General features: G+C 38.6%; 3 protein-coding genes across 3 annotated transcripts; 1 reads left to right on the top strand and 2 right to left on the bottom strand.

Moving 5' to 3' along the window:
* Nucleotides 1–37,588: 37,588 nt before the first annotated feature.
* LOC128379245 (uncharacterized) lies at nucleotides 37,589–61,984 on the bottom strand. The gene is made up of 41 exons (XM_053338869.1): nucleotides 61,976–61,984; nucleotides 60,056–60,100; nucleotides 59,398–59,436; nucleotides 58,897–59,292; nucleotides 58,615–58,746; nucleotides 58,295–58,441; nucleotides 58,024–58,149; nucleotides 57,422–57,565; nucleotides 56,928–57,074; nucleotides 56,698–56,844; nucleotides 56,581–56,618; nucleotides 56,344–56,424; nucleotides 56,144–56,173; nucleotides 55,890–56,052; nucleotides 55,699–55,812; nucleotides 55,443–55,618; nucleotides 55,112–55,306; nucleotides 53,770–53,973; nucleotides 53,349–53,590; nucleotides 51,716–51,875; nucleotides 51,419–51,475; nucleotides 43,843–43,930; nucleotides 43,523–43,669; nucleotides 43,260–43,385; nucleotides 42,666–42,809; nucleotides 42,172–42,318; nucleotides 41,942–42,088; nucleotides 41,825–41,862; nucleotides 41,588–41,668; nucleotides 41,445–41,474; nucleotides 41,191–41,353; nucleotides 40,987–41,100; nucleotides 40,731–40,906; nucleotides 40,432–40,626; nucleotides 39,929–40,132; nucleotides 39,597–39,838; nucleotides 39,432–39,498; nucleotides 38,929–39,020; nucleotides 38,327–38,486; nucleotides 37,985–38,041; nucleotides 37,589–37,669 (listed from the first exon to the last, which is right to left on the bottom strand). Exons 2-41 carry the CDS (start codon nucleotides 60,087–60,089, stop codon nucleotides 37,589–37,591), a joined length of 5,271 nt encoding a protein of 1,756 aa, XP_053194844.1. The 5' UTR covers nucleotides 60,090–60,100; nucleotides 61,976–61,984.
* gtf2f1 (general transcription factor IIF, polypeptide 1) lies at nucleotides 61,043–66,644 on the top strand. The gene is made up of 14 exons (XM_053338669.1): nucleotides 61,043–61,062; nucleotides 61,750–61,819; nucleotides 62,100–62,146; nucleotides 62,729–62,801; nucleotides 63,039–63,232; nucleotides 63,602–63,772; nucleotides 64,093–64,298; nucleotides 64,483–64,630; nucleotides 64,741–64,796; nucleotides 64,916–65,047; nucleotides 65,175–65,245; nucleotides 65,503–65,644; nucleotides 65,763–65,901; nucleotides 66,108–66,644. The coding sequence occupies exons 2-14, from the start codon at nucleotides 61,808–61,810 to the stop codon at nucleotides 66,310–66,312; spliced, it is 1,596 nt and encodes a 531-aa protein (XP_053194644.1). The 5' UTR covers nucleotides 61,043–61,062; nucleotides 61,750–61,807; the 3' UTR covers nucleotides 66,313–66,644.
* Nucleotides 66,645–69,463: 2,819 nt separating this feature from the next.
* alkbh7 (alkB homolog 7) lies at nucleotides 69,464–71,522 on the bottom strand. Its single transcript, XM_053338428.1, has 4 exons — nucleotides 71,162–71,522; nucleotides 70,471–70,644; nucleotides 70,228–70,352; nucleotides 69,464–70,115 (listed from the first exon to the last, which is right to left on the bottom strand). Exons 1-4 carry the CDS (start codon nucleotides 71,441–71,443, stop codon nucleotides 69,995–69,997), a joined length of 702 nt encoding a protein of 233 aa, XP_053194403.1. The 5' UTR covers nucleotides 71,444–71,522; the 3' UTR covers nucleotides 69,464–69,994.
* Nucleotides 71,523–72,089: the final 567 nt, after the last annotated feature.

Here is a 72,089-nt window from a genome sequence, read left to right as displayed (position 1 = left end):
AATTATTAACATTTTCCACAAATAGCCTGATATGGTGTTTTGTTTATGCAGCACTAGTCTGTAAAGCATTGAATTTCCAAACCAGCAACTTCCACTCAGTTTCAGATCAACTCTAAATGTGTTATGGAAAGCACAATTGGTCATTACAGAAGGTCCCCTAAAACACATGGGACAATAAAATGTCACACTTTTGGCAGTTCATTCCCAGACCTTAAAAAAGTAGTAAATTGTCAGATCATAAAACAGTGTCCACCAGTGATTTGTTTTGGGAGGCATAAGCACATAGGGTTGTCAGATCATAAAACTTTTACAGATTTGTTCCCTTCTGCATCAGGCATCTGAAAAGTATTTCTAAGGAAGGTTATAAAATAATGCAATAACCACTTAGATGCTCTAAAATCAACCAACCGGCCATCTTTTGGTTTCATCATGGAACTATGTTGAGCCACAAGAAACTGGAGTTATATCCCTTGCATGTGTAAACAAACAGTAATTGGACAAAAAAAAAGCTGATTCTGAAATGATTTCTTTTTCTCTCCCTTTTTCTCAGTCGTCTTGGAATGTTCTGTTTTCATCTAGTGGAGTGCAGGGCCTTAATGTAAATGTCAGTGTAGATTAGCATGGATCAAATGAGGCTGATGCAACCCCCATACTCTTCTCTTAGACAAACATATTGTCTTGATCTTTCTTTTTCTAGCTTAAAATGTTCTCCATTTGTACGTCATGAATGAGAACCATACGATCAGAGCAATGATGTCCCTTCATGTCTTGTCTACTGCTCTCTTCTCCTCTCTCAGAACATTCCCATCTTTCCTTCTCACTACCCCCATTATGTCATCTCTTCTTCTTTTCTGTTCTCTTCTCTAATTGAGGGTATGCTACAGGCAATATGTATGTGTGTATTTGTGTGTATTTGTGTGTATGTGTGTGTGCATTTTCATATTGGTGTCCACTACAGCAACCAATATTGTATCAAAGACACTGATCTTAGTACATTATGTATTTGTCACTTTACTTACTATATAACTATCACTCACACACACACACACACACATACACTAATTCTGGAATATAATAGCAATCATAGTTATAATTACACTTTCTCTTTAGATCTTTTTCAGACACTGGCACTGATAATTACTTACAAGTTTGCGGCTTCATTAGCCAACAGACCTGGCAAATGGATTAAAACTTCAAAGGGTGCAAGGAAGAATGAGGGAGGTTGTTGGAAGCCAGAAAAAGGTTGTTGAAAGCCATAAAAATGTGAGGTAATATTTAAAAGTTCAGGAAAGAGAGAAAGAGAGATTGAGGCAGGGACAAAGCTTAACATAAAATATATGATAAGACACAGCATATGACATATACGTGTACGTAATTTTTCTTTCATTTGAAACATCACAGAATTCACGGTTCGTGCATGCATACATTCGGATTCACTGAATTTATGCATGCACCTGTGTGTACCGTCTGTTCTGTTGGAGCTGTAATAATACAGAAACATTTCTAAATGCAGAGACAGAGCAACATATAGACTATGCAGAACTGAGACAGAGAGAAGAGACAAACAACTTTCTAACAGATTATATCATTTTACTTTCTCTCTGCATGAGACCCACAGCATACGCTCAGTAATCGTGCAAACACTGTATCAAAGGAGCAAAAGGGCCAGTGATGTAACCTAATGTGAGCAGGATTAGCAAATGCATTCTGCATACTGGCACACTGACTGCCACAGTAACACCAAAAGAAGGAGGGGGAGGGAACACAACAAGAGATAGAGACAACAGGAATAGAAAGAAACCTGAGAAGCACTTATTAGTTTCATTTTTGTGTAAAATAAAAGACTAGACATAGTGTATATGTAAACACATAATAAATACAGCCTAAAATCAAGTAAGCAGGTGAAGATGTAATGGAAAGTTCAACTGTGATACAGGCAATAGACATATAGATGACAGAGGTGGTAACAGCAACTTCCCCCTCCTGCTCTTTATCTTGTTCTCTTGCCTTACTGTTCAATTTCAGTCAAAGTGTGTGTGTATGTGTGCGCCTGTGTGTGTGTGTGTGTGTGTGTGTGTGTGTGTGTGTGTGTGTGTGTGTAGTGTGTGAAGTCCATAGTAAATGGAAGAGAGACACAGACAGGAGAAAGAGGACATAAGAGAACAATTTATATGGCTGCCAGTGTCGAATCATATCCGATTGCTCTTATGTTTTCTTTTTCTTAGTACTAACTGTATAACCTGTAGATTTGGTAAAAAATAGAAACTGTCTTACCCGTTGGAGTTGAATCCAATATTTGCAAATTATTTATATATAAATAAGTGGTTTTATTGTTATTGTTGAATGTTTATGATATAATTGTTATGCACTTGTGGCTCTCACACACACTTAATCAATTTTCTGTCAGTCCAGGTGCCACTGAGCAGAGCGATAGACAAGCTGTAAACACTACACTAAGTTGACTAATGTAAAGTTAGACAAGTAGAAGGCTTATCTCCCAGCATGCATATGTTTGAGAAATGCATGGGTGACAATTTCAGTAACTTTCTAGAGAACGAGGTACTCAACAGAAGTCAACACTAAGGTGAAAATGTGATAGCTGCTGCCATCTTGGTTCCCAGCTCACTGAAATGTGATAACAAATTTACTGATGGCAATCAAATATAAACCAAGCCTCAGTAACCTTTAACCATCTACTCTTCCAAGTCAACAAATACAGACAAAGAAAATTTACAAGCACACTGATGTCTGAGATAATGGGAAAAGCAAAGTAATGAGCGTCTTGGTGGATATCAGTCAGAACTCATCAGTAAAACATGTCACACTGTTGATGAGACTCAAACTGTGAGGCAATTTAATGCTTCATTCCTACAGCCCTTAACTTGCAGCACCCACACAGACAGGACTCCAGACGATAATGACACACACACGTGCACATACACACTCACACACACAAACACAAACATACACAAAGTCTCAGTTCTAGGCTGCCACCCAATCGATAATCCCATTATAGCTGAAAAGGCTTTTTTATTTGTTCTGATTGAGTTTGGGGGGACACATGGCTCATAATTAAAGCAGGATTTGCTAGATTGATGGTTAAATGGGGTGGATCAGAATGTAAGCAGACACTTACACGTATATCACAAAAACACACAAGCTTAAAATTTGCCTCTCTCTCTCTCTCTCTCTCTCTCTCTCTCTCTCTCTCTCTCTCTCTCTCTCTGTGTCTGTGTCTGTGTCTGTGTCTGTGTCTGTCTGTCTCCTCATCTCTTGCTTGTGCTAACTCTGTCATTATGAGTGTGGACCAGTAAGAGTGACTACAGGATCAGTCTGAGTGAAACTGAGTTCTTGAACAAGAGTCACAACCTTGGCCTCAACTGAAATGTACATACAGTATCCCCAAGCTTACAGAAGCAGTCAGATTTGATCACTTTCAATCTGTGAGGAAGCACTTTCACCTTTTGGAGATTGGCTTCAAAGGCAGTAAATCTAAACTGCAACTTCTCATGTTGACCAGATGATCATACTGGAAAGCTCTAACAGCATGATGTGTATAGTGGGAGAACTGAATAACATTATGTGTCCCAGTGCTGCAGTTCCCTACGACTGTTGCTGTAACAACCGTGCCTTCATTGGCATTCACACTGCAGGCAGTCACAATGCTGTGTAACTGCATCACTGCCAGTTTCATGTACATGCTTGCTAAGCAGAAACTGTAAGTTCAGCACTTAAAGCAAGCAGCTCCTTAGCAAAACATTTATTAAGTTCAACCAGTTCAGTCACTCTTTAGTGCACACTAATTAAGAAATGTTGTCACACATATAGACTTTTCCTGAAATTACTTATAGCATCAGTGCAAGTGGTTACAATGGAAAATGACAAGAGTATCACACCTAAATAAGCCAAAGATGTATCTGAAAACATAGATTGGCCACTTTTTGCTCAAATTGCTCAAGTGATTCCTCCAATGAATAAAGGGGTTTGGGATCAGTATGTGTTATGTGCTGGTTCCTTGGATTGATTTTAGATCTGACTTTTTAATCATGACTGAAGCTGGCTTTCCTGATGATGCGGGATCATTTACTTTGCATGTCATTATATCCCTGAACATCTGTACAGACCCTGGTGTCTCTGAAGCCATCAGTCACACCTACAACAGTTGGAGAGCCAGGCAAATTCAAAATGCCTTCTGTGTCTCTACAATTTCCTACCTTGTTTGTTGGAAACTTAGACGTTGATGAAAAGCTATAGTATTCCAATAGCACAGCTAACATGTCACTGTAAGGAGCCCTATGCAAACATGAGAAGCGTGAACAGAATTTTAACCATGCTGCTAACGACTTAGATCTTTGAGTGGCAAGCTTAATATCCTCCTCACTCTCATCAAGTCATCCAATAATTGCCTCCCCTAACAGCCTCTAACAGTTAATGGTTTCTCTGTTGGTTAACTGAAACAATATTAATGTCTAAATATCATCTCTTTTGCATGCCTGGAATGATCTCTGTGCCTCTGGCTCACTGCAATCATCATGACAGTATTAGTTTTACACTTTAAACATAATGTCTTTACTAATACACTCTGCACCTAGAAGGCCAGATTTTTTGGTGTAATTGCACTGAGAATTCAGGCTTGATTTTGTTATTGCTCACCTTCTAAATAGGTTGCTTGCATTCAAAAGGGGTCAATTCTAATTATATAATCAAACTAATTAACTCATTAAATAAAACAATAATGCACTCTTACTGTTACGGTTTGAATTTCAAACCCACTGGTGTTGGTTTTTGAATCTGAAGCTATTTTATATTTTATTATACAGTTACAGTATGTCCACAAAAGCATCATAACATATTAGCTCTCCTGACAGACTCAAAAATTCCCTATAAGAGGCCCCGAGAGGCTGTTCTTCTAATCACAAGACTGACAGTGCCATATTCACAGCGCATAAAAAGCTTTCAAGAGAACATTCATTTACACATATAGTCCATTATATCACTGTTGAATGTTAATAGACCATACTGTATATATTTTCATAGGGTTGCTGTGACTGATTAAGAAGGTCACAGCTGATTATATAGAAACATGTATTATTTACATAGCTTTGAAGTATCAAATGTACTCAACATCTGATGTCTTCATAAAGGTTGTGTGTACACATGCAGCCATAAGCACACACTCTAGAGGCACTGCAAGACATTTGTAGTATCAGTGCTTCCAATCCAAATGCAATCCAAGTGTCTTGTTTATTTCTGTATTTCCAGGTCTGGGTCTTATGTAGATTAATTAAAATTTTAGGGGTTAGTTTTTTGTTTGTTTGTTTTTTTCTCCTCCCTCTCAATGATTGAATTGTTTTGTGGAGGCTAGCAAATGAGCCCTTTAGCTGGTAAAGTAACTGTGACTGCAGAGAGGAATGTCGGTAGCATACATGCAATGAGAAACATTTTCAAGCTTATGTGATTTGCTGTCCACATTTGAGCCATTCATCTACTCACTGCTGAGGATTTTGTAAAGGAAGATGCTTCATTCACAGCTGGTGCTTCTTTTCCAACACAGAGGCTGAAACTCACGGCAACTGCTGGTGCATGTGAGAACTCTGTAGTTATGCCCATAGAGACTGAATGCTGCAGTGAATGTGCACCACACACTTTTTTTTTTTGCTTGAAACCATGTCTGACATTGAGGAGCATGGATCACTGTGTGCAGACAAAATTTCATCGCACAACAAAACAGAATGAACAGAATGAAGTGAAAGAGACACCAGAATGATTGCCTAACATGCCAATTCATGGTATTTGACAAAATCTGATACATCACAAATAATATTTTTTCCTGCCATGTTCCACCAGTGGTTTGAGAAAAGGTATAATTTGTTTATCTTTTCAAGGAATAGAAAATCAAAACCAATTCCTGTATTTATAATTGCTCCTTACAATCCAGACTATCAAACTCATTTTCATACAGTTACAGGATTTATTGTACATTTTAATTTACAGAAGAGGCTCAATTAACACAACATGAAATTGCAATAATAATAATAATAATTATACACTTTATTTGTATAGCACTTTCCATACAAGAAATGCAGCTCAAAGTCCTTTACAACAAAATAAATTACATACACCGAGTGCTTCACGTCAAATACTGTATATAGTGTGACAATTTTAGCCTTAAGTTTCTTTCTTTCTTTTTTTTGGTTTGTACTTTAAAATCAATGTGCCCACTTAAACCACTGATGGTAAGGCTCATACTCTCTGCATGGTGTATATTTTTTGAGTGACAAAATCAACTCCTTCATACAATGATTACATGTGTGACTTCCCTTTTTTGTAACGCTACTGTCACAAGTCTGTTCCTGACAAATGCAATAATGACATGATCAGCATGAATGGTTGTGAAACCTTGTTTCATAAATACGCAGGTGGATAATCTGAGGCAAGGTGAAATTATTCTGCATTCTGCATATTCTTCTAAGAGTAGCATGGTTTTTCTCAACACTTGCACAGTGGGTGGGAAGAGAACGAAGAAGAAATAATTACAACAATTACTTCTTTTGCTTTATCTCTGTCTGACACACACAGCATGCTTGCATAGCAGACACATACAGAACAGAATATAATAGCTATGGTAAGTGAAATACTGTCAACATTAATGACAGTGTTGCCAGTAAAATAAGTCCATTGAAAGCAGGGAAGATGGCATAATATATGCCTGTGGAGACACTAACTAATGCTTTTGCCCCAGAGCTCAAGTCTACTCACTACACATACACTGTCGGAGAGTATGCCACTATCCTCCCAAGCAAGTGCTCCCAAAACAAGATATGTTTACATTCACATGACAGTGCCCTCTAGCAGCCATAGTAATTATAATGGGAGAAAAGAAGGAAATCAGGTGTCATAAGAGTGCCAAAATCTATGTAGGGATGAGATTGGGGAGGATACATACACACAAAAACATAGACAATGGCAAAAAGATTAAGGCTACCGAAAAGCAGAGCACATGTGTCTAACTGAGAGGTTGTGTTTGTGCTGTTGCATAAGATTATGTCATGTGTTTTGTGTATGTGTTCGCTTCATAACAGGTAGATAAAGGTCAGACATGCTGGTATATCGCTGGGAACAAACACACAGTCACACACGGTGTGTGTCTACTGTGAATGACTCACAGTGGTACAGACAGTGGCGTACCCAGGACATTTTGACTGAGGTGGCCAAGATGGAACACAGAGAAAGTGGGTCATGCTGACCACCCACAACATCTAAATGTAATATTACAACATAGAACAGCACTAGCATGCAGCTACCATTTATACAGTTTTCTATCTCATATACATTACATTTTCTATTTCCACCTATAGGCTACACATTTTCTAAGAGCTGTTTTCCTGTACTGCAGTAAATACGTTGTATGCTACAGTTTCAGAAAAGCTCTGGGTTCAAAATGGTGCAACACATTTATTCACGTGAGTTACTGATGTAAAACAAATTTAAGAGAGTATTCATACCGTTGTGGCATTAATTCAGCTTGCATCAGCTCTTATAAATAATATAATACATAAAAGAGCTGCTCTTTTCTCTCTGAACAGTGAACTTAACTGTTATAACTTCAGCTAACAGCCCTGCTTTAAAGTTCTCAATGGACTTCACTGACTTTAAACATCTTGTACACAGTACTTAAGCTGCACCTGAACATTTTCTGAACAATAAAAAAAATAGATCACACACAATCATTACTCAGTTTACCTAATTGGAAACATCACATTACACCTTTAACTGTGTTTATGGAAATACCGCAACAGCAATGGCTGGGTAATACAATAAAGGCTTTCCAGCCTACATCTCTACAGGTTCACAGACTTCACTTTCCACAATCTTATGTGTGACACCTGATCACTGGAGATCAGCTCTCACAGCCTTAGCATGACTATTGCTATAGTAGAAAGAAACGTCAAACTGGCCATATGTCAGCTAATCAGCTGTCATCATTGACTGACCATAGGGGTGGTCAATGAGATTTCGGAGGGACTGTGGCCGACGCTAAAATCATGATTGAACATAGATTCTAAGCTGTGTTTAATGGATTCTGTCACTCATACAAAGAAAAACTGTGAAACTCTTTCTTAAATGAAAGCAGAACCTCAGTTTAATACACAACAGAGAAAATATATGTATATTTGTAGAATTATTCTCCTACCTGCAGTGCCTCTATTTGCTCCTCAGATGTCTTTATCGAGATTCAAAAGTGCTCCTTTGTCTTGTCTAGCCAGTCTGCTGTGTATCCTTCATGAAGACTTTGCATTGAGACACTGTTGTTCCAAAGTTTGGCGGGTGTTGGGATAATACACCAAGTTGGTTCATTTGCTCTCTTTGCACTCCGAGTCCTTATTGGCCCTGCCAGGGTTACAGGAGACGAAACTGGATCTGTAGCCAAAATAAAGAAAAATGAAAACAAAATAAGGAGATAAGTGGAAATTTATACACCTATATATGTTTGTGCAATTCATTTTAACAGCGTTTTGACAGCATTTTAGCGCAGGTTCTGTTTGACCCTTGTCCCGGATTGTAGTTTGGGAAATAAGGAAGTAATGCAGCAGTAATGTTTTGGATAACAAGCAGAAATGGATGAAGAAAATAGTCTTATGAACGGCTCCAAAGCCCTGCCAGATGTTCTATCCACAAGACCAAAGTAATTTGCATTACGGTGTACGTCGAATCTCAAATACCACTCGCTGGCCGAACAGCTGATACAGACAGACCTCCTCCTGCTCGTCAAAGGCAGACCCCACTAGGTGTGTGTGTGTGTGTGTGCGTGAGCGTGAGTGAGGAAGAGAGAGAGACAGACTGGGTGTGTGAGTGAGAGAGAGAGATACTGTGTGTGTAAAGGGGTGAGTGAACGTAACTAGATTCTAACTGATATCATAACTGACAGCAGATTTTTGGAGCATGCAGTATTTCATTGCTCTGGATTGTTTCAATAATAATAAACATACATTTGCATAAAGCAAGCATATGTAACCACTCCCATGTTAATAAGAGTAATAAAAACTTGAAAAATATCCCTTTTAACGTACATTTAAAAAAAAAAAAAAAAAGTGTGATTAATCGCGAGTTAACTCATCTCTGTACAGTAAAAACCTCATTTAAACCATTGTACACAGTCACACAAGCAATCTGTTCATTATGTCCATTTATGACACAAACCTTTACATATGAGTGTTAGTGACTCAACTTTGGATATAAATGGTAGAGAAGAATGACAGTAAATAATGCATCACTCAGCACTAGAGGATTTGAGAAGAAAATGGAAAGGCAGGGGAGTGGCAACTCGGTTGAATAGACTTGAGTTGATACTACAGTCAGAGGGAAAAAAGGTGAGAAAGGAAGAGAGGAGAGAGGAGAGAGGATTTCCAGAAGCATACTGATTTTTCACTGCATCAGGAACCATGAAGAAATGCACATATTGAACCCATGAAAAGCATGACAAATCTATCTATCCATATATCTATCTATCTATCTATCTATCTATATATCTATCCATCTATCTAGATCTAATGCCTGCCAAAAGTCTAGTTATTCTTCCTCAGTCTGTCCTTTGTTTTTCTTTTTCTCTTTTTCTCTTTCTGTCATTCATTTCAGTTGCTGTGCTTCACGTAAATTAACATCACCCGGGCAGACAAGCAGGATAACAATAATGATGACAATAATGGCCAATGATGCATCAGAAGGGTACAAGGTGACAGATGGCTCGATCCGTAAATGATACTATATATATAATAAGATGCCATCTTTCCATTGAGCCACAGAGCAGGACACCTGACACAACACACCTCAAGCCATCAGTACACAACAACACTGCCTATCTATGAATAATTTGTGCAAATAACTGTCAGAGAAACTGACATACACATGCCCCCCTCTCCCTCTATTGGCCTCTTCCTATCCTCTCTGCCTCTCTTTATCTGTCCGTTTCCTTCTTTCTCTCTCTCCCTCCGGCATTTTCGCCCTCTCCCTGACACACACACACACCAACACACACACACACAAGCAGAGGCTTACACACACAGACAGTCTAAATCAGTTAGAGAGCCCGGCTGGCTGCCCCAAAGTGAGCTGAGCGTGACATCTCATTTTCAGCAGTAATACTGGGCTGATCCTGCTCCTCCCTTATAAGTTAAAATGGAGGAGAGCTGCATTACACATGATCATGACTTGGCACGGCTACCATAGCTAACATGAGAAAAGCACACAAACTGTAACCCTTAAAAAGTGAAAGTAAATATACTTGCAAGCAACATGAGTTCACACCCAAAGAATGTTTTGAATGAATCCTCAAGACAGACTCAACCACTAAAACAAACACATACGCTTACACACAAACACAGACTTGAACTATTAAAGCAGATTAGAAGTATCTCCCCAGTGTGCTTTCTCCATCTGAAAAGAAGGAAATTCAGGACTACTCAAGGGTGTTTATAATATGTATTATTTATTACATAATAACTATCTAAACTGTTTAAAATTGTATTTTTAAGGATATGTTATGTACCCTGTGTTCCATAACAAGGGTCAAAACAAATTTCCGAGAGGATCATTGTCTTAAAGGGTCCTACTAAGGCTGTCAGTTGAGCTGAGAAGTAACCCAAATGTGTTTCATATTCATGCAAGAACCATTTTCATTTTGGAAATTCATGTGGGGAGAACCTCAGGTCAAAGGGTCAACTTTCTACACTAGATATCAGTGGTCAGACTTCCCTGCAATTTGCTCAGGATATTTACAGTCCCTCAATTCTAATATTTTGGGAGAAGCCTTTGACCTTTCCTGTCAGGGTAGCAATTTCCAGCTGTTCACTTGAAATATTTTCTGGAGAAAAAAGAAAAAAATCTTTGAGCAAAGAAAACTTTTCACTTTGGACACTCCATGTGCTTTCATCTTACACAACTCTCATGCACACAAAGAGTTGAAACCTTTTGAGTCTAACACCAAAGAGCCTTTGCTGAAGAGAAGCTGTCAGGACAAACTTGAATTTTTAACTCAACTGAAACAACTCAAAGAATAGCAAACTTATTTTTATATTGTACCTTCTTTCAGATAGTAAATGATAACACTAGGGACTAAAGTGTAAGTGCTTTACATTACAATACTAATGATGTACTCATCTGTATTTAATCATCCACAAAACATAGAGGAAGGATATCATGCAGAACAATGTAGTAGTGTGTTTGTGTCTGGTCTCCATGGCATTCTCAATAATGGATGGACACCTGGTCCAATTGTTCTCTCAGCTTTAAGTGTGTATTTTGTAATAGCCAAATGCTGTAGACACAAGACACATCAATATTGAAACTCACTTAAATACATCACTTGTACATCTTAAGTTGAACACCAACATGAGCAACATGGTCTCCAGGGGACGAGAGGCTAGTTTGTTATTACTGCCTAAATTTTAAAAGGTGACACCTGTGCAGCAATTCCAATGGAATGCTTATATTCTGTATGTCTTTCTCTCTTACAGATGTCTACTGTCTCTTGCCCTCCCAGCCCTTTTCTTCTTCTCCCACTCATAATCACATCAAAGAGAAGCAGCTGCTGACACAATGAGAGGGTTGGAAGCGAATCAGTCACACTATATTCTTCTTTTTTATCACTGTTCAGCACACACACACAAACAAGTCTTACTCATAGCAAAGTGAAGTCAGCATTTTTGGAGCCTCCACACCCTCTCCTGGGTCCACGGGTGGGTTACACAAATGAGTTACAGAATCCCGTGTGTGTGGGTTTGTATGGTAGCACATGTGTATTTCATATTCTGTATTTACACCATTTCATCAAGGTGAGCAGAGAAAAATAACCTAAAAGTGGATGAAAGAGGAGAAGTGGGCAGATGAGATTTGAGGGAAGAAGAAGAAAAACAGCAGTAGAGAGGCCAGTGCCAGGAGATGAGTCAGTGGATGTGAGGAGAACAAGAAAGCAATTGAAGCAATCAAACAGAAATGGAAAGGAGAGGAGGAGTCATGACATAGAAAAGTGGTGATTGGAAATTATTGGAAAGAGGGAAGGTTAGGTTGCAGATAAGGATTTTGGGCCCTTGGGCATTAACAGTACATTTACAAATCATTAGTCTGACACACACAGTGTGTGTGTGTGTCAAAAAAAGGATGGACTTGCATAGCCTAGCAATAACATGACTTCAGAGTGACAGAGAACCAAACTTCAACTCCTTAAATACAACCCAGAGCAGCAATTAGAGAGACAATTAATGTCAGTGCCCACAATCAAAGCACTATTTAAACTGATCATTTAAATATTCAGTCATTTACTTTGCACGACTGTCATATTCACTGTACCAGTGATTGGTTGAATATTCAGCTGGTTAAAGCCAAAAAGACATCCAACTGTGATTTGGTTTTCTTTTAATTTTGCAGTCTCTATCCAATGTTATGATGGATCATTGATGTCAACAGTTTTAGTTAGAGTAATAGTATTTTCCTGCGCTAAAACAGCGAGCAAATGGGGGAAAAAATGCGTCAGTGTGCTATAAATGAGACGATTATTTTATAAGCCAGTTCATGTGTGTCAGTGATTAACTAGAGTACTGTGTAATTTCAGGCTGTCTGAGATGAAGGTTGACAATCATGAAAGAAACATGGTAAAAAAAACGTTGACCATCAATCTAAAACAGTGGTCCTATATGGTACTGTAAGACACATCCACTGACACCTGATTTGGAGCTTTGGTGACCAAACACAACCAAAGGCAAAATTCTGAAGCATCAGAAATTTAAGACTAAATTCTTGCAATTCCACTACAGCACATGTCTACAAACAAACCAATCAGAATACGGCATGAAAAGACACAGAATACACTGGAGAGTGTGACATTGCATCAGTGCAACTTTAGAAAAAAGGTTTGTACTCATTCCCATCATACAAAAACTAGGTGAAACAAAAAATAAGTTTGTGTGACTTTGTATGACTTTTTTCTATTTAAGTGAGTTTAAACTGTCCTGCTACTTATCCACCTCACAGTATTACAGCCAATGTTCAGAGCTTTGACCCAGTTCATCTCAATATTTGGCATCCCCAAAATAGTACAGTCTGACCAAGGTTCCAACTTCAGATCCCATCTGCTCAGGTACTTAAATAGGTGCACATAAAACCTATAACCATAAAACAAATCAATGTATTTTCACCATCAATCACTCCACCAAACACTGAAATCATTGTTGCATGCTTATTATACAGAGCTTTCAGGTCTGGTAATAAATACTGGATCCAGCCCAAATTATCTAGCATTTGGACATAAATGCTTACCAGCTTCAGACTAAAACTGTACAGGTACAGGGCAGATGAATTGGCAAAGCAAACACTTTATTCATACACAATAATGCCATTTGGTTAACTGAATGCCTCTGCAAAATTTCAACAGTTAATGAATCGTGTTGTTTCAGGACTTGGGAGTTGTGCTGTGTATCTGGATGATGTAGCGGTGTAGTGCATAGGTGCTCTTTTTGACAGATTGGTCGATGCAATTATTCAAGAATCGAAAAGGAGGCATTATCGTTTGTTTGTTGGCGCAGCATTTTAATGTTTATGTTGGCTCTGGGATAACTCAATTGACAGTTTACACTGACCACAGTCCTCTTATCTTTTTGAAGTCCCTGCAAAATCTTAACCAGAGACTGATGAGGTGGCTGTTGTTCCTGCAGCCATACAACTTCATTTGGCATATTAAGAAGTCTGAAAAAAGTAATTGCAGATGTGCTGTCTTGCCAATTGGTTATTGTTTCTCTATTCCACACTTTCCTCTGCTCATCTCTCAATTCTGCATCCCCTTAATTTGCTCCTGTGGTACCATGGTTGCTTGATTGGTGGGAATGGATGAGTGTACTGGAGGATGCAGCCTGGAACGAGTGGATTATGGGTAATGTACTAACTATGTGACATATTGAGACAAATTGTTCATCTTAAATGATAGTGTCAGTGTTATTTTTCATGTGAAATGTAAAATGAATTCTTATTGAGGGGGGTTTCTGCTCACAGTGGCTCAACTGTCCTCTTCCTGCAGGAGCTGGCAGTCAGGAAGGGTCCTTAAGGTAATGTGGTGACACCTGGCTAGGCCTCTACCAAGGCTATGAATATCAGTCTGGTCTCATTGACTGTCTCTCTCTTCTGGATTCTACATCTCTTCAGGTTTAAGGTTTGTTTTTGTTTTTTTGGGGGGGGGGGGGTTCTGCATTCAACAGTAGAATACATATTTCTCATTCATCTATACACTCCACTCAAAAGCTTACGCTGCTGCATATAAAAGAAACGCTGCAAATAAAAAGACACACCGCAGCAAACAAAAACACCGCAGCATATAATAAAAAAGACGATGCAAATAAAAAAAGACACAACGGAAGTGGATTACCGGGGACTGTTTTTGCCGAAACACCGGAAGAAGTTGTTGCTTGTACGTGTAGGTCAGGGAAAGACGTAAAAGCAGGACCGTATATGGTTTGTTATTTGTGTTATTACGTTACGTGTTGGACTAAATACATGGACATATTGAGGAAAGTATTTCGATGTTATGGAAACGGATTTCATATTTCACAAGAATGGATACTTGGCGAGCTGTACAGAAAGTCCTGAGTCATAAGATGATCGTTGTGGATAAAGGGAAGACTTTGAAGGTATGTAGAGATTATAGCTGTTTTTACTTTAGCTGAGTGGCTGAATACTATTACGGCTGTGAGCAACCAATATAATTCGTGAGTGGTCTTGAATGAATCAGGGCAACCTATGCTTTCTAACAATGTACGGCATGAATAAATATGTTTAAGGGTTGGTGTTTAAAACATTCAGAAGGACTTGTGGCTACCTCCCAACCTACGACCCGTCCCGTAGGCGGAACAGCGTGTTTTAAGTGTCTGTAGTTCCGATCCTAATCCCCATGTTGGCTGAAACAGACAAGTCACCCTCAAACGCTACCATTTTTCACTTACTTTCTAGTTCGTTTTCCAATTCGTAGTCCTGTTGTTGTTGTTTCTTCTTCCGGTGTTTCGGCAAAAACAGTCCCCGGTAATCCACTTCCGTTATGTCTTTTTTTATTTGCATCGTTTTTTTTATTATATGCTGCGGTGTTTTTTTTTGTTTGCTGCGGTGTTTCTTTTATTTGCAGCGGCGTTTGTTTTTATTTGCAGCGTTTTTTTTTGTTTGCTGCGGTGTGTCTTTTTATTTGCAGCGTTTCTTTTATATGCAGCAGCGTTTCTTTTTATTTGCAGCAGCGTTTGTTTTTGTTTGCAGCGTTACTTTTATTTGCAGCTATGGCGGGTCTCGGCCACCGTAAAAATACTGACACAGTTACTCTCCACACCTCGTGCCTTTTGTAAATAGTTATGTTGTTTGGTTTTCAAAGACATTTAATCGTCATTTTAACCTGGCTTGTTTCCCCTCTCTGTCACATACAGTAACAGACAATTGCAGCACTACAATTATCCATGCATTCAGTGCACAGTCTGACATGCCTCAAATTGATAATATACATTCTGACACAGACTGTGACCAAGATTTATTTAAATGGTCTCGCACAATGTGACATGCAACCAACTTACACTGTTGCTGCTCTTGTACAGTCTGAAAGCTACTTAACACAAAGTTCACTTATGTAACTCACTTTTCCTTACACCACTTATGAAAGACCAACTTTCATGACACAACCCTGTCGTCTAGACTACTACAACTAAACTGTTTTACCAATTATGCTGGGTCGACAAACATAATTGCTGCCAGGATTATGTTCTCACACTCGTTACCTTTACATATCACTCTGAAGTCCCAAGGTTAAGGTTAAGGTTTGTGAAAGATTGTTGTGTGGCTTAAATGTTATTCTCTATTAAACAAAGACTAAGATCTAACCGTAAAGGGCTGGCAGTGCCTAAACATAACCATACAATGTTTTAATATTGTTTCCTCCGGTGGATATTGTACTGCAAGATTGGATATTTTCATAGTAAAAAGAAGAACAAGGGTTAGGGTTAGGGTTGTCTTTGAAAGTTTCACCCCATAACTTCAAAATTAACATTTCTGCAACTTGCCAAATATGTTAATTAACATAATTGTCTCATTACGTTGAAAGAAAATGTAATTCAGCCAGCATTACATTTGTATTGCTGTTGTAATATTATTGATAACTTCTAGGAAATAGGATGACCTTGTGTCACAGTTACTTAATAAAAGTGACTGTTTTGTTGGTTTTGTCACTGTATATTATTGGCTGAATTTATTCTTTCACAAGGCAGGCAGGCATACATCAATACATAGTGGCTCTATCCTCTCTGATGATGTCTCCTCATACTGCTCACTTCTGAATGCATAAACTTCCTCCTTGCTGCATGGAGTAGAATGAAGGTATGAGGGGAAAAAGGCATTGCAAGAGAGGAAATGGCACCATGAATAATCAATTCAAAAGTTAAAATATAAAATGCACACTAATGTACTTCTCCTAGAATTACCTCTATTGTGTAACTGGAAGGCCTGCTGCTAAATAGCTAACAATTCTAGCACTATTGGTGCACAGAGGTCATCAGGCATATTCTTATAAGCATTATTGTGCCAAGTATGCCTCAATATTACATAAATATGAAGAAATGTTAAGCTGTAACAGACCTCTGCTTCGTCAAATTCACATGAATTTAAAGCTTCTCCCATGTAATGTATGCATTTTTTTTCCTTTCACCGCTGTCTTCACAGTCTAGTGAGTAAGCTTATGAGTCAGCATAATCAGTCGTATGTTTTGAGCCTCTTATGTCTTTGCTACACTTGAGTTTCTAATTTCAAACAAAAAATAACAAAAATGTCTTGACCTCTCCATCTGTATCTTACCATGCAAACATCTCTTAATCAGCTTATTGTAATAATGCTTGAAAGGCTTCTCAGTGCTTTATAATATCATATGGGGTGACAGGTGACATGTAATGCAGGGAGAAATCTCCTTTACAAACAAATAAAGAGAAAATCAGTCAGTTGAGTCGTGTTCATCTGGACAATTCCCATTGGTAATTTGATTATGTACACATCCAATTATCATGCATCGTGTCACGTGACCTCTGTGAGATCATCAGGCCAAGAAACCAATTCAGAATGAATCATATTTTTCAAACAGTCAGCCTTGTTCTAAAACAGTCCTATGTAAAGATGCGTTGAATTTGTAGTATGAAATGAATTAGGAATGTGTAATGTAGATTTTAGTTACTTTTATTTACACTACTTCTTGAAAATAAAGAGTAATCGGATGTCATAGATAACCTTTGGCTTCACATCCCAGGAGTGCACTCTACTAGCTCAACAAGCCTTATAAAACGTTAGTCCGTAATGCGAGTGCATCCATATGAAGTGAAAATTCTCCATAAATGTTTTAATAAACACCCTATAAAGGCAAGAAATGAAAGCTGCCAACAAAGACAATAATTTAACAGTCTGAGGAGAGCAGGTGTGTGAGTAAACAAGGTCGGGGGAGGCAGGTGGGCCAACTGAGCTAACGGTTGAGAAACAGCCTGCATCTGGTAAATGTGTCACTGTTGGTTAGATAACAGTGCCAGAGGATGAATCAAGCCTGAATTAGACACTGACTTGTTCCTGCACTCACTATATGAGACTTTTTAATGGCAATTAGAACTAGATATTACCAGATCCATCACAGAAAGCATGGCTGGTATAGGGGGCTGATAAATTGATAGTATGCCCACTACTTCCTACTTGACTACACTGACAATCCTTCTACTGAGTGGAAGAATTGGAGACGAGGGAGGACTGACATTGAGCTTCTTAAAAAATGCTGTCTATCTTCATTGCCCACCCATCTGTCTTTCTGTCTCTGTCTTTCCTTCAAGGCACATGTGTCCTTAGTACTGCCAGGCAAAATCTGCCACCAAAGCTCCTAACTGCAGAGTGTCAGGCGGGTGAGGCGGAGAGAGTGAGACAGGGAGAGGATAAGAAGGCAAGGACAGCATTAGCAAAATAAAGCGACAAAAACAAATAAAGCAACAAAAGATGAAACTGCTGTAGGGATATGAGTCTGATTCATGAGGAAACCTTTTTAACGTGCGTGTCATATATGTACACAATGAATGTGTCTATGTGGATGTGCATGTATGCATTCCCATATGTGCTGAATGTGGGTAGGCTTGGCCTGCAGGAGTGTAGAGCATTACCAAATATGCCTGGCATACATCAAAGGAACAGCTTCCAACGGTGGCCAGGAGTACATCAACAAACCCACACAGACACATGCATGCATACACACATACCTCACATGCAGAGAGTAAGAGTAATCCCTCTTACCTCAACCCAGTCTCATATTGAAATGTGTAATTGCTACATTGGTCCACAACGAAAAATGTATTAGTTTAACGATAATGGCTCTAAAATTGTGGGATGCTTACTTTTTTTGGCCTGCATCCACATTATGTGACATCAAGTTTCTGTCTGCACAAACAAAAACATAGGGCTGCCAATCCTTTTATCCTCAGTCAAAATACAATATTTTTTAAATAGTTTCCCCATCAAGTTAAAATATCAACATCTTTACAACAGTCAGAATATTCTCTCCACTCTACCTATTGGATGATTGATGCAGTTCCTGTGTGTATATGGAATTGCTGTGATGCTTTACAATCATATGTCTGATGAAGGTTGGATAGAGCAAAACACCAAACAGTTACATACATGAACCAACTAACATAATAGCTCAGGTAGCTACACAACATGCAACTACATGGTTTCACCAATAGTAGCATCCACAGCAACCACCGTAGCAACAATACAAAGCTCACAGGAATCTTCATAATAGCTGACAAACTACACATCAGATACATTCACTATATGCTCAAACATTTGTGGGTGTGTCTTATAGACCAGTAAAATGCAGAGGGGGTTGGATCTGGATATGGTCTGTAAAGGGCCGTCTACACTAAGAGCGATAACTATACAAATAACTATAACGATAATGTTGTGAGCATCCACACTTATGAACTATAATGTCCTGTAAACAGTGGTGTCAAGCACAGGCTGCATACTCCAGCTGTGTCAGCAGCTACTGAAAACTGATATTGATATATTGTTACTGCTGCTGTATGTTGTACAAAGATTTAAAACAACAAACAGAAGGGTTCACAGGCTAGTGGTGATTCAGTGTGTTACTCTGAAGTATTTTGGGTCACTTCATGCTGTGATGTTTCAGTATTTACAGACCAAACTGACCCGACCAACAGCAGCAGATGTTGAAGCGCAATGAGTTAAGGCGCACTGATGACCAGCTTTTATTGAGCTGTGGCAGCAACACACAGTCTGAGAACAGATCTGAGGCCTAAAAGATTCACCAACTTTGGTGTTTTTCCACTAGATGGAACAGAGGATGATGATGCTTTGTTTGATTCTGGGACTGACACAGAGTTCAAGGACAATTTGCTTGGTGTGCCTTACAGTGACTTATGTGCAATCTTTGTGCACTGCAACAGCTCTGACGAAGAGTTTAGACTGTGTCATATACACTGTTATGACTTATTTACCGTTTGTTACAGTAAATTACATATTTTAAGCTCTTTGGCTTTGTCTTACTTAATGCATCTTTTAGTGTTTTGATGGCAGTATGTCTGCATGTATGCATCAAATTGGTCCTCTCAGCACTCCAAACCATTTTACAATACAAACCAAGCTCAATCATCCACTTTAACCACAAGCTCTCCTCGGTGTAGAAACCATTCATGCTGTCAGTTATGCCTATTAACATATACCAAAGGGTTTTTTTAGCTTGCCAACAGTCCCAATGCAAGCCCATGCTTTGACCAAACCTTTAGCATAATGGTTTAGGTTTTGGACTGAGTGCTAGTGTTGCCACATGCACTGGTTAGAACATTGTGGATTAGAGAGAGAATGGGGACTTTGATAATCCTGCACCCATCTCTCTCTCTCTCTCTCTCTCTCTCTCTCTCTCTCTCTCTCTCTCTCTCTCTCTCTCTCTCTCTCTCTCTCTCTCTCTCTCTCTCTCTCTCTCTCTCTCTCTCTCTCTCTCTCTCTCTCTCCCTGCCTCTACCTCTCTTAGGTTGTAAATGACTAATCTCTATGGGGTAATGTTGAGATTGATGTCGTGATAGTGTTATAGCTCTGTCAGGAGGAAGTTTCATTGTTTTTTTCTGGGATTGTTTTTTCCACTTGGAAAACAGAATGAACAAAAGGGATCATCGGGGTATTGTGTATTATTTAATCTTTGCATCCCTTTATGTTACTTTATCACTTCATCTTTTATGATTGAGTTTTATAGTACTTAATGACATTACCAATGCTAGTACACATATGAGAAACAAAAATTGCTCTAATTCCAACCTCGAAGCCGACTAGTGAGATTATATTCATTGCTTTTCAGCCATGTTTAGGCAAGGAAAATATGCTTTGCGTTATGAAGTCAAAGTATCACCTTCGGTTTCTGTGTTGGCTCTGCTGTCTGTGTAGTTCCATGCATTCACATCTGCTACTGTGTCATACTTTAGGAGAATGTTCTATGCAAAATGTACATACAAAGCAAATACTATTATGTACATTATGTAATATGTGTATATCATGAAATGTCTTTGACTCACAAAATTGGTCTCTTTGTACAAGCCATTTTAGCAGAACATTGAGAAAGAAAAGTCTTCCAGCTAGGGCTTATTGAAACAAATTAAGAAAAAAAAACAATTAAAATCTATAAAACTTGAGTGTTTCACCTGCAGGGACAACATAATTACATTTGCTACTTAGATCATCCCCTTCAACTGATAAAGTGGAACCAGTGTACACAGTTTTTTCTGGTACAGCAGTGGTTGGGTCATTAACTGAATAAAGGTTGTGAAAACATTTTCACTTCTTTGGCAGCACATATATGTATGCCAGTCCTCCTCAGGTCATGCACACAGTGGACTGATTATGAGAGGAAAGATAAGAATACATCGGATTCATAAAATTCACTGTAGAAGAAGTCAGTGAAATTTTAAAAATCAAAAACTTTGCCTACTTTAACTATCTTTTAATGACAGTACTTTCATGTTTCAGTTATTTATTTTATGTGGGCTGTGTACAAAAATGTACACTAAGTCCTTGTACTGAAAATTTAAAAGAAGTGCGTTCATTTTATGACCGTATAAACCACAGCACACTACATTGCTCACATTCTCACGCACACTTCTAAGCTTTTGTCGCCTGGCTGGTGGATTAAGTGTGAGCATTTGTGAAATCATTTAAACCCCTACGGGTGCAAAGAGGAGTGTAGACTGTGTGGGTGTGTGTCTGTGAGTGTGCTGGTCTGTCATAGTCTACTTTCAGACTAAAGACCAGTTGATTGGGGGCAGCTTGTCCAATTGGGAACAAAAGCTATGTCCCCAATTCCTAAAAGGCTCAGTTTTAGGTCAGTGGTTGAAGCTAGGGTTAGGGTAAGTCTCCAGGAAATGAATGTAAGTCTATCAAATGTCCCCAAAAGTGACCTAGGACAACTAGGTTTATCCACATTTTATAGCGTATGTCTGCTTGTGGCTGGAGCCTACGGTGTGTCTGTATGATTCAGTTCAGCTCTGACTACATACCAGCAAAACTAAAGGAAAAGAAATAAAAAGGTACCTGAAAAAGGAAAACAAACTTCCCTTGTTTTAACAGAGGATGTAGAGAAATCAATATTATTATTGACTGAGGGGAGAGGTAGCATTTGTTTGACTATCGATTACTTTAAACTAACAGTTTATTTGTACATTATAGCCTAAACGACTCCAGACTCTCAGTCTAAGAAGTTGACTCAGCATCACTGAGTCTGAACATAAAACTTCTTGGATATGAATGAAGGGACAAACATAAACAAAGTCAAAGTGTAATAAGAAGTCCAATGGAATACTAAAAGCTGCCTCTCCACACTGCAGGTTAGTGTGCAAGACATGTCTCTAATCTGTAATCCCCCTGGAAGAAATTCATTTTGCCCTCCAAACACCCTCCTGTCGGCCCCACCACCCCAGCAGTGCTACCAGAATACAATTTCAGTCAGCCTTTAAAAGTGTGTGTGTTTTCTCCTGTGACATATATGACCTGCAACCAGAGCAAAACTAATATGGAATCGAGAGGATTGACAGACTGAAAGACTGATGGATGAGAAAAAGAAACAGAAAAAGACACTCTACTTCAAGAGACTATGGCTCAGGAGGCAAGTTCTTAGAACTCAGGAGGGCTTCCAGGACTTTTTATTCAGCTTGTTGTTGTCATCTCTCATCAAAACACAAGTCATTTTGCACTGCAACCAGGCAAGCTGTGTCAGTCATAGTCAATCTAAAATCTTCCAAGAGGTCTGTGCTTCACATATCTATAACCAGAACTCAATAAACAGAAGCAAACATTTTGGTAAAAACATGTTCTTAAAAAGATAGAACGCCACAGCAGCTGACAACATTAATGGTTTTATTCTATTAAAATGACCAACAATGATGCTGGCCTTTCAGACTTTTAAGCTGACATAACATTGCATGTTTAGCGAGTAGGAAGGTTTATGAATATGCAAACATGAATTCTAATAAAAACACTGAGCATGTCTGTGGGTGTCTGTTTGCATTGTAGGTGTATACAACAATACACTAAGTGGGATGATAGTCTGTCATGGAGTAATTGATTTATTATCCTGTTTCTCTCTTTTCTCTTTTTCACATTTCTCTATCACAGCGTCTAAATTGTAATTGTCATGCTCTTAAAAAGTAGATTGCTCTTAAAAAATACTGAGTCCTCTAAGCAGATGGGTTCTAACTGAGCCTCTGCTGAAGTTCAGGTTCAATGTTCAATGTGACAAAACAGCAATGACTTTGCTGCTTTATCACAAATTTGTGGGCATTGTAATTAAATCAAATTATAATGAAATGGTCTCACAATGCGCTGAACTTTTTTCACTTTTAGTTCAACTTTTTTCGGTTAAATTAAGGTTTTTTTGGTTCAGGTTAGGGTAAATTGTCTTGATTAGGCTAAGGGCTCAGATGAGGTTGCTCCCTTTTGTACATTTCAGACAAAAAAAAAAACAATCAATTTAAGATCAGGCCAAATATGGATGCATTTTGTGGACCCAAACATTGAAACATTGAACTTGTTTAAGCTGTGGCAAACATTAAACGTCAAACAGATGCTTATATCGTAACATACACACCAAACTAAACTGTACCTAGACAAACAAACACACACTGTCTCTCTGTGAAACTGCAGATGCAGAGCGGGTGACAGAGCTAAAATATTTATACCCAGATCTTAGCTGTCTGCACTAAGAGGGAGAGAGAGAGCAGAGGGAAAGATGGATAAAGAGAGGGAAAGAGAGTAAGATTCAACAAGAGAGGCAGGCTACAAGAAGGAGGGCAATGGTAAGTGTGTGTGTGTGTGTGTGCATGTGTGTGCGTGTGCATACATTTGTGAGTATGAGGAAAAGCACAGTGATAACAACAGAGAGAGAGAGAGTGAGAGACAGAGAAATGAGTGTGCAGCACAGATGCCAAATGAATCTAGGGCAGTTGAGAATAAAAACAAGGCATTATTCCAAAATCCACTTTATATGTGTGTGCAAGTATGTGTGTGTAATTGTATTTCTATATTTGTGTGTGTGTGTGTGTGTGTGTGTGTGTGTGTGTGTGTGTGTGTGTGTGTGTGCATGTGCGCTTCTGTATGTGTGCCGGAAAATATGTAAGCATCCGTCATGTGAATGTAACATGCCAGAGGCAGAAATTCAAGTACACCACAACTTTTTTTTTTCTCAATCTGTGTGCTTTTTATTCATCAGCCTTTAACAATTACAGTACTCTCTGCATCACACCCACTCTCCTTCCAGCATGTTCTGCCGCTCTCTCACATATCCACAGTGAGATTTTTTTTTTTTCTTCATCAAACTTGCACGCTGAAGGATTTTTGTGCATGTGAGCATGGGTGTGGGTTAATAGGGGTGGGGGGTTGGCACAAAGTAAAGATGATGGCAGATGGTGTTCTTACTTAACACACAACACACATACAATACACACACACACACAGACAGACAGACACACACACACACACACACACACTAAACACTACCTAAACAGATAAACCCTCATACAGAAAAATTGGCACATACTAAGCATAACTGTCAACCCCACTGAGCCACCAGAGGGACAAAATGTATGTTATGTGAATATTTTCCAAGGATGGTGGATCATGTCAGGAGGGTTGATTTTCCAATTTTGATCCTTGGTTCCTTCCACAATTCAATCAGAAATTTTATGCTTATAATTCATCTTTAATTTTTGTATGCTGACATGTTACCATTTAGGATTTGTTCACAATATTGCATAAAACAGTCGACTATGTGTTTCATTCTGCAGCAGTTACGTTAACGTCATATAAAAACAAGAAATTCCTACTCAAGCACATTTATCTTTTTTTCCAGGCAGGCTTTCTGGTTAAGTTAAACAATTTCCTATTGCAATGTGCTGAAAGCATGAGTAAATCCTTCTGTATTAATGCACAGTGCATTGCATTCAGATGCTGAAAATAGGACCCATAACAGTAGCAGCTGCATATTGTAGGAGTCATGTCAAGCTCCTTCATCCTCAGGAGATTATTGCATCTAAATACTTGCCTTCATCGAAGATCAGACTAGTGGAATGAATGTTTCCTCCTACATAGCATCTGCAGCACATGATTGCAGTATGTATGTTGATTGTGGCATGTGTAATGTCTTTTTTATACTGCTTATTTAGCATTATCTTATTTAGAGGGAAAACTGTAACACTATTAACAAATTTTGTGAATTGATAAAATGATATTATAATTATATTGTTACAGGAAACTTAAATATTTCTATTTTAAGTAATGCTGATGTCATAAGAAAACTTGGCTTCATGGGTTTGAATAATTTACCCAGTATAAATATCATATATCTTTAATGACATGCTCAAGCAAACAAATATAGAATGTATCCAGCATGTGATTCTATTTTAGACTGTTACTGCCTTTTCTACATTTAAAGATAATACCACTATTGCATGCTAGTAGTTTGTGCATGTGTGTGTATGTAGGCCAGTGTGAACAAAGACTAGTTTGTCTGCGGGTTTGTTTTTGTTTTTTTTTGCAGCTGATACATTTGCATACTTCAGATTTACTTAACAATACAACATGCACATCTTTTTGTACTGTAAGGAGATGTGGGTGTCCATGCACAGCTTACTTTAGCGTGTCACACCTTCCCTCAAACACACATGCATCATTACACCCCCCCTCTTTCTGCTCAAACAGATTTTCCCTGTCAAAAGCATCCTGTCAATGTCAGGTCACATTGCACCACTTTGTCACTCCAATTACAGTCATAAAGCTCTGAGTTGTGAATGTATTAATGCAAAGGAGTACAAAACATTGGCATAACAACTGTTGCAGGTCCATTGAGCATTTTTCTTTGGATTCCAATCATTTCCTAAAGGTGGTTATCGACCTCACAATCTTCACTGCCTACTCTCTGGATCCACAGTGAAACATGCTGGGTCAGAGCACATAGAGCTAAAAACACTGGGTTACTCTGGTTTCTACACATTTTCTATCATCCTTTTCTCTATACTTATATTACAGTTACAGGCAGGTATTGGCAACTGCCAACTGTACCTGTCACTCAAGGAGTCGTGGTGGTGTTAAAGATTTTTGGTGCACCAACTTCTCATTAGTCACCTTTTATTGCTTTCCTTTCTTCTGTCCGATAAATTGTAACATTCTTGTTTCCCTTCTTTGCCATTTTTATATTCCCTCCTCTTTATTCCTTTCCTGATTTCTCCTGCTTCCCAGCCTCTGTCTGTCTACACTCTCTGCACTCCTTTCACGTCTCATCCTCCCCTGGAAACGAACCCAGCACACTTTCCCTATCAACACTTTCCATGCCCGGTGAAAGTACAGCTAATGAAACAGCATACAAATTTATCAGACCTGTTGCTACTGTTGCATTTCTGGAGCCTTGACAGCGAATCGCTGTCTGCCATGTCTCTCAGTCTCTTGCCCAAGGGGACCTCCCACAGGTTTCTGGCAGTGAAGGAGTGACGGGTGTTGTGAAACATGACTGTGGTATTGATTGCACAGAGCACTGCAACAGCTGGTAGGCTGAAAGAGAGCACAGCGCGTTATGGCCAAGGATGTGATGTGGAGGAGTGAGCAAGTGTGAATGTCTCCCAAGGGTTATCCCTCTCTGGATCTTTGCATAATCCTTCCTGATGGATACAGAAATCGATTTGGAGGGCGTGGCTGCAGGAAAGGGAGGCCAGGGGAGGTGGAGCTGGTTGGGAGGATCTGAGATTGCCAATTGTGGGGCAGAGAGCTGGCTACCATGATTCAATGGAATATACACACAGTGTAACAACACCCAATTAAACAGCCAGGCAATCAAAGAGTTATTATTGTAAAGATGTTTAGATATTTCTGGTCACAGTAGACTTTGTTTAGCCTCTACTGTCCAGATATGGCAGATTATTGTTTCATATTTTATATTTGTATTGAAATAAGGGCACCCTTAAAAAAGAGAGCTTCCTCTTTATGGCCTACTCTGCATTGATAAAGGCTTGAATTAATTAATATTCCATATGTATGGAGGAGATGGAGAGGAAGAAGAAGAATATGTATATTTAATGGCCCAATCTGAATTATTGTTGTTGTTTATTTGCATAATGAATTAAAAGTGTTGAAAAGTTGGCATTTTGTTTATCTCATCTTAATTCTAACATGACTCATGTACAGTGAAAAGACCTATTACAGTGTCTGTGGCATTAGTATCTTGTTTATATTTAAGGTTATGTTTAAGGTTGAATTTGTATCTACAGCATGGGGTTTCTAATAGCAACAAGTCAGTTGTTGATAGTGAAACTGCATTTGATTAAGTGATTTAGTGAGAGAGATAAACGACAAAACCAGCCAGAGAGTCAACTAAGCAGCCAGTCACCCTCTCACTGTTAGTCCATCAGTAACCATCAAACTAAAAGAAGCACCAACTCCAGATGACTATTGCATGCTTGTTCAATTATACATATATGCTGTCAGCTACATATTTCTCAAAAGGTGTGAAATGCATTAATAAACAAATGCATTTCACTGGCCTATATTCAAATATGGAACATCTTCAGCATGTATTGTTGTGGCATAATCAGTCAACCACATCAGACAACCTTTTGTAAGGTGAATTAATTTGGCTACTAAGTGTCTTGGCCTCTCAGTGCACCAAGGTCAGGGAAATATAATGGCACTAATGGCTTGCTTTATTAACTATTCAATAACTACTCAAGCTTCTGCCCACCTGGCTTTAGATTGGCCCAGACAATTAATAGAATGGAAGTTACACTTGAACTGAGAAGAGAGACCAATCCTAGAGTGTTAAAAGTGTCATGCCATGTTATTTCAATCATCCATCAGTCTAAATTATACTGGACTCATATACTGGACTCGCTCTTGTTTTCTTTAATGTGTCCTGATTATATGTTGTTGTGATAATCTAGTCTTCCATGAGCTTCTTACTATCTGTTTTATACACCAAAGCAAATACCACAGTCTCAGTTTGCATGACTTGAATTTCACACAAGAGAAGAAAGCGAAAAGAAAATTGCACTTCAGGTTTCTTCCAGTGTAATATCCATCACCTCTTGAGAGCAACCCCAACAGACGGGAGCTATGGATTCCCTGAATTATGGCTAACATGGTTCAATAGTATTCTGATGAACTGAAGATTACATAGCAAGAAGGCAGTGGGTTTGGTAGGTGGGTGGTCATTATTCAGGTCTCCCAGGCCTGCCTCCCCTACTGATTTCCTTTCCCCCTTTTTCCTGGTAAACCACTGATCTGTGATTGCAATTGATTGGAGACTGCTCATCAGTCCTCCAAGGGCAACATCAGGAATCATCGACATTAGGAGGAAATGCATTGAGGGAGATAAGCAGAATGGGACAAATGAATGCAGGGGTGGAGAGAGGATGTGTGCAGACCAGAGGAGTGTAATAAAAGAGGAGATAATAATATGGGGCATGGAAGGTTGACACGGATTCTTCGTGTATTTCAACCTAATTCAAGTGGGTGTGGCCAGTGATTGATGGTGCCAGGCTTCTGGGAAAGGCCTGTAGGAGAGGTTTTCTCTATTGATCGTAGAGAAAGCAAATTTACTACACTGTATGAAAAAGAATCCTCCTACTTAGCAGGCCAATACACCCCTCTGTCATTTTGAGCTGCAGCTGATAGAGCACTTATTAACTATTGACCAGCCACTGACTAAAGAAGCAGCGATGTCATATTGACATTCATGTCTTTAGTTTAAGACTAGCATCAATTGACTGTATAGCAGATTCCTTGACATTAAAATTGAATTAAATGAATCTTTCTCCAAGCTATAGAAATACATGTAATGGCACTCATTGTAATTTACTTATACCTTATTGCTTTTCATTGTTAATCTGAAATATGATGACTTATGATTATGTAAGTAGTGCCATTTTAATTAGGTGTGTTTTGTTTTCATAGTTTGCTTGTTTATTTGCAAACATTCAACAGTTAGTTTACATCAATGATAAGTAGTAAGTGAATTGTTTTTTATTAGACTGTACCGTATCATTCTTAAGAGTGAACATACAAAAACACAAGAAATATACCATGATAAACTTTTATATATGTTATCAATCCATCTATAATTTTATAATCCTGTATTTCCATGCTGTATTTATGGTATTTTGCTTTCTTAGTGTATTCTGTACACACAACATCTATTGCATGTCTGTCCATGCTCTGTAACTTTCTTCCATTTTTTTCTCTATTAAAGGGGTTTTCCTTATTTGAGGATAGAAGATGTTATATTTATTCACAGATTGTTAAGCCCCCTGAGGCAAATTTGTGATTTGTCATATTCGGCCATACAAATAAAATAGAGTGACTTGACTTGTCAGCTTTCTTTATTATAATTCCTCTACAAACATTTCCCGTTGTCTTTGTTTAATCGCCAAAGTAAGCAGGCAAATCGACTGTATTTTGATTATGCAGGCAGATGATCTTCAAGTAGCCTATGCGTCTTCTTCAACCTCCCCAACATGTTGAGTTTACAGCCCACCAAAGCCCCGTTTTACGCTTGGTCAGCACGATGCGCTGTCCGTGGTGCTGAAGTACTGCACTCCTGCTGTTTCCTTCCCAAATACTGTATGTGTTGATGAACATAAAGGGACAATAGCACTCCCCCAAACAAGCAGCTTTAACTGCCTACAGACACAGTCGATTAACGTAGTGACTGGAAATGTTTAAATATTGTTCACAGTGGCTGCCTTGTACTCGTGCCTGGCAGTCCAAAACGTGTGGGCGACGGAATCTGTGTGGTCTCTCGGTCAGTAGCCGGACACTGTTGCTGCTGTTGGCAGGAAATCTCTCTCTCTCTTTCTCTCTCTCTCTCTCTCTCTCTCTCTCTCTCTCTCTCTCTCTCTCTCTCTCTCTCTCTCTCTCTCATTTTTTTTCAATCACTCACTCACACAGGGAGAGACCAAAAGCAGCTGACACCGAAGCCCTCATTGCAGGTAAAGTGTGGCGCCAGTGATGCGACCGAGTAGTCAACACTGCTGGAAAGCTGGGCCATTCACCCTCAAAAACACAAGCTAGCACACACACACACACACACACACACCAACACAGACACACGCCGCCAGTTTTATCCCCTGCGTGATTCCTCCCTCGATATTAAATCCCTTCTCGCACATCTGTCCATGGCGCGTTCTCTGCCCGTGCATCCTACCCCCGCAGAACCCAGCATAAATACCAGCCTGGCTTCATGTGACACTTTGAATCAATAGCCACAGATTTTAACCACTTCTGTTTAACGTTTAAACCCGCACAAGCTGAATATCGCGTTGTGATATACAGCAACAACTGTAGAAAAAGGGAAACATGTAATAACCGCCAAATAAAATCTTAGTCCATATTATTCAATATCACAAATCTGCTCTAAGCACACACTTAATGCAAACCCCTAAACAGCTTTCAAAACCAACCATATGAGCTTCTGTTGCACCAAGAAGACTCAATACAGCAGAGCGTTGGAGTCTTTAGTGCAGGTGCATGTTCACTCTGCCGTCGCTTGCATCCATCGCATATAATTCATCATAACAAGGGCACATATATTAAATCAAAGAAAGGAATCGAAATCTTAAAATGAAAGCGTGCATTTTGGTACTATACCTTTACTTATTTCCGTTCCAAATTATGCGTCCGTTGGCTGAAGCAAAGATTTTTTTTTTCATCCACCGCTAACGTCGCAGGCTCAGCAGCACGGCGGGAGAGGATGACAGAGAGAGAGAGAGAGAGAGAGAGAGAGAGAGAGAGAGAGAGAGAGAGAGAGAGAGAGAGAAGCACAGACCTCTGCGTAGAGTAATATAGTTGAACTGCAGTGGGCATCTGCCTCTACAGCTGGCTTTTTTCATCTTCTTTTTTGTCAGTGAAGTAACTACCTGCAAATTCAGTTTGAGGCATCACTTCCCTTTATTTAGTGATGACATATTAAAAATAGCAAACAGAAGGGCCCTATTGATATGAAATTGAATCAATAATTAATCAGAATGAAAAAGCCAAGCATGTAGTTTACAATCAACCTCATTAGCCTGAACAGATTCTGGTGTAAATTGTGTTGAAGGTTGGGAGGGAGAGGAGGAAATGAAGGAATGAACCATTCTAACTTGACATCAACAAACAAAGAAGTTAATCACAATGACTAAAATGATGTGTGCAAAAAGTAACACCTGGTGTAATAGCATTAAAAAAGATTTGGGGTATTATTCTTGGTTACAATGAAAGATTAATTAATTGATGTATTGTTTCAATCTTACAATTCAATTTAGGATGATCAGAAGCCATATGTGTCCCAATTCATCAACATAAACATGTGTAGCTCTATTAAGAATGAAAAAAGTCTCCAGTTGTTTGTGAATCAAATGGGGAAAAAAACCCAGAGCTTGGAGTGGGAAAGCTAGGCAGCAGGGAGGTTGATCCCGCCTGTTTCACATGAATATGTTGGAGGTGTGAATGTTCTCAATTAAAACCCCTCCCAATTTCTCACTTTTTTCTCTCTCTTCTGGTCCTTCTCACTTACAAATGCGAGTGAAAGTGGACACATGCAAACACACGTGCATACTTCAGCTCATTAACTCACTTGCTCTCCATCTCTGTCTTTTTTCTCTGTCAGTGGAGGACTATTAGCTCCAGAGAATGCTGCAGTACTGAGACTTTCATTAGTATTTTCTCATTACCAGTGACTGTAGTGTTAAGCAATGGCACAATGGCTTGTCTTGGTATGATGCTTAACAAATTTGTCTTCTTATCTTTTGCTCCTATTGAGAGGATGTGTCATGTGTAATGAGCTATTTAATGCCTATGCTTCCACATACAATAGTACATTGTATACTGGAAGAACAAAAATACAGTTATGACAAGAATGCATAACAATGTATTTTGCATTAAAAATAATGTCTTAATGCTGGCAGCTTTATTCCATGTAATCTTTTTTTAACCTCCATACAGCTGAGTTGTGGCTTTGCCTTCAAAAAGACTAACTTGGAAAATCCTGCTGTGATAATCCTGGCTGCTCTTGGTCATCCATGATCTACTAATTTCCCAAGACTGCATTCATCTGCTGAATGTGATCTAGGGAAATCAGAAGAGCAGAAGGCCAAAATTGGAGCAAGGCAGAGGGGAATGATGGGGGAGGCTGCATTCCTGACTCACCCTCCATTAGCCCCAACTGCATGGCTTAGAAGTTTTGGTTTCATCTTTACCTTCGCACATCAGTGTGTGGCCCCAAACTAAATGGTCAAAGCTGTGTGGAACAGCTGATCAAGAGGAAACACTAGAGGACAGGATTGGAGAAGATACAGCATTATATGAAAAACACTGAGGAAAACAGATAAAGAACATCATGAACAGAACATCTTATGTAACTCAAGTTACTGGTTTTTGAGGTATTTTCTTATGAAATTTGACCTGATGTTGGCTCTAGATGAAAGTTCAGTTGTGGCACGACATTCAATAGAAATTCTTTAGAATATTTGTCCTTAATACCATAGCTCTATGGCCAGTGGTTGTTGTGGAAGAAAAACGTAGGGGAGACACAAAGACGAGTGTTTGGCCTAGTCATTGGCTCAATAAGAAGGGAAAGGGATGACTCACATTTGGTCTGACCACAAAATGTCAGATTTCAGGCTTGTACTGATTCTCATACCTCAAAATGTTGGCCGGTCTGACTGCATTTCTTAACAGCCTCTTTCAGTTGTGGAGTCATAAATAATTCTTTCCCAACTTCACTTTCACATACTTTGAGGCACGGTACTCTTTTTCTGTCAGCCAAATAGTTAATAGCTACTCTTATATTCCCCATTTACTGCCAGGGACTTTAATTTTGGATCCTTTTTTTGGTTAACTATTACAGTGAAGACAAGTAGAGTTGTCATCAAGCCACTACTTACTGCACAGTTTTTCAGGCCCTGACACTCACTGCTACATTAATGAGTCTAATTTCATTTCTTTTCAGCTGGGTGAATTCCACTCTACACTTTACTACTTTATTTTTTATTCATAATTTTCTTGTGTTGGTGCACCTTGTCAGTTCCATCTACTCATGTATATCCTCTACTCAGAGCCTCTTTGGAGGTGTTGCCTCGATCCACGCGGACTTCCCTCTATGGTAGATGGGTCAAGGTCTGCACTTTGTTCCATTTAGCAAAGATTATTCTTATGTTTAAGTGCTAAAACAGATGAATTTATGGGTGCTTTTTTAAGTGTTGTCTTTAGAAATTGTTATAATCAGCTCCAGCCTAACTTTAAACCATATTCATTATTGACTGGGCTAAATAGAGGACACATCTCTTTCCCACAGTTTTCCATAGTTTTTCTGCCTTTATTATGATAGTTCCAAACACCACTTACATGTATGTGTGTATGAAAAACAGCTACTCAGAATTAGGATGATGTCATTGGCATTAAATGCAGTATATGTGTCAACTTATTTATGTTCCTATTCAATTAAACTGACCCTTATCATATCTGTTATTTGATGTCAGTTGAATAAAATATCATAACTTGCACCCGAAAAAAAAGTTGTCACAGCTGCTGTCTGAGTTCCACCTATGCTCCTGCTACCTTTCTGGCACACCATGACCTTTGGCTGATGTCTACATCTTTTGGCAAACTCTGACGCATAGGCGACATATTCACTTTAGATTTCAGGATTGTTTACCAGAGGAGGTATCTCAGCTGACTGGTCTCACGACTCAAGCGCTGCAAGTGTGTTTCCATGGCAACCAAGTGTAGTATTGAGAAGAGGAACAAAGAGAGTGAGAGAGGGAGAGACACTGAAGCCTACCCTGAGCGCTGCGTTCTCTCATTTTTCTCGTCCACCTGCCCCGTCGTTTCTTTTAAGGGCAGCCATAGCTTAAATATCATGTCAGAGCAGTGGTGGTGGTGTGAGTGACTTTAACATTTATGTTCAACATTTGGGGTTGTATGATATGATTGCCTTTCACAGCTCTAGCTCAGCAAAGATGCACACATTATTGATTTTTAGAACAAATTTGCTGGTCTGGAGCTCTTTCGAAATACTTTGACATCATTCAGCACCAAGTGAACAAAGACAGAGCTTCTACAAAGAGACTAAATACGATCAAGTAGACTCGCCTCTCATTCGTAGTCATGATAGATGTTGTTTATAAAGTGAGACAGAATTCTCTGAAGTCATTTTTTGAGCTGAAGTATTTCTAGGAACACGTAAGAAAGCAGATTTGTAAGTTTATCCGTTTTGGCGCATGCCTATATGAAAAACAGTATTTAAGACACTCTGAATAAATGGTTGTAGGCAGGGTTTTAGAGAGTGAATGCTGACCATGTCATCAGTGGCCTCATGCCTGGACAGCCGTACAGAGATGAGGGCATCATCACTAAACTCAACTGGGATGCAATCAGTACTCAAGCAGACAGAACGCAGAGTTCCAGCTGATCCTTACAGACGCTGTGCATCATTAAGCAGGAATCTGAATGCACAAAGTCCCTCTTTGCACATTCACATACATGCATCCAAATACAATCACACACACACACACACACACACACACACACACACACACACACACACACACACACACACAATACAAAAATGTTTCAAGAATATTGTAAATTTCACATTCAAAAATCACATTGCTGAATTGCAAATACAAATAAATTATTTGTGCATACAGCTGATTAATATGTACACTTTTAATACTGCACTGGCTTGCTAAAAAGAGCACATCTTTTTTTAAGGGAAATGCACCCATTTGGCATAAAATATTATTTGCATAATGAGAGAGGTTCAAGGTGATGAAATGCAAGGAATATCTCACCGTTCATTCCCTGCTTTAATGATTAATCAGTGAATAAAACAACATTGGAAAGCAAGTTCAGACACTCTGTTCTTGGCAGCAGAAATATAAAAATATATTTTGCCTGGAATTCGGTGATGTTAAGCCAAAATTAGAGCTGAAAACAGCAGCAGAGAGTAGCAACTATGCTGGTAGGTACTGTTCAGATCAGGAGCTGTTGTTTAAGGAACATGAAGAACCAAGATCTGTCACAAACCCACTCAGTTAAAAGTACAATCAGTAAAATATGGCTCTTTTATAACATCTAGTGGCAGTCCTAGGAACTTACACCAGCATCACCAACTAAGTTTCATGCTTTACTCTGCAGTGTTTTTGGTTTTACCTTAGAATTTCAAGCCCAGTGGACATTTATACAGTTCTTTAAAGACACAAAGCTGCTGAAACATTATTAATAACACAGCCAATAACAGTTCTAATATGCAGCCAAACAAACAAAACCACTGGGAGGTTAGCCATCGCTTTTCGGTTTACTTCCAAAACTGTACATTGTGGCTCTGCTTTCCATTTTAGAACTCCTAACACCTTACTCTGCACCGAGATCCCTCAGATAAAAAACTCAAATATTGTTAAGTGTTTCGAGGTCCACGCTTATAACTAAGGGAGACCATGCTTTTACTGTTGTAGCTCCTATGCTGTGTAACAAACTCCCCTTCAGTATTAGATCAGCTGAATCATTTTCAAAAGCTTTTTTTGATTTTGTTTGTTTAATGTGTTAATTTTCTATGTGTGCTTGACCACTGTTTTTTGTTGTGTTTTGTGTTTGATATTCTGTTTTATGTTGCTTAAATGGTGTATATTAATAATATAATGTGAAGTACCTTGTAACTTTGGTATGGAAAGGTGCTATAGTAAATAAATGAAGTTTATAATTATTGTTAATATTCTCACAAACCTAATCACATTTAGCTCCAACCAGTTACTTACACTGTGTAACACCTATAGTGCCAGCTATGCTATTTATGTTTTCCAGAGTTACAAAGTCCATATACTCCCCCATGGTCCATTCAGGATTTAGAAAAACTAAATCAGGTGTAGATAGTTAATGGGCATTCCTTATATTTACACTGAGCTGCATTTTTTTTCCTGTTTAGAGATATTAAAATCTCAGCAGCCCTTTAGGTAACAAATGAGTGGTTGGCACTGTTGGTTATTTTTAATGGAAAGCCTTTAAAATATTAAGTATGCCCTTTATTGTGTAATAGGCTGTGTTCACTTGTAATCAAGATCACTGTCTTTGGCCACTCAAAAACGGACTTGTGCATAGCCAAGTGTGGTTAATTGTGTGGATTAAGGCCAAGTTGCAGTTGATGAAGCAGTGGAAGAGAAGAGAGGACATTATTATTCCTTCTCTTTGCCCAAATTTCCACAGGGGATTTCAGCAGCTTCTGTAATATGCGACCTCAGTAACTCCAGTGTGATTCTGTCCAGTAATTGGTCAGTCCTCATTATCTTCTAAAGTGGATAAGACTGAGAAGTGTCATCAGGCTTTTCAGCCACCAGCTATTTCCCATGATTACTCCTCTACTTTGTCAGTTGAGCCACAAGCCATCCCAGGGTGGCACAAGAACTTACAGTATAAAGATGATGCACAGGATTTCCCCTCAATCTTTTCTAATACTAGCATTCCTGTCGTGATGAATTATCTTCCACACAACTTCTTCATTTCATTAAAAAAAAGGTGTAAACCAACTAGCATGACTACAAATTATAATGCATTTTAACCATCAAACACCCAATACTTTCTTTGGCACATAAAGATACAGTTCAAAAGGAAACAATGGATTTCACACCATCCAATTTTATTTGAATTATCTTGAAGATTAGGCTGCTTCCCATTTGTAACATTGTATGTGATTACACACCACAGCCATGAAGCAAACCTCTGCACTGCACTGCTTCAAATCATGCAACAAGTGATGCCTGTATCAGAAATATAACTATACTTTATAGACAAACTGAAAGATTACTTTCCAACTCTGAGAATAAACAAAGATACACATTCATTTGTGTGGTGCTTCATTTCTGTTGTGGAGTTAGAACTCCCACTTAAATAATTAATACATTTTTCACTTAAATCAAATTTGGTTTTGACACTCTATATCGACTAATTCCGCCACAACCATTCCAACAATAATATAACATTTGCCGGTCGTATCATGGGCATATGTGTAATTTATGAGCACAGGCAAAGAGTAACAGAAATGCAGATGTCAGCAATAGAAATGATGTAAATAGGGAAAGTGACTCTGCCAAAAGTGGAGTGCACATTGTTCTGGTAGTCTTCTCAAGATGATAAACAACCCAACTTACAGGAAAAGAATGAGGAGTGATGCAGATACTGTATAACATCTAACATTTCACACAGCACATTGCATTCATGTCTGTTAGCAACCACCTTGACATACAGAGAGACCCTTGGCTGTTTTTTTTTGTCACCAATTAAATTTTTATACACTTCTGTGCCCTGTGTACATCTCTGAATTATGTGTGAAGAATATAACATAAATGCACACCATGTAAATGAGAGAGAGTTTGTTTGGTTTTACCCCATACCTAAAATTTGTCTTGTAAAGTTAGACACACCTTGAAGTGCCCTAACTCTCATGTAAATACAATACAAATGGAAAAATAGAAGAAACAACTGAGACACGAATGTTTTACCTTGTGTAAAGTTTGTTTTTTTTAGACAGTGACTGACTGAGGGTGTGAGCAGTGATGTGTTTGTGGAAGCTCCCACACCCATACAAATGAATTAGATGGTAAGATGGCAACTATCTCCACAAGTCTTCCCAGAGTCTCATACCACTGCAAAGACTTATATCATGGGCCTCATTTTATTAATATTCTGGATGAAGACATTGTAAAGATTAGTTTTAAACTGTTATTACCTTTAGTGTAAACCTTGATGTGTGTTAATCAAAAATTAATCAGTTATTTGCTGAAAGTTACAAGGACAAAATGTAGAAATGATGAGAAACCAGCACATTTTAATCTGCTGGTTTCTCATCTCACTGAAATAAACCTGAGTACTAGTTCAAAATACAAATCCATGTTTGAAATACAGGTCACCTTTAGCCTTCATAAAATTATTATTTCTAAACATGAATGAAAAACTGACTCCATGTTTTTTGCTCACTTCATAATGATTATTCATCATTTTTTCTCCCCTGATGTGTTTGTGCCTCAGGCTTGTCCAGGTCTTCAGAGACTGAAGGTACATCTTTCTCCTGAAATAAATGATCATAATCAGTATGTGTTGTTTAAATGGATAGGGCTAATACAAACAATAACATATAAAACAGAAATTAAGATTTGATACAATAATCATGAATACATTAACACGAGTCTTGTGGTTAAATTCTGCACTTTTTACATCAGTCTGTAGCATGGGGGATTTGCTCATCCATTTCACAAACAGAACAAAGTCAGTTGGAATAGATGTATTAAAGAAACTCTTTAAACTCTTCTGTGATACATTTTTTAATGACTAGACTTGAGACTTCTATTTATTGAGATAATGTGTTTTATTTCCAGTGACTCACCACAGTGCGATCCTCTCCACAAGAGCATGTCAACCATCTTTTGTACTCTTCTCTGACCTGTTGGACACAAATTCAGGAACAACAATTCAGGAAAAAGAAGAGATGTAATTTAAATCATTTTTAACAAAGTAATTGAACATTTTTGTAAAAAAAAAAAAAACTAAAAAGAAATCAAACACATTATTATTTAGAGCTCAGTGAACATGTCTGAATAAGGGTCTTGAATCTTTCAACATTCATTCATATTCTCTTCATAGTTAGTCCTTGATAGTAGGGTAGTTATTTGACTTTTGCAAGAAGGCAAGATATAGAAAAGAGGAGACTGATGGAGCTAAAGATTACCTCCTTGTTGAGCAGACAGTGTACAATGAAAAGGAAGGTTCCCTGCTGGGAATTGAGGAAAATGAAGAGGACCTGGAAGAAAAGGTTTGTCTGGTACAGGCCTAGAATCCAGGTACAGCCCAGTATGACAAACTGGGCCAGGATCTTGAACAAAATCAACCTGTAAACAATGAGGATTTATTTGTTTTCATCTTAAAAACATATACAACTTTTTAAACATTGATGTCTACGGACTACAGTCTATTTTTAACAGTCACAAACAATTCAACAAATACACTATATAGTAGTCGTAGCAGTAGCACTATAGAATAAGTAGTACACACTACTTTTCACTCTATTGTGTAAAATTTGAATTGGACTATCAAAACTGTGTATCTGTCTGTATTCTATAAAGTATGTAACGAATATTGTATCATCCAAATAAATATTATGTAGTAAACTCAATGATATACAGCTCAAGTACTGTTGCATGCTCATAAATTGGCCCCTTCAACTTCCCATCAAGTAATTAATCTATTCTATTTGATGAGTCAAACTGGATGATCCAGGCACAAATGTCATATTTGTCATTTATATGCAAAGACAATCTTGAGCATTCGTACCTGGTGTCTTTGGATTGAGAAATATCACTTCTCATGTTGGCCAAGGTGGGTCTCAGACTCCATAATGTAGCGCAGAACACTGTCCAATTAAGCTTTAAGAAAATGAAAAGACACAGAGGCAGAGCTGAGATGGAAAAGAGTATTTCCAAAATACACCTGCTAATGGTATGAGGTGTTTTTGAATGAGTTGAAGCTAATGGTGGAGACCCAATGAAAAAGAACATTCTGCAACAGAGCCTGTGGGAATGCGAGCAAGATAGCGTGTAGCTTGCTTTCTAGCAAATATTGTGTAAATAAGTGATTTTATCTAACAATTCACATGACTTTGTGCGATAGAGTTCACTAGCACTGAAACTTGTATCGCACCATCTTAAGTTACGTTTGTTGAGCATGATAGTGCATGTTGGCTTGTATTTCTGGGTTTTCTGTTATGTAAATAGTGTTCAGATATGCTGAAGTTTAAGAAACCATACCATAAAATTAATAACATGCAATATACTCACTCCAATGACAGCAAACACAGGGCCTGTTAAAGCCCAATTGAAATTGCGACGTCTTGAAAGCCAGCACCTGCAACATAAGCAAAAAAGAACAAATTCAACCTAGCTGCAAATCTGACATGCAGGAGAATATGACTGAGAGCATGTATTGCTGTTTGTCCTACTCACACCCCTGCCTCAGTGGCACCATATCCATCAGAGTACACCAGTGCAGAAATACCCACAATCACAAATGGAATACCGTAGCCAATCAGGTAGAGAAGCGGCTTGGGGAGGCCATCTCTCTGGATCACCTGCACCTTGGAGAGCCTTCGGACCAGCAGGTAAAGCTGTAGGGCTTCAAGCTGCATCCACACAAAACTTGCAGTAACTAAGAAGTGGAGTAACCCTGCTATAACAGTGCAGGCCAGCTGTGGAGACACATAAGGAGTATCTTAAAAATTTGAAGAAGTATTTTTTTGTTAACAAAGACAAAAATCTTTATCTTAGTGTTACTGCACCTCATGTTCAACATATCTGTCATTCCACAGCAGCAGCAGATGAGACAAGGCGAGGTTGAGGCAGAGATGAAGTCGGGCTGTGTTGTTGATCTTGGGGTTCCAGCTACACAGGAGGAAGGTGAGGATGGCCAAAGCAAAGAAGAAAAGTCCGACAATCGCACACATTCGGCTCAGCCAGTCTAAGAAAGAACTCTGTGGTGGAGGCTAAGAAAGCAAAAGACAAAACATAAAGAGAGACATGTAGATTGGACACACACTAGAAGATGTGAATGCTGATTTAAACCAGATGTCTAATCTGATGTCTTATTTAAAGTTGATCCTTCCATATGTCCAGTTTTTTAATCATGTGATGTGAGAATAATGAAATTTGACAGACAAACATGTGTAAATGTATCAAGTCCAATACTGTATGTGCATCATGTAACTTATCTTCATATCAATTAGTCCTCTATTGTCCCTGACTTATAAAATACACTTATACTGAGTACAAAGGAATCTCATACCTCTCCAATTTGCATGATGAGAGCGAAGGTAGAAAGGTGAGAGCAACTGCACACTGTGTAGTTTTCATCAGAGTATGCAACCCAACATCCCTCCACTGACCAACGCATCGTCTCTCCCTCTTTTCCTGCCTCATTATTGTTCTCATGTTTATCTTCCCAATACACACAAGTCACTATTCCAGATTCAGGGACTTTCTGAGAAAACAAGAGAAACAGAAAAGTTAAACACATTTAATTTGGATGGATGGATGGATGGACAGGCGGGTGTGCAATGATTAGCTTGTTTAATGCTGCATTACCTTCTTGTGTTGGATGGTGAAGTTGACAGGCTCAGTGAGGTTGGTGTGGTTTACTGAGGGTAATATTGCGGTGAAAACGTCCGAGTTCATCTCTGTCTTGTTTTCTGTTTTAAAGTACTGATGACTGAGAAGACTCTCCATCCCAGTCAGTGTCATGAAGGCAACAGCTGCTGAACCTGAGATCAAGAAACATAAATAAATAAAAATGTTCTCTATATCTGTCATTGCATGGTCTTTATAATATAATCGCTCTCACCATTGTTCTTTTCAGCCAGAGACTGCAAGTTGATATCCATGGTCTGTCCTTTGGCAGACAAGAGGACACTCATGTCATCATGATTCCCAGGACCCATGGTACGTAGACTCAAATCTTGCAAATAGATTGGAATTAAAGTATGTTTTCTTTGATATTCATTGAGAATTAAAATGTAGTTTATTCAGACTAAGGAACTTCTCTTACCCACTGTAGAAGTCTGCACTGCTTTTCTGGTTTGGTTCTGAGTTGGAGACACCATTGCAGCAACCAGACGGTCTGAGATGCCCAGAATCACACTGCCAGTCTCCCCGTCTCCTTCACTACTAACTCTGACTGACCTGGCCACTGGTCCAACACCGGACACTTCCTACAGGAATTGAAGAATGTAAATCATTGCAATGGATAAAATAACAACTACACATCAGTAGCATTAAATAATTTTGTTGGGTGTTAAGTACCATAGATGCAGACAAGCTATTGGCCACTGTCTGCAAAAAGGACAGGACAGAGTGAAAAACGTTAGACAGAATGCTATGAATATTATATCGAATATTACTGAAATCAAGCCATGACTTTAAAAACAAAAACATTTTCTTCATACAGCTTCAGGTAAGACGACACCAGTGTTGTTCTTAAGTTGTTGATCCATATTGCCAAGAAATGCTCTCTCTTTTGTCTGACCCTGCAATAAATGTGTGTGATGAGTGTATTTGACATTTCTGCTCTGTATGCTGATCATTTGACCCATGACAGAAAGGTACAGTCTTCTAAAATCTAAAAAATCACAGTGTTTCCATTGCACAATAAAGAGACAACAGTTTATGTCGGCAGGGCTTACCTCTGGTGGTACAATTGCATCTAGAATATCTTGAAGACCTGTTAGTATGTCAGAAAATACATTTATGTGCTTAAATTGTCATTTCTCTCAATTATTTTTTATACATGAGTTACTCACTTTGACAAAATGAGACACCCATCTTCCACAATATTCCTGTTGAAGGAAAAAATCCATCCGGACAAGAACAACAGAATGTCCCTGGTTCATTAGTACACACAGTTTGTTTACCACATAAACCAGGTGTCTCACTGCACTCATCTATATCTGTAGAGTGAGAAAACACATTAGTTAAACATAGTAAAACATGTGATAGTGAAATCAGACTAATAGCGAATAGTTGCACGCACCTGTGCATGGGTTAGCCAAGCTGGCTATCACATCTGGGTTGTTCAGTCGATAACCAATGAAGCAAGTACAGTTGTAAGACCCAATTGAGTTTGTGCAGTTGGAACTAGGACCACAGATGGCAGGATCTTTCACACACTCATCAATATCTGCCAAATACATGTTTTACAAGTAAAATAATGGACCAACAGCATTGTTTATGTATTTTTACCCCACATGTAAATGGAGCCACACTACAATCTAAATATTTAAAGTTGAACCATATTACATATGATGCCATATCAGGACATTTTTCTCTCAGCACAGCTTTTAATGAAAGCACCCTCATGGCTGTGTTTTCTTCAGCCATTACATGTCCAAACTGAAACCTACTTCATCTGTATGTACAGTATGACTCCCTTTTCTGTTATAACCTACACAGTTGACAATCAAATTGCAGTTTTCCATCTGCTCCAAGATGCTGAAAACCTCCTCCTCTACACCTAAATGAAAATACCAAGGCAGATGTTGTTCTCGCTGGGTTCCTGGTCTGGTTGAGTTGGTGTGTACCCCACTTCACATGCACAGGTGTGAGCTCCAGGTGTGTTGGTGCAAACAGAGTCAGGGCCACAGACAGTGGAGTTGAAACATTCATCAATATCTGAGGAAGGAACAGTCAATATAGTTGCTGTTAAAATGTGTAATATGTTGCCCCATTATGCAACAATGATGTTAATGTGGTAATTTGATTTGTAAATTGTCCCTGTCCAGCTGACAAAGCCAAATCTGTCTTAATTCATCACAGAAAAAATCTAAAGGACATATTTGCATTCCATTCATGACATTTTTAGCACATAGTATACCAGCAATCATGGGGTAAAACAACAACAAAAATGCAACACTGTGCCACATCTTAAGAGTCTTAAGATTACAGCTTTAACTAAAATACTTTTTCAATTTCAAAAATACCGGTTTGTATTTTCTTCAAGAACACAATGCTCTGGTGAAAATTCTGAGGTAGAAATAGATGTGTATTTGCTTAAAGAACATAAAAAACAGTTCACAGCTAGTCCTGATTAGTGGAGATGTGTAACAGTATATTGTAGCAGACCTTGGCAAACAGGAGTTGCGTCGGGTACTATCTGGTAGCCATCATGGCATTCACATGCGTAACTTCCTGGTTTGTTGTCACACGTCCCATCATCACCACAGACATTGTCAAGACACTCATCAATATCTTTGAAGAAACAAGAAAACACAATCATGTAAACTTCTACATATACCTGGTATGTGGACAAAATATTGTCACTGCATTTCAACAGAAAGTTTGAGATTGAATCAATGAAAGCAGAATGTTTTGTTTTTAAATGATACCGTTGCATGGGTTCGAATGTTCAGTTGGTAATGCTGGATTTGTTGGGTTGAATCCAATCAGACACGTGCAGTTGTATGATCCAACAGTGTTGTTACAACTGGAATAAGGACCACAGTTTTTTGAAGCCTCTTGACACTCATCAATGTCTGGCAAGAGAAGTCACAGATGTGATTTGAAGATGGGAAATATAGTACATGCTCACAAAATGCAGACCTTAAGTGTGCATGATGTGCATCTTAATGTATCTGGGAAAAATGAATACAGTTGATATAAATCACATTGTAATTTACAGCAATTACAATGAGATGAATGTACTTACCAACACAACCATATGAATCCCCTGTGGGTAGGTGTGTTGGTGGGATTTCATAACCAGAAACACAAACGCAGCCTCCATCAGTGTTACACTGAGCAAGTGGTCCACAGGAGTCTGGTTGACAATCATAATGATCTAGACAGAGATAACACACACACACACACACACACACACACACACACACACACACACACACACACACACACACACAAACAAACAAACAAAGATCCCTGTAACTGTAGTTTAGAGGATATCATTGAGTGGGACTTATCTACACTAAAGTATAAAGCAAAGGACAACAATTAGTAATCATTTCTTACAGGTTGGATAAGCCGAATGGGTGATTGGGTGACTTTCTGGTTTGTATACATAGAATCCTCCAGGACAGAGAGCCATGCTCACTGTACGACCGTAACTACTGCACGAACTATAATAATTATATGCAGTCCCTGTTGTTGGAGTTACAGATTCAACTGTTGGATGTGAAAATGGAACATAGATGGGGTAATATGAACCACCCAGATTGGACCCAAAGCAGCTTGAAATGATTCGGTCTCCACCAATCCCTGTGAAGCGCCACCATGACCCAACAAGATGCACATCATCCTTGGGGTAGCCGGTAAAGGAAGTTGATGTAAATGCTTTGTTGCGCCATGGCTGAGTTATGTTTTGATATCCATCACATGAACCTGCATGAAACAGAAAAACTTAGTATCAATAATAATTAACAAAAATGTGAGTTCAAATATAGCCAGAATCTATATCTGAAATTTTGAACATCATCCATACCAGGAGGAAAATCACAATGGCCAAGCATGAAGAAGGATCCTAAGGCACAGAGACAAAGAAGAGTTATTGCTTTTAAGCAAAGCAGTCAGCTGAAAATGTCACTTAAGATTATGCAAACATTTAATCTACACAATAGCACAATTTAAAAGTATAAAAAGCATTCAATTAAAAACTCAATTTATATGTAAGACAAAAAATGTCTATTGCCTTAATTATAATACAATTAGTTAAGAAAAACACTGTTCATTACAAAAAATATGTTTTTCAGTCTATACAGTGTTTTTAAACTTTGTTGATAAAGTTTTAAAAATGTTGCTGCATTTGGTTAAAAAGTAACAACTCAAAAGCATCCTATTGTATCCTATTAGATATTAAAATAAAAAGGCAGGATGACTTAGCAGGACTATATTAAGTGGTGTTATACACTTTCTGGGTGCTCTCTATTTTTGGTAATTTAATGTAATAATTAATTATGTATTATATGAAACATATTAACTTAACAAATTAACTCACCCAGGAGAAGTGACGAGGCACATAAGTTCATCATGACAGGTCCTTCTTCACCAAACATCTATTATCACTGCTGAAGCTATGTACTGTATGCGTACAGCACATTTAGGGAATTTGCACAGCATCCAAAAACTGTTTTCACAAGGTTTGGCATCAATGCAAAAAACAATGCAAACTAAGTGTAACACAGCTCATGACAGGACACGAGAGAGGAACAGTGGGGCACAGCAATACGTTTACATGAATCTGAAATACAAACTATGAAGACTCACCTTCAGTTTATTAACATATCGTTTAAGTTGCCGGTTGTTTCAACAGACAAGAACTTAAGTTACAAGACAAACTACTGAAGTGTCAAAGTACACGAGTGATGATACCTTTTGGTTATAGTCCCGAATATTTGTTTTCATGAGTCAGACACACATTAACTATTCTTTACATCTAGTAGGTGTTCTTGATGACCATAATGAAGGCTTGTTTAGCTCTAAAATTCTGTATTTTTCACTTTTGTACTTAAAAGATATCTCCTTTTTTTAGGCTGAAGTTTTATTTTGAATTAAATAGATTCTTGTCAAACCAAATCATAACTGCTAAATGTCAAATGTGTGGTTATAGAAATTCTTTCAAAAAATGGTGCTATATGACAAATATGTTTTGCGCAGTTAAGATTGAAAAAATAAACTGTAAAAAAAAAAAGTGGACTCACATGCACCAATCTGTCATAGTTACTGTGGATACACACACCCAGGAGAGAAAGTGCGTGCTTCACCTGTCCTACAGTTTGTCTTGTAAAACGGTGACACGGTGGTGCACTTAAGCTTGCATGTAAATAACTCACAAGCAAACAACAAGATTGTTTGTGCGTTTGCTCGTCTGTTTCACAGTCAGAAGGTATGAATTGCAGCAAGTCCTCCAAATTAAACAACCAAATAGGTTGTTTGACCATGCAGTCTAGAACAATCCATGGGAGTGTTTCCTAATGTGCTGCTTCTGTCAGCAGTAATCGGCAGGACATCATTTGGCAAATCACTGTTAAAAATAATCATATTAATCATGTGACAACACTGTGGTTAAGGTCTGGTTATGTTTAGGCACAAAAACTACTTGGTTAGGGTAAGGGAAAGATCAGGGTTTGTGTTCATTATGAGAAGGCATACTGCAGTAAGATCATGCACCACAAAGAATGAGAGAGATTAAATAGAATATTTATTGAAAATATATTATCTAGAGAACCTAAAGTGGCTATCATTATGTAAGTGTGTAATTTATATTCAGAGTAGACCAAATAATGTAACATTAGTGTCACAGGATATTACCAAACAAACACAGAAGGGATTTCAAATGACTAATTTCAGTGGAAAATTATTGATATTTTTGAGTTGTTATACAATCACAGATAGACTGAAATGAAGGATAACATTTAATAAGAGAGTATAATAAGGGGACTCTATAATATACATGTACCTTTAAAACAAACTGCCATGTAGAATAGAATAGAATAGAAAAGAATAGTCATTGTATTATTGTCATTGTATAAGTAGTACAACGGAATTGCAGGTGGCTCATGTAATCCTTTCCAGTAGTCACATCTGCAATAGGCTACATATACCTCTATAAATTTCTTTTCCCTCTTAAACTTACACATATAGCTCGTCTCTGTTTTATGTACTTACAACAGCAGTTGACCTGTATAGTTAAAGCCATGGGTGTTCACTGCCCTCCGGTGGTCACAAAGAAGAACTGCGACAGTCCGCCAAATTAAATTAACAGCATTGTTACACAGAAGTGTGAACAATTCAATATTTTGATTACTAAACTCATCAACAGTATCATTGGAATTGGTTATTCTGTTTCAATAATGTTTTAGTGTTGTTTTTATGCAAGTTTTATGTTGCGTTTTCTGACTAATGTTGTAATATTAATGTAGTCCCCTTGTCGAAACAAGAATTCGGTGTTCAGTGGTAGTCTATATAAAAAAGTCCTTTAGAAACGTGTTTCAGTTGTGAAAAAACAAATATGTCGGTAGTTATTGTGCAGGACAGTGAATTGTCCGGTGTTACGGTTTAACTAGTGTAACGCTGGGTGTAGGTTAGCGTCACCTTAATTAAGTCTATTCCGGGTCGTGGGTAAGAAACAGCACGGATACGGCTTGTTCAGAGCATCTTGACAAGTGGCACCATGGCGGCACCGGCAACAACTTGATACATGACATTTTGTGTGCCGTGGGGAGTTCCGGTCCTCTGAAATGAGGCCAACACGGAAGTAACTTAGAACTGCATTCTAGCAAAAGACCACCAGGGGGCGACCGTTTTGGTGTCAAAAGAACTTCCGCCTCTATACAAGTCAATGGAGAATTCACCAGCTTCTCACTTGATTTCTAACCTCAGTAAATGTTTTCAAAATGTGTTTATGTTCTCAATCGCTAGTTTAAAGCCTTCTTCAATGCAATGATGTTCATTTGTGAAATGTTGCCCTCCCTGATTTTACATTTGACGATAAAGCAGGGTATGCATTAGGGCGTGGCTACGTCCTGATTGACAGGTTGATTGCACAATGTCCTCGAGATCCAGCAATCGTAACCTCCCCGTTCCACCCACCTCCGCCCATGGCCCCACCTCATGCCCATATAAGTAGAATCCGTGTTTTTATTTTTCCTAGCATGCACCTGATATTTTCAAGATGCTGCTGCCCAGATTCGAAACTATTGGCTTCCGAGCAGCAGTCCACAAACCAATGGGTGACGTCACGGATGTTACGTCCATTTCTTCTATACAGTCTATGGTATTACTCTGCCCAATCTAAACTACGGTAAACCCTAAGGACAAACTATATAAGAAGAAGTAGTTCCCAATCTAAATAACAATATAAATAATATTATTAATATTAATATTCCATATTATGGAAATCATTTTAAAACATCCAACCAATAACAAAATTATATATATTCTTTAAAACAATTATTCACAAAAATAAATCTCATCTTACTCCCTGTCTTCAAATGAAATGTCCTCATTTCAAAACTCATGAAAAATAAATCGAATCTTACACTAGCAACCATAAGCACTGGATTTGTGTTCTCCAAAAAGCCTGTAACAGTAGTTTAATCCCTTTTAATTACATACTAATCTGTGTTTAACATCTAAATTTTAACGATGTATGTAAGTTAAACTGTGCTCAGAAGACCTACGTAATGTAATGTGAGAAAGTCACCAGTTAACACGGTCACCAGTTAAACCGAAACTTCAATGTGCTGCTAATGAACTACATTACATTTGTAGTCGTTCGTTCGCTACAGTTGGAGTGCCTTTAATTCATAGAGTCCGATGAAGCTTATCATTAACGCAACTCTGCTGTTTTTAACAGTGAAGCCAGCTTGTCTGAAACAACTGTTGACGTGCAAAGGCAACACAGAGGCTAAATCATGACGTCGCTGGTAAGTTATGACCATAGACTGTGGTTATGACGGTACTGCTATAATGCATAATAAGTCTGGTCTTGTTGTGCCATAACATACCCTGTTGTAAACGTATGACAGTCAAATTGTATGGTAGCTTTCAGTGCATAGTCTTTCTCCATAACCATGTAGACAGTTGTATTCTTTTATTTACCTCAGCCCATCATGCCATGCAGCTGTGACGAAGTTTAAAACACGCTGTGGACTTTTTGGTGCTGGTCCACTGCTGAGATAAAGCCCGCTAAAAAAAAATCTGTGGATGTGTTCGTCCTACAGGGGAGCAGCAGTTCCTCTGGCACTGAATAGGCTACACTGTGCGAGTCCCCAAGTGAGTAACATGCACGTTAACGCACCACATGGACGGATATGCACATACACACAGAAAAGCATCTTGTACTACTATTTTGTGGTAATACAAACTGAAAAATAGGGGTTTATTTTCTGAAAATAAGGCTTTTTAGAAGTGCTTTTTTTCCTTTGCAGATATTTGTTGACTATCACTCAAAGCTTCACTTATTTCTGCAACGTGTGTAAGCAATGTCATGCACCACGTACCCTCTATGGTGTGCAAAATCATACCAGTTGTTAAAAAAAGGTTATGATGTTTTGTTTTTATTTTTGTTTGTTTATTGTTGTTGTTGTTTTTGCCATAAAATAGAGTAAATAAACGTAATCTAAAGACATTTTCAAAAAATAAAAATAAATGGGGGGGGGGGGGGGGGGGGGGGTAGGCCTACTAGTTTTTGGGGTGTGTTGCCTTGAACCAAGCTGTACTAATGGCAAGGAATGAAAAAAGAGAGGTATTTTTTTAAATATGTTTAAAATTGTTTCAAAATTTGAAAAAAAAAAAAGATTTAAAACACTTTGAAAATACACAATAGCCTCAACAGGTCCACTGTACTATAGCTTACAGTACCATTTAATAGCCTGAACCTTACATTACTACAATTAACATCAACTGTATAGGTTAAATTGTAGAGATAAAAAGACAAATATGATGACCAGCATGCTTTTTAACAGTATATTCATTCAGTCATTCAATCTCTACTTAAAAATTCAGTGAAATCATTGAAATCATTTTCAATAATGTTGAATGTACAATGAAGAAAACCCCCAATAAGAAATAAAGCCATAATGTACAGTTTTAAACAGTTACAAAAATGAGTAAAATGGTCAGCAATCATAGATTTATACCTAAATATATACCAAATTGTGAATCCATAATAGTACAGCGTTTGCAATTTTCCATAATGGTACAGTGTTGCCTCAAGGCAACATGTCAATTTTAACACATTTCCACCATTTATTTATCAAAAAACTACATTTAACAACTAGAAATTAAACTTTACTCACCTATTATCATTCATCTTTTTTTTCGAGACTAAAAAAGACAGGAAAATTGTTTTCTCATGATTTTTCTACCTTTTGTTGACAACCTTTTTGCATTTTCAAAAGTATTCATCAAAATAATATGAATTAATGGCATTAAAACAACATGACTTATGGAACTGTTTTAAAAGCCAAAATAAACCTGATTACAAATTCAAAATACAAGTCCTTGGCCAACTACAACAATAATAGAAATACAATAATACATTTGTAGACATTGGTGTTTGAAATACAGGTCACCTTTAGCATTCATAAAACTGTTATTTGTAAACATGAATAAAATATTGATATTGTAGTGTGAAATCTTGGTGATAATTACTAATAATGAACAATGTTGTATCTGTTAAAAGGGTACTTGATTGTTGACCATCGTATGCTAAAGATGATCAAATCTGAAGGCATTATGTTAAACAAAGAAGTATATGTGATTCTGCAACTACTGAGTGAATAAGTACTTTATGATTGAATAAGTATAGAAAACCATAATATATGTGATTAAATATAATCTGTACATTTATTATTATTATTATTGAAAAAGAATGCAGTAAGAAAAGTAACTGGGCAATATTGAACTTGAAGTGACCTGTGGTAGATCTGCTGAGTTAGCTGAACAGCAGCTGTGGAGAGTATTGGGTTACACAGGGTAGAAAAAAACAAAAACTCAAGGCCGAGGATGACGAAAGCCAAAAGGCTCCTCAGGACCCGATGCAGGACCCGATACACCTGCAAACCATGGAGTGAATACAGCAGCCACTAGGGCATGTTTGCAGCCATCTTATAGGAAAAGGTGCCAAGGGAATGAGATCATGTGTTTTTAAAGAAAGCTGATTGGTTGTAAGTACACCACACAATGGGGGTGGTTGAATATTTTTGCAAGGGTCAGCAATATTGACAGTATAAAAGATGCCCCAAATTTTAGTTCTTTGTGTCATTTATACATAGATTCTGTCTGTGTGTTGTGATTCCGGGTTTTGCTGTCGACAATAAAACTCTAACTGCATTCAGCTGGACAACTCCTGGTGATTCTTGATTGAATTGTTTTTGGACTTTTTGATATTTGACACGACAATATAGATGATTTTGTCTCTGTTCTGTCTCTCTTCTCCATGATTACTCATCATCTTTTCTCCCCTGATTTTTTTGTTCCTCAGGTTTGTTCCTCAGAGACTGAAGGTGCACATTTCTCCTGAAATAAATGACCATAATCAGTATATGTGTTGTTTAAATGGATAGGGCTAATACAAACAATAACATATAAAAACAGAAATTAAGATTTTATACAATAATCATGAATACATTAACATGTGTGTTGTGGTTAAATTCTGCACTTTTTACATTAGTCTGTAGCAACAGTGAGAAACTCTTCTGTGATACATTTTTTTTAATGACTAGGCTTGAGACTTCTATTTATTGAGAGTTTTATTTCCGGTGACTCACCACAGTGCGATCCTCTCCACAAGAGCATGTCAGCCATCTTTTGTACTCTTCTCTCACCTGTTGGATACAAATCAACAATTCAGGAAAAAGAGGAGATGTACAGATATTTGTAGACAAGCTTTAAAAAATAATCTCTCAGTGCTCTCAGCTCAGTGAACATGTCTGAATAAGGGTCTTGAATCTTTCAACATTCATTCATATTCTCTTCATAGTTAGTCCTTGATAGTAGGGTAGTTATTTGACTTTTGCAAGAAGGCAAGATATAGAAAAGAAGAGACTGATGGAGCTTAAGATTACCTCCTTGTTGAGCAGACAGTGTACAATGAAAAGGAAGGTTCCCTGCTGGGAATTGAGGAAAATGAAGAGGACCTGGAAGGAAAGGTTTGTTTGGTACAGGCCTAGAATCCAAGTACAGCCCAGTATGACAAACTGGGCCAGGATCTTGAACAAAATCAACCTGTAAACAATGAGGATTTATTTGTTTTCATCTTAAAAAATACAACCTTTTAAACATTGATGTCTACTGAATACAGTCTATTTTTAACAGTCAAAATAATTCAACAAATACACTAGTAGTCGTAGCAGTAGCACTATAGAATAAGTAGTACACACTCCTTTTCACTCTATTGTGTAAAATTTGACTTAGAAATCAAAACTGTGTATCTGTCTGTATTCTATAAAGTACGTGGCCAATATTATATGCATCCAAATGACTATTATGTAGTAAACCCAATGATATACAGCTCAAGTACTGTTGCATGCTCATAAATTGGCCCCTTCAACTTCCCATCAAGTAATTAATCTATTCTATTTGATGAGTCAAACTGGATGATCCAGGCACAAATGTCATATTTGTCATTTATATGCAAAGACAATCTTGAGCACTCGTACCTGATGTCTTTGGATTGAGAAATATCACTTCTCATGTTGGCCAAGGTGGGTCTCAGACTCCATAATGTAGCACAGAACACTGTCCAATTAAGCTTTAAGAAAATGAAAAGACACAGAGGCAGAGTTGAGATGGAAGAAAAGAGCATTTCCAAAATACACCTGCTAATGGTATGAGGTGTTTTTGAATGAGTTGAAGCTAATGGTGGAGACCCAATGAAAAAGAACATTCTGCAACAAAGCCTGTGGGAATGGCAGCGCCCTGCAAGATAGTGTGTAGCTTGCTAGCCAACAAATATTGTGTAAATAAACGACTTTATCTAACAATTCACATGACTTTGTGCGATGCAGCACACTAGTTTTGTACAAAAGAGGAATCTCAGAAACTATATTTCTCCCCTTCAGAAATGTATCCACTACTGGATACAGTAGTAGAGTAGTAGAAGAGCTAAATTAAACACATCACTGCACCACTTTTTCTTTCTTTTTCTCTTTCCTTTTTTTGGTGAATCACTTCAGAGTTTCCAAGCACTTTGCATCAAGTTTCCATTTTCAATCCCTCCCTTTTTTTAGTGTTTTTGGTCAGTTCCCATGTCGCCTAATATTCCACAATCCTTCATGTGCTATGAAAAATGAATAGGGGCAACTTGCAACGCACCATGTTAAGTTACGTTTGTTGAGCTCCAAGAAATATATTGTATGATGCCAAACAAAATATTTTTGAAAAAGTTAGTCTTTCAGTGCATGTTGGCTTGTATTTCTGGGTTTTATGTTAGGTAAATAGTGTTTAGACAAACTGAAGTTTAAGGAACCCCTATAAAATTGTAATTGTATTGAAAACTATACAGTAAAATTAATAACATGCAATATACTCACTCCAATGACAGTAAACACAGGGCCTGTTAAAGCCCAATTGAAATTGTGACGTCTTGAAAGCCAGCACCTGCAACATAAGCAAAAAAGAACAAACTCAACTTGCTGCAAATCTGATATGCAGGAGAATATGACTGAGAGCATGTATTACTATTTTTCCTATACTCACTTCCCTGCCTCAGTGACACCATATCCATCAGAGTACACCAGTGCAGAAACACCCACAATCACAAATGGAATACCGTAGCCAACCAGGTAGAGAAGCGGCTTGGGGAGGCCATCTCTCTGGATCACCTGCACCTTGGAGAGCCTTCGGACCAGCAGGTAAAGCTGTAGGGCTTCAAGCTGCATCCACACAAAACTTGCAGTAACTAAGAAGTGGAGTAACCCTGCAAAAACAGTGCAGGCCAGCTGTGGAGACACATAAGGAGTATCTTAAAAACACAATTAAATATTTCCTCCTTTCATTTAAGTTATTAGCTCAATGCAGAGAATGGTTAGCTTCCTTTTGGTCACATGTAATACACACGTTATTGCCCATGAGGTATTTTTTTAAAACAAAAGACAAAACTCTTCATCTGTTACTTCACCTCATGTTCAACATATTTGTCATTCCACAGCAGCAGCAGATGAGACAAGGCGAGGTTGAGGCAGAGATGAAGACGGGCTGTGTTGTTGATCTTGGGGTTCCAGCTACACAGTAGGAAGGTGAGGATGGCCAAAGCAAAGAAGAAAAGTCCGACAATCACACATATTCGGTTCAGCCAAATTAAGAAAAAATCCTGCGGTGGAGGCTAAGAAAGCAAAAGACAAAACATAGAGAGAGACATGTAGATTGGGCACACACTAGAAGATGTGAATGCTGATTTAAACCGCATGTCTAATCCAATGTTTTATGTAACTCTCCTATTATCCTCAAATATTACTAACACATTTACCCTTGGGGTCAATCTGACCCCAGGGATATCTGCCTCCACAAAATGACCAAATGTTTGTGTCAGGCATAAATAACCAATTGACTTAGTAGCGAGTTGACGTTTCATCTAGCGCCACCATCAGCTTTTGTATGTTTTCTCCTCCCTTATTTTGCATGAACTATCAATGTCCTTACAGGAATTCCCCACCCTCCATGGTGCGGGAAATATCAGTTCTACTTTGGCAGGTGTGAGTACAGTAGGTCACACATACTGTACACACACACACACAGACACCTTCATGCCTATGGTGCGGGAAAGTTCTCATGGGAATATTGTTTCCCCCTCCCCCATATCAAGTTAGCACCAAAAATGGAAAAATATGGTCCCTCTCCTTACTTCAACAACAGGTTGAAGACATAAAGTCATTATTTGAGTGCTACATATAACCATCAATTGAAAATATTGTACTTGGGATGATCATTTTAGAGGGGAGGTATGTGTAGTTGGATGACTTGGATGTGATGGACTCGCAAGCCGACATTGGCTTCCTCATTTTGGCAGGAGTTCACAAGTCAAGTTATTTCCCGTACCCACACCACAAGAAGTATCGAAGTTCTCATGGTAGTTATGTCTCCCCCCTGTCATGTATCAACTCAAAAGTAGGTATGTTAGGTCACACAGTTTTACACAGCTAAAACAACTCATACTCACAAAGCATAATTAGTTGTCCCCATCAAGTTTAGGAAAAGTCAAAATGAAGCAAAAAAAAAAAAGTCAACTATTATTTTTTGAATGATAAACATTGAATGGGGTCAAATTGACCATAAAGATAATAGGAGGGAAGTGGGTCCTACCATTACTCCAGTTTTTTAATCGTGTGATGTGAGAATAATGAAATTTGACAGGCAAACATATGTAAATACATCAAGTCCGTAATTTATCTTTGAATCAGTTAATCCTCCATTGTGCCGGACTTCAGTTATACACTTGTACTGAATACAAAGGAATCTCATACCTCTCCAATTTGCATGATGAGAGCGAAGGTAGAAAGGTGAGAGCAGCTGCACACTGTGTAGTTTTCATCAGAGTATGCAACCCAACATCCCTCCACTGACCAACGCATCGTCTCTCCCTCTTTTCCTGCCTCATTATTGTTCTCATGTTTATCTTCCCAATACACACAAGTCACTATTCCAGATTCAGGGACTTTCTGAGAAAACAAGAGAAACAGAAAAGTTAAATGCATTTATAGTTAGCTGCTTTTTGGATGGATGGATGGATGGATGGATGGATGGATGGATGGATGGAGGAGTGTGCAATCAATATCTTGGTTAACGCTGCATTACCTTCTTGTGTTGGATGGTGAAGTTGACAGGCTCAGTGAGGTTGGTGTGGTTTACTGAGGGTAATATAGCTGTGAATACGTCCGAGTACATCTCCGTCTTGTTTTCTGTTTTAAAGTACTGATGACTGAGAAGACTCTCCATCCCAGTCAGTGTCATGAAGGCAACAGCTGCTGAACCTGAGATCAAGAAACATAAATAAATAAAAATGTTCTCTATGTCTGTTATTGCATGTTCTTTATAATATAATCGCTCTCACCATTGTTCTTTTCAGCCAGAGACTGCAAGTTGATATCCATGGTCTGTCCTTTGGCAGACAGGACAACACTGATGTCATCATGACTCCCAGGACCCATGGTACGTAGACTCAAATCTTGCAAATAGATAAGAATTAAAGTAGGTTTTCTTTGATATTCACTGAGAATTACAATAAAGAGGAACTTCTCTTACCCACTGTAGAAGTCTGCACTGCTTTTCTGGTTTGGTTCTGAGTTGGAGACACCATTGCAGTAACCAGAAGGTCTGAGATGCCCAGAATCACACTGCCAGTCTCCCCGTCTCTTTCACTACTAACTCTGATTGACCTGGCCATTGGTCCAACACCAGACACTTCCTACAGGAATTGAAGAATTTAAATCATTGTAATGGATAAAATAACAACTACACATCAGTAGCATTAAATAATTTTGTTGGGTGTTAAGTACCATAGATGCAGAAAAGCTATTGGCCACTGTCTGGAAAAAGGACAGGACAGAGTGAAAAGCATTAGAGAATGTAACTGCTCCTTTAGCACACCTTATTGCATCACTAAAACAGTCAAAAATGAATTTCATATTATGAATATTATATTGAATATAATGGAAATCAAGCCATGACTTTAAAAACAAAAACATTTTCTTCATACAGCTTCAGGTAAGACGACACCAGTGTTGTTCTTAAGTTGTTGATCCATATTGCATAGAAATGCTCTCTCTTTTGTCTGACCCTGCAATAAATGTGTCTGATGAGTGTTTTTGGCATTCCTGCTCTGTATGCTGATGATTTGACCCATGACAGAAAGGTACAGTCTTCTAAAATCTAAAAAATCACTGTGTTTCCATTGCACAATAAAGAGACAACAGTTTATGTCGGCAGGGCTTACCTCTGGTGGTACAATTGCATCTAGAATATCTTGAAGACCTGTCAGTATGTCAGAAAATACATTTATGTGCTTAAATTGTCATTCATCTCAATTATTTTTTATACATGAGTTACTCACTTTGACAAAATGAGACACCCATCTTCCACAAGATTCCTGTTGAAGGATAAAATCCATCCAGACAAGAACAATAGTATGTCCCTGGTTCATTAGTACACACAGTTTGTTTACCACATAAACCAGGTGTCTCACTGCACTCATCTATATCTGTAGAGTGAGAAAACACATTAGTTAAACATAGTAAAACATGTGATAGTGAAATCAGACTAATAGCGAATAGTTGCACGCACCTGTGCATGGGTTAGCCAAGCTGGCTATCACATCTGGGTTGTTCAGTCGATAACCAATGAAGCAAGTACAGTTGTAAGACCCAATTGAGTTTGTGCAGTTGGAACTAGGACCACAGATGGCAGGATCTTTCACACACTCATCAATATCTGCCAAATACATGTTTTACAAGTAAAATAATGGACCAACAGCATTGTTTATGTATTTTTACCCTACATGTAAATGGAGCCACACTACAATCTAAATATTTAAAGTTGAACCATATTACATATGATGCCATATCAGGACATTTTTCTCTCAGCACAGCTTTTAATGAAAGCACCCTCATGGCTGTGTTTTCTTCAGCCATTACATGTCCAAACTGAAACCTACTTCGTCTGCATGTACAGTATGACTCCCTTTTCTGTTATAACCTACACAGTTGACAATCAAATTGCAGTTTTCCATCTGCTCCTAGATGCTGAAAACCTCCTCCTCTACACCTAAAGGAAAATACCAAGGCAGATGTTGTTCTCGCTGGGTTCCTGGTCTGGTTGAGTTGGTGTGTACCCCACTTCACATGCACAGGTGTGAGCTCCAGGTGTGTTGGTGCAAACAGAGTCAGGGCCACAGACAGTGGAGTTGAAACATTCATCAATATCTGAGGAAGGAACAGTCAATATAGTTGCTGTTAAAATTTGTAATATGTTGCCCCATTATGCAAAAATTATGTTAATGTGGAAATTTGATTTGTAAGTTGTCCCTGTCCAGCTGACAAAGCCAAATCTGTCTTAATTCATCACAGGTAAAAATCTAAAGGACATATTTGCATTCCAGTCATGACATTTTTAGCACATACAGTAGTACCAGCAATCATGGGGTAAAACAACAACAAAAATGCAACACTGTGCCACATCTTTGCTGAGTCTTAAGATTACAGCTTTAACTAAAAGACCTTTTTCAATTTTGAAAAATACTGGTTTGTATTTTCTTCAAGAACACAATGCTCTGGTGAAAATTCTGAGGTAGAAATAGATGTGTATTTGCTTAAAGAACATAAAAAACAGTTCACAGCTAGTCCTGATTAGTGGAGATGTGTAACAGTATATTGTAGCAGACCTTGGCAAACAGGAGTTGCGTCGGGTACTATCTGGTAGCCTTCATGGCATTCACATGCGTAACTTCCTGGTTTGTTGTCACACGTCCCATCATCACCACAGACATTGTCAAGACACTCATCAATATCTTTGAAGAAACAAGAAAACACAATCGTGTAAACTTCTACATATACCTGGTACGTGGACAAAATATTGTCACTACATTTCAACAGAAAGTTTGAGATTGAATCAATGAAAAACTGAGATCAGAATGTTTTCTTTTTAAATGATACCGTTGCATGGGTTCGAATGTTCAGTTGGTAATGCTGGATTCGTTGCATTGAATCCAATCAGACACGTGCAGTTGTATGATCCAACAGTGTTGTTACAACTGGAATAAGGACCACAGGTTTCTGAAGCCTTTTGACACTCATCAATGTCTGGCAAGAGAAGTCACAGATGTGATTTGAAGATGGGAAATATAGTACATGCTCACAAAATGCAGACCTTAAGTGTGCATGATGTGCATCTTAATGTATCTGGGAAAAATGAATACAGTTGATATAAATCACATTGTAATTTACAGCAATTACAATTAGATGAATGTACTTACCAAGACAACCATATGAATCCCCTGTGGGTAGGTGTGCTGGTGGGATTTCATACCCAGAAACACAAACGCAGCCTCCATCAGTGTTACACTGAGCAAGTGGTCCACAGGAGTCTGGTTTACAATCATAATGATCTAGACAGAGATAACACACACACACACACACACACACACACACACAAACAAACAAACAAAGATCCCTGTAACTGTAGTTTAGTTCATTGAGTGGGACTTATCTACACTAAAGTATAAAGCAAAGGACGACAATTAGTAATCATATCTTACAGGTTGCATAAGCCGAATGGGCGACTGGGTGACGTTCTGGTTTGTATACATAGAATCCTCCAGGACAGAGAGCCATGCTCACTGTACGACCGTAACTACCGCACAAACTATAATAATTATAACTATATATATATTTATAATAGATATATGCAGTCCCTGTTGTTGGAGTTACAGATTCAACTGTTGGATGTGAAGATGGAACATAGATGGGATAATAGGAACCACCCAGACTGGACCTAATGCAGCTTGAAATGATTCTGTCTCCACCAATCCCTGTGAAGCGCCACCATGACCCAACAAGATGCCCATCATCCTTGGGGTAGCCGGTAAAGGAAGTTGATGTAAATGCTTTGTTGCGCCATGGCTGAGTTATGTTTTGATATCCATCACATGAACCTGCATGAAACAGAAAAAATTACTATCAATAGCCTAATAATGAACGAAAATCTTAATTCAAATATAGCCAGAATGTATAACTGAAATTTTGATCATCATCCATACCGGGAGGAAAAACACAATGGCCAAGGATAAAGAGGGATCCTATAAGGCACAGAGAAAAAGAAGAGTTATTGCTTTTAAGCAGAGCAGTCAGCTGTCTGCTGAAAATGTCACTTAAGGTAATGCAAACAATTAATCTACAACATAGCACAATTTCGAAGTATAAAAAGCATTCAATCAAAAATAGCCTACATGTAATTTATTTGCAAGACAATAAGAAAAGGTTTATTGCTTAACTTGTAAAGATGACCTTGATGAAGAAATAGACATGAAAATGCCCTAATTATAACAGAACACTGTGAATTATAAAAATATTTTGTGATTAAACAAGTGTTTCAGTCTATACAGCTTTTTTAAATCTTGCTGATAAAGTTTAAAAGTTTGCTGCATTTGGTTAAAAAAAAGTAATAACTCAAAAGTATCCTATTGTATCCTATTATATATTGAAATAAAAAGGCAGAATGACTTAGCAGGGCTATACTAAATGGTGTTATACATTATTGGAAATATAATGTAATCATTAATTATTTATTATTAACAAACAAGCAAATATCTCTGTACTGCAGTTTTGAGGGACTTACCTACACTAAAGTATTGGAAAGATAATGTAAAAATTAATTATCTATTATATGAAACATATTAACTTAACAAATTAACTTACCCAGGAGAAGTGAAAAGACACACACGTTCATCATGACAGGTCCTTCTTCACAAAACATCTATTATTACTGCTGAAGCTATGTATGCATACAGCACATTTAGGGAATTTGCATCCAAAAAACAAACAAAACTGTTTTCACAATGTTCGACATCAGTGCAAAAAACTATGCAAACTAAGTATAATACAGCTCATGACAGGACACAAGAGAGGAACAGTGGGACACAGCAGTATGTTTACATGAATCTGATATACAAATTATAAAGATTCAATTTCTGTTTATTAACATATAATTTAAGTTGGTGATAGTTTCAACAGTTCCATTCAGCTTTAACACAAACTACCATGTATTGCCACACAGCTGCAATAAATATTAGCTACCGTTGTAAATTTATTTTCCCACTTAAATTTATACACTCTGCAGTGGACTGAATATTACTTACAGCACGTCTCTGTTTTGTTTATTCATTTTATATTGTAACAGCAGTCTTACATTATATTTAACTTGATGCCGTTGATCCGTATAGTGTGTTCACTGCCCTCTGGTGGTCACAAAGAGGAGCAACAGTCCTCTTAAATGAACGGCTTTGTTACAGCACACTGATATTATCAATGTAGGCAGTTCAGTGTTAGTTTTAATAAACTCAACACATTGGATTTGGTGATACAGTTTTAATAACAATTTTGTGGAATTTTGCGGATTGGGGACCAAGCACTGGGCTGCTAGACGCGTGTGGTCGCCAGTTTACTCTACTGTTCTCTGAAAACGTTCATGGTTAATACTTGATTCACTTGTTGAGGTATACGTGGCCATATTCATTGCTCCGTGATCTGTGGTCACTGGTCACAAATGTATACAAGAGTGGTCTTCTATCTGTGAGCATACAGTAGGGGGACAAGCAGAGCCCCCATAAGCCAATCAAAAGAAAGGACCCGGCTAGGAACCATCGTTCTTGTGTATGTTTCCTACCGACTACGAAATATTGACGGAACGAATTGGAGGCGCACCGGTAAATGAAGCGTACAAATGTTATATTTATTTTGTTAATATCTGAGAGTAGTGTATTTCTGTGAAACTTTGTGTTCGTTTTTTCTTTTATTTCACACAAATTGTTAAATTAATAACGGTTTGTGCTAACTTAGCGCACACTGCAACTAAACCGTTTGGCGTTTATTTAGCATTAGGAGCTAACGTTAATGGTGCCTCTTTCAACAAAATACTGCTCAGTGGGGAGCGTTATATTGCGTTTCCGGACTAGTGTTGTAATAATAATGTAGTCCCCTTATCAAAACAGGAATTCGGTGTTCAGTGGTATAACAAAAGTCCTTTAGAAATGTGTTTCAGTTGTGAAAAAGCAAAGTATGTGGGTAGTTATTGTCCGGTGTTACGGTTTAACCGGCGACCGTGTTTACTAGTGTTCTCCTAAAAGCGTGTAATTGTAGTTTAATCCCTTTTAATTACATACTAATCTGTGTTTAACTTCTAAGTTATGTTAAGTTAAATTGTGCTCAGAAGACTCCTTCACCTCTCATAACGTAATGTAATGTGAGTCGGTCACCAGTTAAACCAGACGCCAATGTGCTGCTACAAAGAAATACATAAATGTGTTGTCGATATTTCGCTACAGTTGGAGTACTTTGCCTTTAGTTCAGTCCGATGAAGCCCATTATTAATGCAACTCTGCTGTTTTTAACAGTGAAGCCAGCTTGTCTGAAGCAACTGTTGACGTGCAAAGGCAACACAGAGGATAAATCATGACGTCGCTGGTAAGTTATGACACTACTGCTATAATGCATTATAAGTCTGGTCTTGTTGTGCCATAACATACCCTGTTGTAAACGTATGACAGTCAAATTGTATGGTAGCTTTCAGTGCATAGTCTTTCTCCATAACCATGTAGACAGTTGTATTCTTTTATTTACTCCAGCCCATCATGCCATGCAGCTGTGATAAAGTTAAAAACATGCTTCTGACCTTTTGGTGCTGGTCCAGTGCTGAGATAAAGCCCGCTAAAAAAAAAAATCTGTGGATGTGTTTGTCTTACAGGGGAGCAGCAGTTCCTCTGGCACTGAATACACTGTGCGAGTCCCCAAGTGAGTAACATGCACGTTAAGGCACCACATGGACGGATATGCACGTACATTGTCCCAAAGCATGTGGAAAAGCCCTTGTACTACTTTGTGATGTAATACAAACTGAAAAATAGGGGTTTATTTTCTGAAAACAAGGCTTTTACAAGTGCTTATTTTTTCTTTGCAGCTATTTGTTGACTCTGTATAACTCCAAGCTTCACTCATTGCAATGTATTTGTGCAACATGTGTAGGCAGGTGCTCCGTTAGATTTCTTTTTAATGTCATGCACCACATATGCCAACTTGAGTTTAAACAGATCTGCAGTAACTAACTGTTACATTCATTTACTGTACTCTGTTTGTTTATGGAAGGGAATGTATGCTATTTGACAGGTTTTGATTCTATATTTATGGATCTACCGTTTGTTGAAGCCCTTTTGCATTGGGGTTTAAATGAAAAGTGAATTTCCAAATTGACTTAGTGGACTGCATGATAAATTGTCTATACTGCAGGTGTATTTCTTCATCCCATAAACCTCAATGGGAACAAGCATGTTGAATTAATTAATGATTTTGTTGTATGTATGTTTTTGTATCCTATAGAAACACCAACAAGAAGTACAACATCATGGCTTTCAATGCAGGAGACAAAGTCAACTGTTCAACCTGGACGCAGGTGGGTTTTATGTTGGCGTGTCTACCCATGACAGATGGTCTGAGGTGTACTTGCTGTTAGGTGGGGTGCAGAGCCACTACCGAGAGAAACATGACAAGCAGTGTGATAACTGAAAAAGAACATAGAGAGAAATGAGAGAATACAGGAAATCTGTACTCTAAGAAAAATAACTTGGTCATTGACCAAAGGGATAATTTTTCAGTCTCATGTATGTTCACCTGCCTCCTTCCCCATCAGGCTCGTATGGAAAGAGACATGAGTGCTCGGCGCATATATGGGGAGGAGGAGAGTGCGGAAGGTGCAGCTGGCAGTGAGTTTGGCAAAAAGCAGCGTGAGGAAGCGCGGCGGAAGAAGTTTGGTATCGTGACACGCGAGTTCAAAGCAGAGGATCAACCCTGGATTCTCAAGGTCAATGGCAAGGCTGGCAAGAGGTGAGGAGAAAGACATTTTTTTACACTGTGAATCATGTGATCATTTACGCCAACCTTGCAAACCCCAAATAAGGTTGGAATTATAAATATTTCCTTACTGTTACTTGCATGAAGTCATCATATGTTGGCTTTGTACTTTTGAAAATCGTTGATATAATTGGCTGTAAGTTTGTCCAGTAGCGTACAGAAGCATTTGATCGACATTCATTGATCCCGCCTCAAATACGAGGAACGGCTCCTCGCCAGACCCTACCTCTATTTCATATGATGTCTGATGTTAGCCAGGCTATGCATTTGTAGCACTCTGCATAATTTTTATTTGTCAAATTGTTTCCTCTCTCCCTATGTCTGTGTAAATTTTTGTCTCAGGTTCAAAGGTCTAAAGAAGGGCGGTGTTACAGAAAACGCATCCTACTACATCTTTACACAGTGTCCCGATGGAGCTTTTGAGGCCTTCCCGGTACAGGGCTGGTACAACTTCACACCGCAAGCCAAACACCGAACTCTCACTGCTGAGGAGGCTGAGGAGGAGTGGGGCAGGTAAGAGAAAGAAGGAGCAGGGAGGAATGGATGTTTGTGCTAGAGTCATAGGGACAGGAGAAAGTCAAGATTAAAATGAAAAGAATTAAGGCATTCAAAGGGGGGAGTTCTAGGAGAGCTGGCGACCAGAAACAGAAGGACTAGGGTAAGTAAAACTCCAGAGGAAGAAAGGAGGCAGTGAAGAGGGAACAGTGAGTAGTGATGGAGTGACCAGTCAGGAGTGGATGTTAAAGATGACACAAAAAGAAGAGGAGCAGAGAATGTGAACAAAGGTGATTAGGGAGGTGTGTCAAAAAGCTAATTTTGGACTCCTTTTACAGGAGGAACAAGGTGGTAAATCACTTCAGCATCATGCTTCAGAGACGTCTGCGGGAGCAGGAGCGTGGTGACGACGACGAGGACGAAAACGAGAAATCGGGGAAGAAGAAAAAGAAAGGGGGTGGGAGAGGAGGTGATCTGCGCATTCACGACCTGGAAGACGACCTGGAGATGAGCAGCAATGACAGTGACAGCAGTATGGGAGATGGTAAGGAGAAAGACAAGAACCCTTCTCCGTAGTGTGTATCAAGTACCCAACAATTTAGATCAAAGTATTATGCTGAATTATGGTCAAAACGAGGACTTGGCTACTCTCCCTGTGACACCTGCACATCACAACCTGTTAGTTAAGGGTCACAATTGTCAAAAAAACAAAACTTTTTATTGTGCAGATGGAGAAGGCAAGTCGAAGACAAAGAAAGACACGGGGAAAGGAAAAGGAAAGAAGAAGAAAAAGAGCAACGACAAAGAGGCCTTGGAAGACAGCGATGACGGTGACTACGAGGGTCTAGAGGTGGATTACATGTCAGATGAAAGCAGGTTAGATCCTTTCATTTATGGCACACAAATCTCCCACTCTATTTACAATAGATGTGTGTTTTTTATGTTTTTTCTTCTTACAAGTATGTCATTTTGTTTTCCAAAAACAGTTCAGATGAAGAGCCAGAAAAGGGGAAGCCCAGCAAAGGAGAGGACCTCCCTAAAGGTCAACCAATGATGAACCTTTCCTTTTTAAATTGTCAGCAGCTAAAGCATTTCAAACTGTTTGACTTTTTGGGTTTATTTGATGAATGATTAGTATTTCCAAATGGTCGTCCTTTACAGGGATTGATGAGGCATCCGAAAGCGAGGAAGAAAGTGAGGAAGAGAAACAGAACGAGGAGGAAACAAAAGAAGAGGAAGAAGAAGAGGATGGAAAGAAAACCCCAGTTCAAGTTGACAAGAAGAAGAAAAAAGGTACAGACCTCATGAAGACGCATGACAATTTGACAAAATACATAACTGGATGAGGTCTCAATAAATATGATACTCCTTTCTGTTAAAAGTTACATTATGTTAAGTTGTATGGACTTATGTGTCACAGACAGCAGTGGAGAATCAGACAGCTCAGACGACAGCGACATAGAGGGAGAGACAGCCTCCGCTCTGTTCATGGTGAGTGAGAGAATAAATAGATGTTTATGCAATTTATTGGCTATTCCTGCTAAAACAACATGTAGATTTTCAGTTTTTACATTTGTTTGTGTGTTGTCCCAGGATAATTAGTAACATTAGTTGTCACATGGACTAGAATTAAGACTCACAAATGTTTTATTAAAACAGGTTTTTCATTAGGGTGAATGTGAATGGTTTTGTATATATGTGGGTTTTAAACATCTGTCTTTTGCTCCTTCTCTTTCTCTCTGTCTTAGAAAAAACGCACACCTCCTAAACGTGGAGGTGGGCGTGGCTCCGCAGGAAGCTCCAGGACTGGCAGCCGCCCGGGAACACCATCCATAGACTCTGCCTCAACCTCCAGCACACTCCGTGCCGCTGCCAGCAAGCTAGAGCAAGGTATTTGTTCGTACACAAACCCACGCATGACAGATGTTTGATGTATTTATGTAACGCTCTCAAAAGTGGCTGTCCCCCTGTCATGATTCCACACCAACTAAACCTCCCTTTCCAACAGGTAAAAGACAGCCTCAGGGGCCTGCCACTGACTCACCAGCAGCCAAAAGGCTGAAGATGGAGCCTAGCAGTCAGAGTCCTGTTCCTTCTGGGAAGAGCACACCTCAGCCCCCATCAGGAAAATCCACACCAAGTTCCAGGTACTTTAACAGTCATGCTTTATGCCTCTTAGAAATAAAATGTTATTTCTTCTCTCTGACACTGCAAAATTGTAAAATATATTTGTTTACAAAGCTGGCAGCATAATGCAAGCATTCATTTAACTTTAAGCCAAAAGAGAAATAGTTTGACTAGGCATTTGTGAACAGTATAAACACAGTGTCTCTTATATCCATCTCCCTCACAGTGATGTGCAGCTAACAGAGGAAGCTGTCCGGCGCTACCTGATCCGTAAACCAATGACCACCAAAGACCTGCTGAAGAAGTTCCAGACCAAGCGCACTGGTTTGAGCAGTGAGCAGACTGTAAACGTGCTGGCACAGATCCTGAAGCGGCTCAACCCAGAGCGCAAGAATATTAACGAAAAAATGCATTTCTACCTCACTGAATAACCAATGTAAGTGGGGGATGGAGAGGCGGTAGAGAGGACCACAGAGTGAAAAGGTTTAGTATTTTCAACACCCCTGACCCTGCCAGAGAGGCTTTGTGTCTGTTTCAAAACAGATTGTGCTGTGACATGCTGCAGGATGAAAAGTTGAAACTGTCACACATGGTGTTTATCAAAAAGTATTTTGTTAAACATCTTGAATTAGTTTTTCATACCCTGAAGTTTCATATTAAAGACTGAAAACATTGTCAATGTCTAGAGGGAAAATAGCTCAAACGTTGTGTGGTTATTCTCCATGTGTAAACAGTTTAACGTAGAGCTTAATGAATGAAAAAAATCTTTGTTTGACTCTTTTTCTAATAAAACCTAAAATCTGCATCTGTGCAAGGCTTTTTGTACACCATCTGTCATATAATTTTGTTTTATGGTATAAAATAAGAGGTCTTTTGTTTAATTGGGATGATCTACTAATACAGTAGTGCTGTATAATAATTAAATTATTATACAACACTTGTCAAAATTTAATTGGAAATCCATTTTTTAAATCTTAATCAGCTATCTACAAATATTAAGTAAGGTTTTGTAAAGGCTTTTATAAAACGTGGAAGGAACAAAATATATCTATCTTAGCATCTTAGCTTGGTGATACTGGCTTTCTTCTTCACCTGGCCGTCAGACAGGGTGATGTCAAACTGACATGAGGTGTCAAGGGTGAGAGAGTAAGTGGCAGTTCCAGTTGCTTTGAGCTATTACCAAAACAGTAACAATTTACTTTGACAAATAAAGCCTGCCCTGAAATCTGCAGTTTCTCAAGAAGAAATATGGTTTCTATTGGAAAAATGTAAATTTGCTCTTATAGCCATATAAACTGAGAATAAATCCTGAGAATATATTACAGACAATGGGGTTTGGATGACATGTTACTGTGTTGTTGTACTTTTTTAAGATTTTCACCTTATGACATACATTTGGACAAGGTAGAACACAAGACCATGAAATTTCCATACAGAGTGCAATGCAAGTTTGAATTTATACAGTACATTAAATATGTGTAATAGTAGTATAACACATAATAGATGTACTGTCTTCTAGGAGCTCCAGATCCATACACATCCACAGGAGTCTCTTCATCTATGGCAGTGACAGAGGAATAGACAATATTATGAGATTATTGTCTGTGTTAGTGTATGGTTTTCATTACTTGTGGTGCATGTGTGTGTCAATCACTTTTGGCTTTGTATGTCTTGTTAACGAGTGCTGACAGCATATGGTGCTTCTTTACATTGAAGTTGTTGAAAGGACCAAACACTTTGGTTGGGATGACTAACAATGTTCATACTGCTGAAAATATGCCCTATCAACACACTAGCATACACTATAGTTCAGGGTCACAATTGTCAAAAAACTTTTCATTGTGCAGATGGAGAAGGCAAGTCGAAGACAAAGAAAGACACGGGGAAAGGAAAAGGAAAGAAGAAGAAAAAGAGCAACGACAAAGAGGCCTTTAGCAGGTTAGATCCTTTAATTTATGGCACATACACTTCAACCTCAAATAACATTGGCATGGATAGGGTATGTGGTTTTTCCAGGAAAGCTACAATTGGACAGGCAAGACACAACCTCAGTGAACCCTGTCTTGTGGGCTGTTTGTAGTACATTGTCATTGATGTTGTCTCTCTGTGAAAGTATTAGACTGTCACTGTACTGGCCATCACAGTTAAAAGACAATGTAGATGTCAACACACTGACCTCACTTTAATATGGAGTTAAAAGTGATTTTCCTGCATTAGTTTACAATTGTTCCACCAAAAAGTGTAAGTTCTCTCTTATGTGTAGATAGAGTCCTCCCACTTTTGCTGCTAGGTGGATGGCATGAGTAGGATGATACTTCCCGAACACAGCCCCGGTCTGCCCAGCATATGTTCATATTTTAGTGCAGTGTTGAAAAACATAAAAATGGAGCCTCTAGTGTTCTTAGAGTTGTAAAACACAAGATCAGCATATTTAGAAGAAAGGATGATCCACTTTTCTCCCTCACGTTTCCCACCTTCCTGTTGCATCACATGCTTGATGGTTTTGCCTACCAACGCAGATCAACCAGTCACCAGAACACACATTGGCCCGCCGTTGATTCCCTGGCCAAATAATCTATATACTGAGTGAAAGTCACACAGAAATTAACTGTCATGATTCAAATATGCTGCTCATTGTATCATTATAAGTACATAATTCTCATCAGCATACATGGATGGATTCATGTTATCTAATAAAAAAGGATGAACCAGATGAGAATTCAGATAATACAAAAGTATCACATCTCTAATGCCTTCATGCTACCAACCTGTGTGTTAGAGGGCTGCAGTAAGTGTAGACTTCACCCAGGGTGTCAGTATGTGCCTCAGCAATGCTGTCTAACAATTACTTCAATCTTTTGTGTACTATGTTTGAGGTACATCTGTTAAACTGCTTGTTGAGCAGGCAATCATGTGGCAGCAACTCAATGCATTTAGGCATGTAGGTCAATACAATCTGCTGAAATTCAAACAAAACATCCGAATGGGGAAGAAATGTGATTTAAGTGACTTTGAACATGGCATGATTGTGGGTGCCAGACAGGCTGGTTTGAATATTTCAGAAACTGCTGATCTACCGGGATTGTCATACACAAAAATCTCTTGGGTTTGCAGAGAATCGTCTGGAAAAGACAAAATATCTAGTGAGTGGCAGTTCTCATTGATGGCAGAGGTCAGAGGGGAATGGACAGACTGGTCCATAGTGACTAGGTCTCAATCCAAAAGAGCACCTTTGGGGTGTGGTGGAACAGAAGATTTGCATCATGGATGTGCAGCTGACAAATTTGCAGCAACTGTGTGATGCCATCATGTCAATTTGGACCAAAATCTCTGAGGAATTTTCCCAGCACCTTGTTGAATCCATGCCATGAAAAAATAAGAAAGTTCTGTAAGCAAACCCAGGGAACAAACCCAGTACTAACTAGGTGTACCTGATAAAGTGGCCAGTATGTGAGTGTGTATACTCACACAAGTTGTTACTAATATAAACTAATAATAAACTAAACTAAAAATACAATATAGTAAACTAATCTAATGGTTGTGATAAATGTATGTATTGTTTCAAGAAGCTTCTTTCGCTCATCCAAGTTCACTTTGACTTTATTTGGTAAAGTGCAAAATATTTCACAAAGGCTGCCTCTGTGAAACACACCAAAGTGATATATATACAGTATCTATCAAAGAATCAAAGGACCTCATCTGCCTTTTAACGTGGAACTAAAATTTGTATAAGCAAATATTTTATACATAGCTTAGATTCTTATCTTTCGGCATGTCGCTGTCCTCCAGCAGTGGGAGGTCATTTAAATTATTTAAAAACTACAGCAAAGATAGTGCAGTTGTTGTGGGAGGACGTGTAGGAACTTAAATTAGTCATTGCTTGACTTTAAAAAAGCTGCAGTGAATGAAGTCATGATAGTCAAGGGATCGTTCAGTTGATAACCCCAATCAACACTCGTCCATAGCACAGCGTAGAGTGCCAACTACAATAAATGTCCTGGACACTTCATCATACAACAATTGTATATTAACTGAAAGACATGCACGTCATTGACACAATCCTCAGAGCTCAGGTTATTTTCTGGTAACATCCAAGCTGAGTAGATGTGTGTGTTAGCCCGGAAGGTTTCGACAGATGATGGCAATCCGGCGCTGGCGAGGCACTTTCTGTCCATTGAACACAGACTCCTCATCTTTTAGGATCTCATGAGTGAAGTCATATCTGGCCTGGTCCCTGTCGGAGTGTGAAGGAGAGCAGGAGACATTACTGCACTGTTTATTGCTAGATATTACTTCAAAGTTTTGCACCCTTATTATTCCTGGGAAAGATGCACTATGTTTGAAACCTCAGTATGTAGAGGGAGCGTCGGGGCAGCAGCATGTCCAGCCACTCACTGCTGGAATTCTCCTTTACCAAGCGCATGATGCTGTCCGACAGGAGACTCAAACCAGCAATAGTGGTGCCACAAAACTGAAAAATTAGAAGATGATCAGACGAAAGGAGAGAAAAAAATGCAGCTGGCATTATAGCACATCCCACATCAATCATTTTTCAGAGAGTTAAGTTGCTGAAGATGTTGTCCATTTACCTTGACGCTGTCGATATGAGGCTTGATGTAGCCAGTCTTGTCCAGGTCTAGGACGTGCACAGGCCCGAGGAGTGGGCTACCCTCAGCAAAAGCTGTAGATCGGACACGAGTTAAGACCTCCTCACACTCTGCCCCCCAGCTAAGACGCTCAGTCTCTCGATACCCGTGAATAGCCTGCATGTGGGAAGGTGAAAACAGTACAGATAGTCACTGTTACTTCAAACAAAACCTTGCTCTATCTGTGGAATACAAAAATAACTATTTATGTGGACAATTCAAGTTTATCAAAAGTGTGAAATAACGTAAAGATGATTTTTATATAATAATCTTGATAATCTTAGAGCCTGTAGTTGTACATGTCACTCTGAGCCTGTGAAAACATCAGAATTTCAAGCATGCAAATATACATATATAGCCTATCTATTACATAAATACATTGCATTTGTGTTTCATTTCAGATGGTGAGTTTATTGTGACTAAACTTTATTGGCTGCCACCCTTTTCCAGGACACTTTTATAATGATTTGGGGCAAAGAAATGTAGAAAAATCATCGTAAAACCAGTAACAGGTGTGCTTTTTTGAGCGTGACCCTGCACCTCCATATCCACCTACAGTAGGCTATAATGTCAACATGAGGTAACATTTTGTATAAAGTTATAATAACTATCAAGCATGTGTTTGTTGTCTTACATCGTCCCAGTGGTCAAATTGGTAGCGTTTCTTCTTCAAGCCTAACTCCACCTCTCGCAGAAAAGCTTCCTCCTCCTTCTCGCTGATGAAGCCCGTCCTCACCTCCACCTGCGAGCCGATTCTCTGGAGAAGCTCTTGGCTGGATGCGACGACCACAGCCGTGTCTGTCTCCTCCGCGGCTAACAGGCCTCCGCTGCCGGCAGAGGAGCTGAGGGCACGCCGGGTACTGTAGCACACAGCTGGTCTATGAAGGCGTTTAACTACCGCCAGCAGCACTTTCATCTTCCTGTTTGAAAGATATCTAGTCAACCTCGCTACACGGTACGAGTTTTGGTAGTTTGTTGACAGTAGTCAAGCGGTAATGGCAAACGCCATATTGAGAACGCAATGTATTGTGGGGGGTGTAGTCTTACAGCAACATGACTCGTTGTAGGCTATCTTAGGGTGATTGAGAAATAAATTAACGTCAGTCCTTTTTTTATGTTTAAATATTAACTAGAAAATATTAATAAACAATCGAAAACATATATACTAGAATAAAATAATAATCAAATATTGTCTAATGGTGATGTGGGCCGATAGTGTGGTAGTAAGCTATCCATGGCAAGGAAGTGTTACATTGATTCATGAGACCTTTTGTGGATGTTACTATATGTTCCTTTGAAATAACCTTTTTGATACAATATTGACACATTGAATGATCAGCCTTGACCATTTGTGTCACCAAGTAAAGTTTTTCTTTACTTTGTTGATATGATTTGTGGGAAGAGAGCTGTTCTTCAATAATTAGCCTACTCCTCTACCTCACTGTAACCTAGCCTTTGTCCAACCTGGTATGGTTTTATTTTGGTTTGAAGACTCCCTGTATACATTGTGTCTTATAAAGAGAAAGTAAAGAATTCTTTATTAATACAAACATGCAGAGCTT

This window comes from Scomber japonicus, chromosome 18 (assembly GCF_027409825.1).
Source record: "Scomber japonicus isolate fScoJap1 chromosome 18, fScoJap1.pri, whole genome shotgun sequence".
Classification (NCBI taxonomy): Eukaryota; Metazoa; Chordata; class Actinopteri; order Scombriformes; family Scombridae; genus Scomber; species Scomber japonicus.
Note: the sequence above shows the minus strand (reverse complement) of the source record. Positions and strands in the feature narration are given on the sequence as shown.

Bases quoted from the DNA above. Each gene is read 5' to 3' on its own strand.
- LOC128379245 (XM_053338869.1), bottom strand. From the start codon at position 60,089: ATGATGAACGTGTGTGTCTTTTCACTTCTCCTGG. The intron at 56,053-56,143 runs GTACTTAACACC...CAATTCCTGTAG, and splicing joins ATAGCTTTTCTGCATCTATG to GAAGTGTCTGGTGTTGGACC. The intron at 55,813-55,889 runs GTAAGAGAAGTT...TCTATTTGCAAG, and splicing joins AGTGCAGACTTCTACAGTGG to ATTTGAGTCTACGTACCATG.
- gtf2f1 (XM_053338669.1), top strand. The intron at 62,147-62,728 runs GTGAGTAACATG...TGTATCCTATAG, and splicing joins TACACTGTGCGAGTCCCCAA to AAACACCAACAAGAAGTACA. The intron at 63,773-64,092 runs GTAAGAGAAAGA...CTCCTTTTACAG, and splicing joins GCTGAGGAGGAGTGGGGCAG to GAGGAACAAGGTGGTAAATC.
- alkbh7 (XM_053338428.1), bottom strand. From the start codon at position 71,443: ATGAAAGTGCTGCTGGCGGTAGTTAAACGCCTTCATAGACCAGCTGTG. The intron at 70,353-70,470 runs GTAAATGGACAA...CTAATTTTTCAG, and splicing joins CTCATATCGACAGCGTCAAG to TTTTGTGGCACCACTATTGC. The intron at 70,116-70,227 runs GTTTCAAACATA...ACACTCCGACAG, and splicing joins CGCTCCCTCTACATACTGAG to GGACCAGGCCAGATATGACT.